The 68,453-nt window shown below is 56.4% G+C and overlaps 3 protein-coding genes across 7 annotated transcripts; all 3 read left to right on the top strand.

Moving 5' to 3' along the window:
• Positions 1-30,027: 30,027 nt before the first annotated feature.
• C1QA (complement C1q A chain) lies at positions 30,028-33,035 on the top strand. 2 transcript variants are annotated; one of them, XM_046662196.1, is made up of 3 exons: positions 30,028-30,148; positions 31,057-31,226; positions 32,285-33,035. In XM_046662196.1, the coding sequence occupies exons 2-3, from the start codon at positions 31,064-31,066 to the stop codon at positions 32,851-32,853; spliced, it is 732 nt and encodes a 243-aa protein (XP_046518152.1). In that variant the 5' UTR covers positions 30,028-30,148; positions 31,057-31,063; the 3' UTR covers positions 32,854-33,035. The 2 variants fall into 2 exon arrangements, with proteins under 2 accessions (XP_046518152.1, XP_046518153.1); XM_046662197.1 differs by lacking the exon at positions 30,028-30,148 and adding an exon at positions 30,217-30,313.
• A 3,406-nt stretch (positions 33,036-36,441) lies between these two features.
• On the top strand, positions 36,442-40,934 carry C1QC (complement C1q C chain). Of its 2 annotated transcripts, none has more exons than XM_046662182.1 (3): positions 36,442-36,571; positions 36,881-37,062; positions 40,068-40,934. In XM_046662182.1, exons 2-3 carry the CDS (start codon positions 36,882-36,884, stop codon positions 40,622-40,624), a joined length of 738 nt encoding a protein of 245 aa, XP_046518138.1. In that variant the 5' UTR covers positions 36,442-36,571; position 36,881; the 3' UTR covers positions 40,625-40,934. The 2 variants fall into 2 exon arrangements, with proteins under 2 accessions (XP_046518138.1, XP_046518137.1); XM_046662181.1 differs by having other exon boundaries at positions 36,456-36,593.
• Positions 40,935-44,734: 3,800 nt separating this feature from the next.
• Positions 44,735-51,211, top strand: C1QB (complement C1q B chain). Of its 3 annotated transcripts, XM_046662070.1 has the most exons (4): positions 44,837-44,855; positions 45,142-45,295; positions 49,075-49,281; positions 50,469-51,211. In XM_046662070.1, exons 3-4 carry the CDS (start codon positions 49,098-49,100, stop codon positions 51,041-51,043), a joined length of 759 nt encoding a protein of 252 aa, XP_046518026.1. In that variant the 5' UTR covers positions 44,837-44,855; positions 45,142-45,295; positions 49,075-49,097; the 3' UTR covers positions 51,044-51,211. The 3 variants fall into 3 exon arrangements, with proteins under 3 accessions (XP_046518025.1, XP_046518023.1, XP_046518026.1); XM_046662069.1 differs by lacking the exon at positions 45,142-45,295 and having other exon boundaries at positions 44,735-44,861; XM_046662067.1 differs by lacking the exon at positions 45,142-45,295 and having other exon boundaries at positions 44,740-44,855.
• The last annotated feature ends 17,242 nt before the right edge of the window (positions 51,212-68,453 follow it).

Here is a 68,453-nt window from a genome sequence, read left to right as displayed (position 1 = left end):
ACCTCTATATATTATATTACTATATAGCCAAGCTGCTCTTCCTTCCTATGGAAGTTGGAAACATGGTCAGGACACGATCCGGGGAGGACCCTGTTTTCCTCCCACCCCCACCCCACTCTCACCCAGTTCCTGGGCTCTGGATCCTCACGGTCGGGGGGACACAGTGGGCCTGGCACTTGCCAAAGTGTGACCCCTGCCCCTGGCATGAGTTGCCCCTCAGGATCCCAGAGATCTGTCTCTCTGTGATCTCCATCCTGAGTCTTGAACTTGCCCACAATGAGAATAAATTCTGCCTCATCTTTGCCTTTGTCTCTTGTTTTTTCCATCCCTACAACCTTGACATCTCCTGGTGAGGAAGGAGCAGCCTTATGCTGTGTGCCTCCTGTATGCATCCCATACATCTCTTCCTCTCTGGTCTTCTCACCTGTCCCAGGAGGTGGGTTCAAGCCCTCATTTTATACAGGGGGAGGCTGAGTCTTAGAGAGCTCAACTTGCCCATAGTCAACTTTGTGGGCAGCTGAATCAGAACCCAGGCTTGCCAAACTCCTGCGCCCATGCTCTGCTAGGAAGCACCCCCATAAGCCCCAAATTTTCTGTTCCAGATGTCCCGATTGCCCTTGCCTCATGTTCTCTTGTGGAAGAAAGTCACCTCCTGGAGGAGGAAAATATGAGGAAGGAGCATTTCATGGGAACAACTTCCTTGGGACCCAGGGCTCCATTGAGAGACCTGGATGCTGTGGGCTGGGGAAGGGAAGATGGTGCGAGCATCTTCCATAGTTACATTAGGGTGCTGAGGACCCACCTCTGCTCCAGGAGGAAGGGGACAGCAGCGGGAGCTGGGGTGATGGCATCAGAGGCAGAGCAGAGCCCAACTGTGTCCACTGGCATCAATAACTCAGACATTTGGGGAAGGCGCCCGTGCGGTCTTATCGATGAGCAGGAAGTGATCTCCAGCAGCCTCTGTAGCTGAGGGTCTTCATTCCTGCACCTCCCTCAAATTGGAAAAGTGGGACCAGGGAGAAAACACCTTTAGTGTGCCTCCTACAATCTCCCTCATAGGCACAGCAGCCCTGTGAGATTGGTACTACTGTCTCCATCTTACAGATGGGCACACGCGTGCTCAGAGAGGCCAGTGTCCCATGTGGCAGGACCAACTGTAGAGATAGATCTGATTTCAAGCCAGGTGTGTTTCCTCCTGAAATACCAAACTCCACCCCAGGATCTGTCCTCACAAGACCAGCTGTTTCCTGTGAGGAAGAACCTCTTCCTACACACTTCTCTTCCCTAAGGACAGTCATCAGAGCTTACTGAGCACCTGCTGTATGCTGGGTGCTGCTGGGGACGCAAAGATGAAGGGGATGCAGCGCCTCCTCTTCAGAAGCCGAGACTAGGTGAAGGTACAGAGTGCACACAAGTGGCTCCCCAGTCGGATCCGGCGTGTGAAGTGCCCAGGGAATGGGGCATACGGGAATGCTAGAGGAGGTCAGAGGAGGGGGAGCCTGGGGGGCCAGGGCTGTCATCAAGGCCTTCCTGAAGGAGGAGGCTAGGCATTGAAGGATGGGAAGCGTGTGGAGTTTCATTTCCTAGGCAGCCCCCTGTTCGAGGATGGAACGCAGAGGACGGGGAGAATAACGGCCAGAGAAGAACCAGATCGTGTGACAACGAGGGAAGCCGTGTTGTCGTGAAGTCGGCTAGTCCCCTCCAGTTGAATCTATACTCTTTATTTCTGATAAAATTTGCAACAGTTTTCTCTGCAAATTGACAAGCTCATCTGAAAACAGATATGGAATAATAAAGAACTCAGAATAGCCAAGACAACTGTGAAGAAGAAAGAGAAAGGGAAGCTTTACCCTGCCAGATATTAATAATTACTATAAAGCTCTAATAATTAAAATAGTTTTATTTGGCCCCAGGAATAGAGAAACAGATAAAAAGAACAGAGAATAATGCCTAGGAACAGATCCAAATATATATATATGAGAGTTTGAAACATGACAAGGAGTAAAGAATGGTCTAGTTAATGGGTGATATTAGGACAATTAAGTACCTTCACAGAAAAAGGTACAATCAGATCTCTGCTCACACTGCTCCAAAATGAGCGCCAGCCTGATCAAAGTCCCAAATGTAAAAAACAGACTATAAACAATAAAGTAACTTTACAACACTAGAGTAGAAAATAAACAAGAGCAAGAAGTACAAATGATAAAGGAAAACGATGATAAATCCTATTTCATTAAAATCAAAAACTTGCACATGACAAAAAATAAATTTGTTCAATCCACAGCTGGGAGAAGATATTTGCAACCTGTACAACCAACCAGTAGAGTTAGTTTCTGAAATAAAATTTCTTTAAAACTTTAAAAGAATCAATTTCTCAAAACATTCCAAAACAATAGGAAAATGAGCAAAAGCTATGAACAAATAACAGAGGAAGAAATTTGAATGGCCAATAAAGATTTTAAAAAGATTCTCAACATCACTAGTAAACATGGAAATGCAAATTAAAACAATAATGCGATAGCACATTACACCAGTCTGTTCGGCAAAATGAGCCTGTAACACCAGTATTGATGAAAGTGGGGGTGGAGGGGAATAGCAGTGTTTAGAAACTTCTGGTGGGAATGTAAATTGGTTCAACTGCTTTGGAGAGCAATTTGGAAACACTTAGTAAATTTTAAGATGAGAAGATCTAAGCCCCAGCAGCCCCACCTTAGTGTATGGGTGTCTTAGGTTCGTGCCTGAGACTCTTGTGCAGGTGACACACTGACGGGCGGCTCTCAGGTGAAAGAGCGGGGGGATGGCAGAGAGGGTTGGAGGAAATGCTGACCAACGATGAGCTCTCTGTTGGAGGTGAGCTTCCACCTGATCCCATGGGGACCTCGTCAGCATTAATGACATCACCGGTTTGATCTGCCTTGAGGCAAGAGGGGCACTCTTTTGTAACCCCACGTCCATCAGTCGTTGGCTGTGGGCTGCTGCATGGGTGGGGAGGTCATATAACTTCCCGGGCGAGGAAGTTCCTAAGAGGGGAGAAGCTATGAGTCCTTAGCAGCCAACGCTCACAGCAGCTGGGGGGTGAGTGCACCTGCAGGACAGAGGAATCTGGGTGGGGCCCCCACAGTGTTTTCTGTGCATCCTAGAGAAACTCAGGCAAAAGGATACATGTGCAAGGATATTTACTGCACCTTAGTATGTAATAGAAAATGAGGAGCAGCCTAACCGTGTCTCAGCAGGGGAACAGGAAAATAAGCTGCTTTATGAGTACAATGAAATAATCTATCACAGTTAAAACGAACAAACTAGATCAACACGTCCCAATATGGGTAAATCTCCAGGACAGACTATGGAGTGAAAAAATAAATGACACAGGAATATGTACAGTATTATACCATTTATATAAACTTTTAAAATACACGTAACAATAGAATTACAGGTTCAGAATGCATAACTAGATGATGACAGTACATGCCCGGGCCAGATAAACACCAGCTTCAGCTCAGTTATCTCTGGGGAAGAAAGGCAAGGAGGGAAGCGGTATGAGGCTATACCGACAGTGTTTCGTTTATTTTCTTTTGAAAAGGGGGCTCCGAAACAAGCATGGCAAACTGTTAACACCCATTTAATCTTGGTGGACACGTGTCTGTTACGTTACTTTCTGATTTTTCTGTCTGTGAAAATGTTGTATGATTAAAAGTAAAAATGTTCAAAAGCCACAAAGGAGGGGGTTCTGGGGGCTGCCCTCTGGAATCGCGGCGTCTCCTGAGAAACGGAACCAGCCCCTCCGGGAAGGCGCAGGGTGCGCTGTCCAGGGTGCTGGACGTCAATGGCGGGGCTGGTTGCGCTGCGACAGATGAGCAGGTCCTGGCAGCCCTCTCTCCAAAGTGTGCCCTAAATCTAACAATTTCTCTCCATCCGCCCCCAGTGCGAGCCGCCGCCACCACCCCTCCCCTGCACGTCTGCAGGAGCCTCTCCATGGGTCGCCCTGCTTCCTCTGTCGCTCCGGTAATCCATTCTCCACAAGCAGCCGGAGAGACCTTCTGAAAACATAAACCAGACCACGCCATTTCCCTAGTTACAACCCTCCAAAAGCCTCCTATGAAGCTGGTAATGACATCTAAGTCTTCACCTGGCCTACAGCACCCTACGTGATCTGCTCCTGGCAGCCTCTTCGACCTCCCTCCAACCGTCCTCCCCTCACTCACGCCCTTCATTTTATTTCTTGAACGTGCCAGACCTCGGCATCAAGCTCTTCCCTCTGCCAGGGATGTTCTTCCATGGCTGCGGAAGGTTCCAGCCGAGTGTGACCGCCCCAGAGAGGCCTCCCGCCTGAGCCACTTTGTACCATGGTACCCAATGTTGTATTTATAGCACTTACAACGAGTTGAAGTTCTCCCTTTCATTGTTTATTTACTTGTTTTTGTTCTGCCCCCATCATTCGTTATGCTCTAAAAAAGCAGGTACTGCATTGAATTTCCTCAGTGCTTCATCCCCAGCATGCAGCACACTGATGGCCCTCATTTGTACCTAAAAGATATTTGTTGAATGAATGGATGTATATTTACTGAGCACCTCTTCTGTGACAGGCCCTGTGCTTGGCTCCATGAGCTCTGGATTAAATAAGATAAACTTTGCCCTCAAGATGCTCACAGGCTGGAGAAAACAGAGAAGCCAAATGACAGGATCATAGAATGTTAGAACAAGTCCCTTTGCTCTTATTACGGAATTAGAGTACTTGAACAGAATCAGACTGTTTGTTCTCTACACCCTCCTTGTTTCTTAAATAAAGAAATCCAGCCTTACTCAGAGAGGGAAAAGGACTTGCCCGAGTTCACACAGCATCAGAGGCATAGTCTGGGTCTGAACCCAGGTCACCTAACTTCTCACAGTTTGTCTTTAAAGGAAGGCTCCCCAAAGCAGCTTTGGACCCTGTTCCACCTCCTGGCTCATGGGTGCCCTTTCAGGCACCGCCTGCAGAAGAGAAATGAACTCCCCAGAGGAGTGATTTGGGAAGCAAAAGGAAATCCTCAGGGGGCCAGCCCGGTGGCATAGTGGTTAAGTTCATGTGCTCCACTTTGGCAGCCTGGGGTTCACGGGTTCAGATCCCGGGCATGAACTGACACACTGCTCATCAAGCCATGCTGTGGAGGCACCCACTTGCGAAATAGAGGAAGATTGGCACAGATGTTAGCTCAGGGTCAATCCTCCTCACCAAAAAAAAAAAAAAAAAAGAACAGAAAAGAAAAGAAAAAGGAAATGCTCAGGCAGAGGAGCACCTTACCCTTTAATCAGAACCAATACCTGAGTTTTTGCCACCAGGATCTCACCTCTTTGGAGCAAGCCTTGCTTTCTTGGGACTCCCCTGGGCAAATAAGAAGCCTGTTGGAAGAAGAGCTCTCTGTGCCCACATGTGGGTAAAACCGGCTCCCCTGTGAGAGGCTCTCTGGGAAGGAGAACAGACAGTATGACTCGGGGGTGGAGGAAGTGTCGGAAGAAGCGGTCCAAGGCACCAAGCAAACCTTTCTAATCCGGCCCCACCCACACCTCTCACCTCACCCCCTGTCCTTACACCCCAGCAAACTCACAGAGGACCTTCTAGTCACAAAAAATGCCTGCAGGCCATGAGAAAACACTCCTGACTCTCTCCATGGCGGTGCCATGTGTGTTTTCCACTAGAGGGACTTTCTTCCTCCTCCTCCCCCTCGCTAACTGCTGCTCCTACTGTGGCTCTCAGCCTCTGGCACCTCCCCTAATTGAGGACTGGACGCCTCCTTCTCTGAGAGCCCGCAGACCCCCAGGCTCCCCCGTTACAGCACTAATATTGCACTGTGATAGATCCCCCACCTTCACCATGGACTGATTAAGGCCACAACTGTCCTTATTTAGCCAGAGAACCCCAGTGCCCAGCCAGGGCTGGCTCGTGGTAAGAACTCAGTGAGTGATAAAGGCACAAATAGCCCTTCGTGGGGCCCTGGTATCAGCCCTGTCTCGGGGTCAGTTCTTCATCCTTCCCTTCTGTGTGACCTTGAACACATCACTTTACCTCTTTGAGCCTCATTTCATCACCTGTAACATGGGGTCAATACTTATACACAAGGCACAGGCTTGTCATGAGGATTAGAGGATGATATGAGGATAGGACACAGGGACAGTGTCTGGTGTTGGTCACCATAATTGGAGGAGGGTGGCTGAGTGTCTCTGGGATGGTGTCAGGGTGAGGCTGTCGGTGAATATGAATGAGGCTTTGGAAGTAGGAAGAGATGGGAAGCCCCAGTAGTCTAGGATCCTGGCCCCCAGGGGAGCCCCCTCACTCTTGTTCCTCTATCTCCCACTCCACCCAGGGTGAGATGCCCAAGGCCTGTGGGCCACCACCTCTCACATTCCATCCCCGATGACTAGCCACCTCATTAGGACACCTCCATCTCCCCCACCGTAGGTGGCTGGGGAACGGTCAGCTGCTGGCGTGAAATTCACAGTCCTTGGAGGGTTTGCATTTCCATGTCTCCTGTGTTGGGGCTGGTGGAAGGTGATGAATAAAAGATGGGAAAGGGGGGAGCTCCTGTGGCTTTAAGAGAAATGTGATGAGCATTTAGAGTGGGGAGATTAGTGAAGAGTTTCTCGCTGAATACCAAAAACGAGGGGTCCAACATCAAAGGTAAAATAAACCAAAATAATCTAGAAAGCCACTTTCTGGTTCGAGGTGGCAGGAGCCCAAGGGAAGAAGAAGGGAGCCGGGGGGCCGTGGCTGGGCAGGGGGCGGGGGCAGGGGCAGAGGTGATGCAGATTCAGGTGAAGGAAGCCAAGAAGTTCAAGTGGAGGCATGGCCAAGGTGACCCAAGGGCTGGGGCCAGGTGGTGAGGGAGCCCAGGTGCTCCCCCTCCCTCCCAATGCTGACATCCTCTTTGGATGCTAAAGGCAATTATTCTCCCCTACGCGCTCGAGTGAAAAGAGCTGTGAAGAGAAGGCTGTCTGTATGGCATCTGATGAGAGCCTATGTGGGTGGCTTATTGTTATTAATAATAATGAGTCACTATTTACCACACTTTTATCATGTGCCAGACACAGTGACAAGTGCTTTCCATGCATTACGCCTTCCTCTCCCCACAGCAGCCTAGAGAGAACAGTACTATTACCATCCCCTTTTCATCAGTAAGGAAACCAAGGCACCGCGGGGTTATGTTACACAACTGGTGAGTGGGGAACAGGGTTCAAATCCGGGTCAGCCTGACTCCTTGGGGAGGGCAGTGGTGGGGTGTGCTGGAGGGGTATGTAAGGATGTGGGCCCTCTCCTAAGCTCAGGAATCACCCGGCCAGCCAGCAGATCACACCCGATTCTGTCCTTTGCACTTTCTCCTTGGGGAAAGCATCTGGGGCCCAACGGTCAAAGAGGGCGAGTGGTGGGGCAGAGGGGCCCGTGACACGGACTTGTGCTTCCGTGTAAGTGGATGACTGTGAGGACTTGTGTGGACATTTTTGTGCATGTGGTAGCATGTGACTATGCAAAAGGGTATGTGTGGCATTATCTCCAAGTGTGTGTGTGACTGCTGCTGCCTGATTGTACATGTGTGTCTCTGTGAGCATGACTGAGGTGGGTGAGTATATGCCCTGGAGGTGGGGGCAGCTGAGGTTGGTGGACGTACCTTTGTGTGTAGAACCCAGTGACTAAAATATGTAAAACACGCGCATGTCTGTGATTGGTGTAGGTATGTGATTGCATGTGTGTGTGTGGTGTATATGCATTTCCTCGACTGTGCCACGGGCCAATGTGTCCCAGTGTATCAGTGGTGTGCCTGTGTGGAGAGGGAGGTAGGAACGTGTGTGCATGTGTGTGTGCACGCATGCCAAACCCAGATGGTCACCTCTGATCCCCTCCCTCCCCCAGTCTCTTCTCTTCTCACAGAATTGCATGTCTGTCGAGATGCTCAGAATAGGAATCCTTCTGCCTCAGTGTAAGGATCCTCACAGGGACATCCTGGACATGGAATGTCCAGTTGCACATGCACAGAGAGTCCCAGAATCCTGCTTAACACATGTGTTTGGCTCCTCCCCTGAGATTCTCCCAGCATCCCTCCCTCCCAGTCCAGGTAGACACTCCTGGCTGTACCCTCAAGAAAGGCCAAGTGTCCAAAGGATTATGCACAAAGCCCTCTCTATTTCCGTCCTTCTTCCCACCCTTTCACAGTTGGGAAAAGTGAGGCTCAGACAAGATGCTTGCCTTCAACTTCAGGTCCAAATTCCTTTCCCCGAGGTCTCCTAATTTTCTGAACTTTTTGCTCCATGCTTTCCCCTAACTCTTGCCCTGGCTGAAACCAAGACATTCAATCAATCATTCGTCCAGCAGCTATCCATCACTTCCACTCTGTGACCAGACGGCCTGGTCTGACAGCCTGTAACCAACTGTCTGAGGACCATTACCTTCTCAGGTCTCCCCTGAGCCTCAAACCCAGTGGGACACGCGCACAGCCCAGCGGCGCTGCGGAGCTGTCCGTGGTGCTGACGCCGCGCCTGCAGGCCCCTGCCTCCAGGACCTGGGCTGGGGCCACCTCTGGACTTTGAGAGGACCTGAGGCTGGATTATTAGAAGCACAGGGTGATGGTCAGGGTGGGTGATTTTCCCGCCATGCTCCATGCTGGACTGTCATGTCTACAGCCCTTGCCTCTCTTCTTGCCTGAACACTCCTTTATGGAGCTTCTCAGGGGCTGGGTGAGGCTGATGCAGCCCCGGTTCTGGTTCCGTAACATTTGCTGGACCGAGAGGAAGGAGAAAAACAGGGCCTTGAGTATTTCCAGGGGAGGATGCCAGCGCGGAGGGGGTCTTGAAGCCATGGCAAGGGGAGACGGTGCAAAGACCCTGGTGAGGATGGAGGAGCATCACCCACCATTGTCTTCAGGTCCTGGAAGGGATGTCCCAGGAAACGGACTTGGGATTTTCTTCTCAGAGTCAGACAGTGGAGGCTTCAGAAAGACAGACATCAACTCTACCCTAGAAACCCTTCTTACAGTCAGAGTTCCGCCAGTGAGGGATCATTTTGCCGCAGGAAGAGATGAGCTTCCAGGCAGGGAGAAAGGCAAAACATTCCATGGTTCTAGGGTCCTCATGAGGGCAGCCCAGCCCTTAGGACAGCGGCTGCCACTTGTCGGACTCCTATTGGGGTTATGTTACTACAACCCATGAACATAGATATCATTAGCCACATGTTGCAGAAGAGGAAACTGAGGCTCAGAGAGGGGCAGTGACTTGTTCAAGGTCACGTGGCCAGTAAGTAATTGAGCTGAAATCACGCCCAGGTATGTGATTCCCAACCTGAGCTGTTAACTTCTGTGCTACCACGGCCCCTCGAGCCAACGCAGAAGGTGTAGCATGCCCACCCTCTCCCCCGTGTCCTCCCACAGCCTTCTCTCAGCTCCCTCCCCCATGGGTTGAGTGTCAAGGAAGAAATAAATTAAAAATGGATGAAGTGCCCAGCCCAGGGTGTGGGCCCTGATCCGATTAACACTGATGTTTCTTTCATGAGCGATGGGACAGTGTTTCTCACCTGCAGCAGCCCAGGGCGGTGGAGGAAGCTGCCTGGAAGTCACCAGGGCCACCTGCCTCACAGCTCTGCGGGTTCTCTGACCCGCCCAGCCCCACCATCTGCCACCACCTTCCCCTCCTCCCGTGCTCGCCATGGTCCAGCCACGGCTCTCAGAAGCCCCACCAAGCTCCAGCTGCATCTCCAAGACAGCCTGGGGCAGCAGGAAAAGCCCGGGCTCTGCCTCAGACCGGAGTCTAGGTCCTGGTCCTGCCTCTTACTACGGGACTTTAGAGAAACCACGTGCACTTTGATGTCCCTCCAGCAACATGGGGAAGACGCTGTCCTCACAGAGTGACCCCGAGGTGTGAGTTAACACATCCAGGGCTTGGAACACAGTTTGTCTTCTCTTGGTTAACACTCCGTGAGTGGCCATTACTGCTACATCTACTACTATCATTATATTGATAAATGGAAGCATTTCTTGTCCTGAGTGCTTGATGACCCAAAAGAGAAATGGATGAAAACTGAGGTGGTGGGAGTTGAGGCCCATTCATGGAGGAGCAGGGCACTCCTTAGGAAAGCCCCGAGTTTCTCCCCACCAGCCACATTCTCGGGGGTTGGGGGGAAGCCACAGGGACTCAGTCTGACCAGGGCCCCAGTTATTGGGGGCTCACCCCACCTAACATTGCAACTAACGGAGACAGATGGGAGTCCCTCAGATGGAGCATCCTGATCTCCGGAAGAGCTGATGCTGGACGAGGTGGTCTCCATCTGAGGGCTAGTAGGATTCCTATGGCAAACCCCAGGGTCCGGCAGACTCACTGCCCACAAGCGCATTGGGCCTGGCAGCCCAGCAACTGCAGAGCAGCAGAGCACACATGGGCTTCCTGTAGGGTGCCTGGCTCCCAGAATAAGGTAGCTCCAGCCACCCTCATGCTGAGAGTCCTTGACCTGAGCACTTACCCTCTCTGAGCCCCAGTTTGCCACTCCGTTAAATGGAGGTAATAACAGAACCTATCACACAGAGTTGTGGCCAGAGTCAGAGGGGGCCAACGTGGCAGAGGGGCAGCAGACCAGAAGGCTGCCTCCACGGCTTCCCAACCCCTCATGTCCCCAGGGCGAGGACCCTTCGCTCGGTCCCATGCAGGGTCCAGGTGCTGCCCCTACTCCCCGACCGCGGAGCAGACGTCAGCAGTGGCTCGGAGCCTCCTTGCCTTGCGTGCCAGATGAGGCACGTGTCTGTGAGGAGGAGAAGGAGGGGAAGAGGCCGGGAAGCCTGGGCCCAGGGGAGCACCCCGCACGCCAGACTCCCTCACGCAAGGGGCTTGACACTCGATGCGAAGGCGTCCACGGGCCTCCTCCTCCCCCTGCCCCACCCCCACACCCATCTAGGGAGGGTCAGCAACCCCATCCGCTGCCCCTCTGCAGCCTCCACTCCCTGCTGCCCGTCAGTCCATCCGTCCATCTGTCCTCTCAATGGGCAGACTGGCTGCCTGCCTCTCTGTCGATCTGCTTCCTGGACTGTCACTGTGCCCGTCTGTCTGCCTGTGATTCTGTCAGTCTGCCTGTTGGTTGTCAGGCGTCTTGTGGGTCAGAGTGGCTGTCCATCTGTCTGTCAGTCTGTCTATCTGTTGGTCTTCCTCTCTGTTTTCCCATTAAGTCTGTCTGTCCTCCCAGTGGTCAGACTGGCCTCCCATCTCTCAGTCCACCTGTAGTCCGTCATCACAACTGTCTGTCAGTCTGTCTGTCTGGTAACTATTCTCTTATTGGTCAGCTGGCTGCCCACCTGTCTTTCAGTTTGTCTGTGTGTTTCCCTCTATCTACCTGGCAGTCGGTCAGTCCTGCCTTCCCATCTGTCTGTCTAGCTTGTTACTCCCCACCCCCATTTCTCCCTGCATGTCGAGCTACGTTCACTCATCTCAAAAGCACCTCTCTGTGCCGTGGACCAGGGCTGGCTGCCCCCAGCGAAGCCCAGCAGGCAGCCCTTCCAGCCCAGTGTGACCCCCAGCCTCCAGGGCAGAGCCTCTCCCCGCCTTCAGCCCCTCCTCCTCTCTCCAGCCCCGGCGTGGTGTAGAAAGATTTAGTGAAAGACATTTGGGGGAGACTAGGCTCAAATTAATGATGAAAATAAGGTTTTATGATTCCATTTCAGTTTCATTCCTCGACCGATTTTCTCCATTACCACGGAGCATCAGCTGAGAACGGCTGTTCCCTCCGTATTTATGGTAATGCAGGTTAATGTCTGAGTTCGAGGAGCTCAATTAGCAAATTCATGGACATGGGGGCCTGTTCGTGCTTCTCTTGTGAAGCCGGGTGACTCATTAGCCACAGGGAGAAGCTGGTTTCACATCTGCATACAAAACACCGGCCGCTGCTCTCCTGGGCCCACGCGGTGCCCGGCTCGGAGGTGGTGCTCAGGGATCCTGGGGGTCTTTGTTCCCTGGACCCAGCAGAGCGCTTGGCACAGAGTAGGGCCTCAATATTTGTTTGGCACTCAGCACAGGGCCCGCGGCAGGTGATGCTAAACATTGAATAAATCAATTATCACTTTGTCCCCAGTGCCAGGCACAGAGCCCGGAACCTCAGAAGTGCTTAATTGCTAAAGAAATTGACACATCCCTGATCTCTTGTGCTTAACATGGGGTTGCCACATGGTAAATGCTGGATGAGTGTTTGTTGACTGACAAACAGATTGGTGATGAATGAATGAATGTCAGTGGCCTTCTCTAGCAGCAAGGTTGCCTAGATCCCCAGAATCCTACCCTGGGGGCACTAGAAGAAACAGGATTTCAAGGAGGGGGTCCTAGTCTGGAAGGTCGAGGGCTGGGGGAGACGTGCAGAACTCCTGCCCCCACTGAGGGCCAGACTTCAAAAGGTGGAGCAGCCATCTGCAGGCTTGTGCTTCGGGGCGCTCCAGGCTGGGGTGTCCAGGCTGAGAGAATTGCCACAGGTGGTGCCACCTCTTCTCTGCCAGCTGCTCAGCCCCGAGTCTCGGGGGAGGGACGCTGTGCGGGCAGAGGAACCCTATCCTCCGAGTGACTTCTCAAGTCTGCTCTTGTTGGAGACTCATCTCTTGGTAACGCAAGGCTGGGTAATTAGTCCCATTTTGAAAATGTAGAAACTAAAGCCCAGAGAGGGAAGTGCTCTGTGCAAGATCACACAGCAAGTTAGTGGCTGACCAGGATTTGCACACAGGTCTTCTGTGTTCTTTCCTCCACTTCCTGCTGCTGCCCAGCCTGGTCCTTTGTCCTTTCTGGGCCTCTAGTTTCCCATTCCCGCTCCCACTAGAATATCAACTCCACAAGGGCAGAGGTCTTTTCTGTGTTCACCGATGTCTCCCCAGCGCCTGGAACTGGGCTGGCAGATTGTAGCAAGCATGCGATAAAGCCTTATTGAACAGTGAATGAGTGAATGAATGAATGAATCCCATGCCCCACCGTGAGGGCAAGAGCGTGACAAGATTCACAGCATCTCCCACTTGCTGTGTTCCCACTGTGTGTGTCAGGCACTGGCATTGTCCCAGTGTCCCCAGCAGCCCTGAGGGGAGAGTACTCACCCCGGCCCCGTTTTCAATTGAAGAACCTGAGCAGAGAGGCCACTTGACTTGCCCCAGGTAGCCCAGCGGGTGAGCTGTGGCGTCCGGGTCAGGATTCCAACCTGGTTCATCCAGTATCTGAGCCCTGAGACCACATCCGCCGGGCACCTGCCCTCTGTACCCGTTGCCTGGAGCTGAGCCCCCCCAGCTGCCCACCCACCAGCTCCATTTAAGGTTGGCGCCCAGATTGACAGCTCCCCAGCCCCAGGCCACCTTCAGGGTCACCTCCCGGGGCTGCAGCCAGAGCTGTGACAGGGAGGCCAAGGGAGGCCGGGCCCAGGGGGAGCGAGGCGGGGCCCTGGGTGGCTCCTGGCCTGCCCCACCCGCTGGGGTCTCATCAGTGTCAGCAGAGGCCCCGCAGCGAGATGCAGTTGACGGTTCCTGCACGGCCTGCGGGGCTGCCTGTCTCTCTCAGGAACGGGCTCTGGGGGAGGGGGCGTGGCGCGAGAAGCAGACGTGACAGCCAGGCCCCGGAGACTGGCCCCGTGTGCTCTCCTTCTGCAAGTGCTGGACGAGGAGAACAGACGCGGCCCCAACCCCAGGCTAAAGGCTCGCAGGGGTGGCTGCCAGCCTTCAGGGAGAGCTCATGCTTGCCATGCACCATGCTGGTCACCTCCTGTGCATCCTGTCCCTTGTCCTCACAGCTACACATAAAGAGGGCATGAGGAATAGCCCCATTTTGCAGTTAGAGCAACTGAGGCTCAGAGATGGGAAATCAGTTGACTAAGGTCACATGAACAGCTTGGCAGATCCAGGCCCAAGTTCTGCCTGACCCGAGAGCCTCAGCCTTAAACTGCACTCTCAAGAGCCTCCGTTGAAAAGTGTAAGTCACACTAGTGTGGCCCCTGCTCTCTGGGAACTTCCTCAGGCAGCTTAATGAGGCAGGAGAAAAAGCCCCTGGCTGGGGAGCTATTAAGACACATTCAGTCCTGCTTCTCCCATGGACTCCCTCGCTGTGTGACATTGGACAAGTCACTTAACCCCTCTGATCTCCAGCTGTAACATCCTCAAAATGGAGCTTTGATGCACTCACGTCTGAGGGATCATCCTGCTCGGCTGGTCCCCAGAGGCCCCTCCACCCCTCTCTCTCTGACTTCCCGGGCTGAGGAAGACTTTGACACAGAGAAGGGGGAGGTGGCCAAGGGCAGTGAGTCTCAGGGAAACAAACAGTCTGTGAGAAGGTCCCCGAATGTGGAATGGGGCAGACCTGGTCAAACCCTCAGCGGAGAGCTGACGGCAGAGAGAAGTGACTTGCCCAAGGTCACACGGAACATTGGCATCCGTGAGAGGATGCCGGCCCTGCGCCTTCCCCCACGCAGCTGCCGCAGCAGGAAAAACGTTCAAAGAAATTGAAAAGCTTTACCTTTGGCCCCTGTTTTTTTTTTTTCTCCCAAATCTTTATTCCTTTTTCTTTGAAGAGAATTGCACATTGGGGTTCTTGGAAACTCTTTTTTTTTTTATTGTCCTTTTAAACAAAAAATAAGCAAACTAGGTTTAGCAGACCCTGAGGACTGAAGTGGCATCTCGGCTGCCTCTCGCTACCCCCCCGGAGACCCAGCGGCTGCCTCCCCGAGTCCCTGGCGGCTGGCACCGTCACGGAAAGCCCCGGCGGGTGGACTTGCTGGACCAGCTGCTGCATAAACAGCGAGCGACTTCAGACAGACTGTAAAATCAGGCGTCACTTCAAAGGCTCCATGACAGGCGGCAACGGCAATGGGATCACAGAGGTGGCCTCCCCTGACGACCAGCGCGAGTGGGAGGCTGGACTGGCTGCTGTGTTCTCCCCGAGAAACAGCCGACAGAAGGACAGGCGCCCCTGTCCCCGCCAGCGAGGACGCTCTTACAATATTTGTCAGCCCCTGAGCTCTGGGGCGGCAATGAGTCCGCTGGGGGGTGGGAGAGAAAGGACTCTGGCCCAGGGTCCCCGGAGTCCGGGCCAGCGGAGCCTGGGGCCCCCCAAAGCCACCTTCACCTGCAGAGCTGCGGGTCTCGGACAGGGGGCTGGGCGGCTGGGAGCCCCATGTCCCCTGCCCGGCTGAGGTGGAGGAGGAAGGCCAAGCCCTCTGTGTGCTGGGCAGTGTGCGGCCACAGTAGCCTTGGGGCCACCTGTCCTCCGCCTCTTTAGAGATGAGAGAAAGCTGGGCTCACTGGCCCCAGAGAGGCAGCAGGAAGCCCCGCTAGAAAGGGCGGAGCAGAGCCAAAGCATTGGTGTGTGTGCATATGCGTGCGTGATTATGCGTGTGTGCAGGTGCGGGTGTGCCTGTGTGTGCATCTGTGTGTGCTTCTGTGTGTGCTTCTGTGTGTGCAGGTGCATGTGTGCCTGTCTGCACGCATCCGTGTGCATACGTCTGTGTGTGCTTGTATATGTGTGCAGGTGTGTGTGTGCCTGCATGCCTGCTTGCATGCATATGTGTGCATTCACCCATGTGGGCATCTTTACACCACCTCTTTCATACTCACCCCTTGCTGGTATTCCCGGATTGGCTCACCCACCTCAGGGCCCCTCACTCTCCCTTCTCTCTATCCTGCCCCCCCTCCTCCGTGTGTCACCCTCAGAGAGACATTGGAACGAGACAGCCCAGTTTCCCGACCCGGGTTATCATTCCCAGGCCCTGTGACCTCAGGCAGGGGACCCACCTCTCGAGCCTCAGCGTCCCCATCTGTAAACGGACGTGTGGCTCTGCCTCCGTGTATCGGTGGACGGACGGGAGGCCCTGGCTGTGCCTGGCACACACAAGCCCCGGATGCACGCAGTCCTTCCCTCTCCTGCCCTCCTTTCCCTCCATCCTGCTCTCCCCCGGCTCGCCTCAGTTCCCTCCCAACCCCTCTCTGTGGCTCCGTTTCCCCATCTGTAAAACAGGGATGTTTTTGCCTATCTCTGAGGCTGGTGGTGAAGGTTAGGAAAGAGAAGTTAAGCAGGGCGTGTGGTTTCAAGGCTCACCAGCTGTGCTCCCTGTCACTCGGATGTCTCAATGCCTGGCACATAAGCGTGAGTTGTTATTCTGGATGGGGAGGGGCATCAGTCTGTGTGTGTCTCCTGTTTGCACTAGTCTTAAGTGTACAGCAAAGTGGCTTGTTCCGTAGGTGTTCACCGGTGAAACCACCACCCAGGTAAGAATGCAGCACCCTCCCAGCATCCCAGCTCGGTCCCTCTCCCAGTCAATACCCGCCCCCGCCACCAGAGGACACCACTACTCCAGATAAGGCCAAACTTCCAGCCTGGAAAGCTCTGGGCTTAGACGGCAGGCAGGAGAAGTGATGGGACAGGCAAGGGCGGAGCAGGGGGACCAGGACACGAGCACAGGGGCAGAGACGCAGCAGAGACTGCGCTGGGGTGGGGTGGCAGGAAAATGTTGTCAAAGAAGGCTCCTGAGCCTGGGGTCTCAGGGGACCCCTTCTCCAGGAGCTTCCCATTACCCGAGGGAGAGGCAGGGAGGCTGGTGGTCACGTGCACCTGGGGGCTTGGGGCTGGGCTGGCCCAGCAGAGCCAGGATTGTGGGCAGCTGCCGCCCAGGGCCCTTTGATGTGACAGAGATGGAGACACACACACGCCCGACAATTAATTAATTGTGACTTTCACCGTGCAGCAGCCGCTTCCTATTGATCTCCGCCCGTCTGGAGTGAGGGAGACAATTAGGAGGGAGCGCAGCGGGGGCAGCTAATTACCCGCAGAATGAAAACCGTGCCTTTCAATTTATTAAACTTTTATCACAAAAATAACCTGGCCACCCCATCCTGCCAAGAAGCAACGAGGGTGCTCGGGAACGGCGCCCCCAGTCAGCCCTTCGAGGTGCTGACAGCCGTAGGAGGGCACGGCCACCTCGCTTCACGGGAGACCCCCACGCCCCGGGGCTCTGGGAATGGAGCTGCCAGCGAGGCCAGCGCGTCCTCGAAACCAGCCCCGGGCGGAGGCCTGGGCTGCGTAAAACCAGGCAGCAGGCCAACGAACTCAGGCGGAGGCCTTCAAGGAATCCGGAGGCTCAGATGAAGGCCTGGGAAGGTCCCAGCCAGGCGGCCAGTGCTCTGGGCGATCCCCGGGTCCCACTTCTCGGGGATGGAGGCAGCCTGGAGCGCAGGCAGGGCCAAGGGGTCTTGCAGCCCCTGGTTCACACCTCAGTCGGGCCTCCGAGTTTTGCTGCCTGCCATTGGTTAGCACCTGCACAGGAGAGGCTGCACTGTGCTTTACAGAGGGGGAAATTAAAGCTCAGAGAGGCCCTGGTGCTCCCTCAAGGCTGCACAGCTTTATAGGCGGAAGCTCAGTTTGAAGCTCCGCTCTCTCAGTGTGTGGCCTGGGGCAAGTGACATCACCTCTTGGAGCTCCCAGTTTTCTTATCTGCAAACTGGGAATGACAAATCCACCAGGCAGAGAAGTTGTGCACATTTACATATAATTAAAGAATAAAGACCTGCCTGCCTGCAGTTTAGCTAACTGCCATTGCCAGTCTCGTCGGGAAACTGAGGCTCCGAGGAGGCATCACTCACACAAGGCCTCACGCGGCTGCAGAGGGAACAGAGGACGCCCAGCCAGCCTTCTCTCGGCTCATAAACGTCCATAAGTTCAGACCCTGTTCTGCCTCCTGCTGCACGTCTGCGGGGACCCGAGCATGTCACCCACTGGTGGGACTCTGATGCCCTGAGACCTGCCTGGCTCTGGGGCCGCTCCTTCATGAGCATCATCCCGTGGCGTCTGCCCCCAGCCCCACGAGGTAGGTGGGATGGCTCATGTTAGAGACGAGGACACTGACACGCTGAGATGGAAGGTTGAGGGCTGGGGCAACACAGACAGAGCTGGGCCGAGCACCGGGCTCCAGGCTCCCAAGCCGGGGCCCTCACGGGGCGTCTGGGCAGAGCTGGTGCCCCAGCCTGGCTCTAACAGCAGCTTGGATGCCACACCCCAGGCTGTCCCCAGAGGCCAACCTAGGAGCTTGGCTCCCTCTCCTGCCCACCAGGGTGAGGCAGCCTCCAGAAGCCCCCTGCAGCCTCGGCTCCTGCCAGTGATGGTGGGAACGAAGGGAGAAGGCTCGTGCACCAGCCCCTACCCCTGTTTGTGCCACCTCCCACCAGGTCCCCCAGCAACTGCCCATCTGCCTGGAGCCAGGAGGTGGGAGAAATCAAGTGGGGGTCCCAGAGAAGGCTGCTCGGATCCCTCTCCCGGGGGAGGAGGTTGCTGAGCCGAGGCCGTGTGCCCTGTTGCCCCAGGCCTTTGTCCCCATCCCCCCAAAAGGCCCATGGCAGCCTCAAAGTGTAGGCAGTGGGCATCACACTACTTATGTTGTGGGGGCAACAAGGAGACTCCCAGAGGCCCAGCGGCTCTCTGCAGGTGGCCCTGGATGCCTGCAGGCTCGGAACCCAAGCTGCCTCCTCAGGCTCATCCTTCTCGTTAATTTGGCCAAGGCTCCCGGAGCAAGCACTAAGTATTTCTTGAATAAATGATATCTGGTGTTGTGGAAGCACCTGCTGTGTGCTCAGCGCTGTTCTACAGCATTGCTGTGTTGACTCCGTCCATCTCACGGAAGGCGTGTGCAGCGGCTCACATTACTCTCCCCACGTTACAGAGCGACGCACTGAGGTACAGAGGAGCGAAAGTAAGGGAACCTGCCTCGTGTCACCCAGCCTGGAGGGGCAGGGTTGTCTAGGAGGTTCTCCAGCAAGTGAGGAATTCAGTGTCCATCATGACCCTTCTCGACCCACCTTGGGAGCAGTCCCAAGGACCGTCCACTCCAGGCATCACGGAAGGGCAAGCGGCCTCTTACCTGGGGATTGGGGCCCACAGGGGGAGGGGGAGCCCACGGTCCCTGCCCCTCATCCCCGCCCTACCCCGTTTGTCCTCTTGGGGAGGACAAGATAACAGGCGGGAGGGAGGGAGCTGGCTGGGCCTGCACGCCCATTTTCAACTGCATGTTCTCCCAGAGAAGCTCCTGGGGTCCGGCCGGGCCTCGAACCCCACCCAACGCAGCGAGCTGACCTCAATCCAACGAAGTGAACTGAACCCCACCCAACGACACGAACTGAACCCCACCCAACGCAGCGAGCTGAACTCAATCCAACGAAGTGAACTGAACCCCACCCAACAACGTAAGCGGCGGCCACAGGCACTCAGCCCTCCTCCTCTCTCGCCCACCCTTTCCTCCCCCCCCCTCCCTGCTCCCCGGGGCCTCCCCCTCCTCCTCCCAGGGCTTGTTCGGCTCTGAGTGCCGCTCAGACAAGGGCCACTTACCTGTTGGTTCCACTGCCTTTTCTAGCTCAAACAGTCCCAAGTGTGGCGAGACTCGGGAAGCCATGTGACCCCTCATTTGTCACACCAGCGCCTTAAACCAGAGTCTTTGGTCACCTGAGCTGGAGAGTTCTGGGGGAGGACTCTTGTGTTTTATTCTCTTCAGGGGGCGATCATCTCAACAATATTCTGAAGGAAATTCCCTTTTCTGGAGGGCACGGGGAGGTGAGACCAGGTAAGGGTAACAGTACGCTGAGGTTTAAGGTCATTGGAGACCTAAGCGAGGGATGGACGAGGGTCAGGACCGGAGGGCAGGAGAGGGTGTCAGAGGGCAGAGAAGGCTTCCCAGAGGGGGGTGCTTTTAAGACGAGCCTCGGAGAACGGGGGAATTTGGACTCTGGAGATGGTGCGGAAGGACACGCCAGGCGGGGCAACTGTGACAGCAAAGGCAGGGAGCTGACGGGGCAGCAAGACAGCCAGTGGTCTGTGGGCTGGCTGGGGGTCCAGTTCCTGGATCACTGGGAACTGTGGATCCTGGCAAAGCCCCTGGAGTGACCCCTGGGGTGGAGGCAGTAGTGGGGTGTCATGAAGGCAGGGACACTATCAGAAAATTGTACACCATTTTAATGGCAGCATTATCCACAATAGCCACAACATGGAAGTAACCCAAGCGTCCACAGATGGGTGACCGGATACACGAAATGTGGACCATACATACAATGGAATATTATTCACCTTTAACAAGGAAGGAAATCCTGACACACACTAGAAATGGAGGAAGCTGGAGGACATTGGGCCAAGCGAAACATGCCAGTGACGAAAGAACAAATACTGCATGATTCCACGCGTATGAGGTACCTAGAGTGGCTAGATTCACAGAGACGGAACAGAAAATAGCAATTGCCAAGGATGGGAAGAGGGGAACGCAGAGTTACGGTCTAATGGGAACGGAGCTTCAGTTTGGGAAGATGGAAAGAGTTCTGGAGGCGGATGGTGGAGACGGCTGCACAACCATGTAAATGTACTTGACGCCGTGAACTGTACACTTAAAAATGGTTAAAATGGTAAAATCTTTGTTATTATATTTTACCAAAATAAAAAAGATAGTGGGATCTCAAAGGCCAGGCATCGAAAGGGCAGGAGGTGTGGTCAGGCCAGAGGAAGCAGGCAGGCCCAAGAGCTGAGGACACAAATCCTAACCCCAGACAGGCTCTTGCGAAAGTCAGGCCCTGCGTCCAGTCCAAGCTCAGCCAGTTCTTAGCTGTGTGTGTTTAGGCAAGTCACTTGCCCTTTCTGAGCCTCCATTTTTCTCCTCTGTAAGTGGAGTTAACACTAATTATTTCTATTCTCTTGCAGGGTTGTTCCAAGGCCAAATGAGGTCACAGCAACAGCTGTTTATTGAGTGATTACTACATGCCAGGGACTGAGAGAAGCACTTTACAGGGGCTAACTTGTTCAATTCTCACAACAACACTACGAAGATGTTCTTTTATTGCCCCCATTTTACAGACGAGAAAACCAGGGCTTTAGAAGAGAAGCCGCCTGCTCTGCGTTACACAGAGGGAAGTAGAGAGGCTGGGACTCAGACCTGAGTCCTGGTGACAGCCTGTGAGCACTGAGGTGGGGAGTCACCGCTGCCACCTTCCCTTCCTCCTCCAAGAAGTCTCCCAAGATTCCTGCACGGGGGTGGCGCTCCTCTGAGCCCCTGGGAGCTCCCTCCTCTGGTTTCTATGTGTCTCTGGCTCCCCTTGACCTGCTCACTTTGGACGTTATTTCTGTCTCTGCCCCCAGCAGAATGCAGGCTCTCCGAAGGTGGGTCTGGGTGGCTTTCATTTTGGAATCCGGGGTGCCCAGCCCAGATGGCACAGAGCTGACAGAAGCCTGGGCAGCGGTGGAGAGCTCGGCCCGAGGGCAGGACCCTGGACAGCTCAGCTGGGATCCGCTGGGCGCGGTGCCGCCTGCAGGGTTTTGTGACGGTGTTAGTGACCACGACAGCCCTGAAAAGGAAGAGGAGGAGGAGGGTGAATAAGACTACGACGACGTCGGCACCATGTCCACATCTCACCATCCTGTGTGGGGCCCATGCTGTGCTGTATCGGTCACAAAAGTCAGTCATGCTGTAGGAACAACACACATCTCAGTGGCTGACACCACCCAGGTTTACCCATCACTCCTGCAAAGCCTGGCGGTCCAGATGACGCTCCGGGACAGGGGTCCTCCGCACACACACTCAGCGAGCCAGGCCCGCGTCTGGATCCTGTGGCTTCCCCACCGCAGGAGGACGTCACAGCAGCAGCGGCAGGACAAGGGCGTGCTCAAGGGTTTGCAGCAGCAATGTCACTTCTGTGCACAGAACTGGTCGCCCCCCCCCCACCCCGCAAATGCTGGGATGGGGGAGTGCAAGTCTCCTGTGTTTCCAGATGCACAGGAGCTCTTAATATTTCTACCACATGGGACAAACATTTTACATAATCACACCTCACTTAACGCTTGTGACAATTCCTGAGCACACACAATCCTGGGAGAGTCAGTAGAGTAGAGGCCAAGGCCTTGGACTCTGGAGTCAGATCCGGGTTCAAACTACAGTTCCACTGTCCAATGAGTGATGGCCTGGCTCCACAGGTAGTGAGCTCCCCATCACAGGAAGTATACAAGCAGAAATTGGATGACCACTTTGATCATCATCATCATTGTACATTAGTGGCTGATCTCTCCCAGAAGATGCCTACCTTTTATTTTATTTTTAAATTATGTTTTATAGAGGTAAAATGTATCTACCGCAAAATGCATATAACTTAAGTATACCACTGGCTGCGCTTTGACAAATGTCTACACCTGTGTAACTAACACTCCAGCCAAGATATAAAATATTTCCATCACTCAGAAAAGTGCCTCACGCCCCTCTCCGGGCCCCACATCCCTGCACTTCTGAGGACAGAGCTTAACCTGAGAGGTGACTCGACCATAGTCGAGTTTCAGCAGGGCCTAGACAAGGGCGAGGTGAGTGGGGTGCCCAGGGCGTGCAAAATTTGAGGGAGCTGCTCCCTCTCGGGGTCGAGTCTGCACTTGCACGCTCCCAGAGGGAGTGCCTCTCTCAACTTTGCTCCCTGGGAGCCCCGCTCTCCTTACCCTGGTCTGGGCCAGATTTCAGCCAAGGCAGCGGGAGAGAGAACGTGCCTGGGAACGGGAGGCCGCTCCCGGAACCCTTCTAGTCAGGAGGTCAACTGCACCCCGAAAGGCAGACCGGGTGAGGACGGGCCCCAGGGGCTGGCTTGACTAGGCAGCACGTGGCCCCCGTGGGAAGTTCCAGCACGTCCTGAGGCTTCCTGTCCAGCGTCCCTTCATGCAACACCTAGTGCCGGACCAGGCTGGGCACTTGCTGTTCCGTCCAGCTCTCTTTGCACAGTCCAGGACAGACCTGAAAAGTAGGTGCTATTATCCCTATCTTCCAAGAAGAAAACTGAGGCTCAGGAAGGTGGAAGTGACTTGTCCAGGGTCACATAGCTAAGGGCCGGTGGTGTTCAGATTTGAAGCCAGTCCCCTCGCAGCCCTGAGCCTGTTTCTCCCTCTGCCTCCCCCCAGCGCTCCAGACACAAGGACCACAGGTGCACTGGGGAGCCCCGAAGGTGAGCCCCCCACATCTACTCTGACCCCTCCAGCACCCCCCGAACCTGAGGCACCAGGCCCCCTGCAGCAGGGCCACCGTCCCAGGGCCTGTCCCTCCTCACAGCCAGCCTAGCGGCTCTGACAGCCCTTCCCAGGAGCCCAGAGGGGCTGGTTTGCATACCACGGGGGTTATTTGCATGTTACTTAGGCAAAGCCTTTGCTTTTCCCACCTGCAGCCAACTCCAGGCTGATTAGTTCTCCCCACATTGGAGAGTTAATTACTCTCCCGCGTAGCCCGAGTGTTTATTTGTAATCAGCAGAGGGCTGTGGAGGGGGGAGGAAAGATGGCAGGAGCAGCTGTCGGAGCGGCTCCTTGGGCGGAAAATGAGAGCAAGCTGGAGGGCTGCGGACCCGCGCCCACGTCCCGGCTCTGCCCCCTCCGCTGGCTGTGTGCCCCTGGGCATTGCCCCAGCTCAGGGGAAAGAGAAGGGGCGATGGGACCCATGGTCAGGGGGTGTGGGACCCGTGAGCTGCTGGCGGGACACAGAGAGAGCTCAGAACATCACAGTGCAAAGAGCAGCGCAGGGAACCCAGGAGCCTGTGAAGGGAAGGGGCTGGGACAGGACACTGCAATCCCGGACACCTTCCAGGACCACCCCAGGGCCGGGGTGGTGGGCGGAGTCCCCACCACAGAGAAGGGAGACTGGACCAGGTCTGCTGTGTGATGCCAGGAACTGGCTGCCCTCTCTGAGCCTCAGTCGTCCCATCCGTTCATTGGGGATGACAGCAGTTGTCTCACCAGTCCCCTGGCCGGGAACCAGGTGAAAAACCTAAATCTCTACTCAGATGTAAGAACTAGTTCTGAATTCCTGGGTTGGAAATGGTCTCAGCCCCAGGGGAGATTTACTGACCTCCCCCTGACGCCCACCCCACAAACCTGGACTTGCCCCTTCTCCTCCATCCAGGCATTTCTAGACCCTCAGCACCTGCTCCCCACTTGTCAGATGCAAAAAGCTCACATCCAAATGTCCGGGGCGGGCCCAGCCAACGTGTCAAGGTTGGAAGGACCCTCGGTTTGTCTCAGAGCCCCAGAACGGTGCCGGGCTGCCTCCTCGCACTACCCCGGGCCCCCAGCGACCCCACCACAGGAGGGGGCGCAGCTCGAGCGAAGTATCCTCGCCTGCTCCCCCAGCAGACTCTGACCCACGGCAACTGCCGCTTCCGCTCAACTCCCCCCTCTTCACAGATGGGGAAACTGAGGCCCGGAGGGGTGGTTCATCCGAGGACACCCGGCAGAGCTGGGAAGGGAACCCAAGTCGCTGTCCTCCAGCCCACAGTGGCCTTTCCTGATGAGAGTCCAGGGCAGGAAGAGGTCCCCCAGGGGCAGCCTGCCATGGCGGTGACGTGGGGGCCACGGTGGGGGAACTCGGCTGGGGTGGTCGCCTGGCCCACAGGAGCGGTGATCACGGCCCGGGGGGCACTGAGGCTCAGCTTCCCCAGGGAGGCAGGGGGGAGTGTCCCCTTCAGCCCACCCTCTCTATCAGGACAGGCTTTCCAGTGAGCCAGGGACGTGGGTAACCACCACTCACCGGCTGCGTGACCTCGGTAGGTTGCCAGATAAAATATAGGATGAATAATTTCTTTAGTATAATTCTATCCCGTGTGTCCTGCAGTTTATCTGAAATTCAAATTGAACTGGGCATCCTGTATTTTTATTTGTTAAATCTGGCAACCCTGGACCCGTGAGCATGTCACTGCACCTCTCTGAGGCTCAGTTTCTTCATCTTTGAAAATGAACCAAAATATAGCCCTGTGAGGACACTGTGTCAATGGCGTGAGATGAGGTATGTAACAAGCTTGGCACAGGGGAGACCATTTGTGAGCTGGCCAATGCTGCCTTCACAGTCCCCATAACCGATCCTTTCATCTCCTCCATTCTCCTCTCCCTTTCAGAGTTCCTGTTTCAGACCCCCGATCTGTAGGATGCCAATGAAACATCTTCAGAAAGCCACCTGATGGGGTGGAAATAACTCTACCACTTACTGGCTATGTGACCTTGTACGAGTCACTTACCCTCTCTGAGCCTCCGTTGACTCATCTGTGAAAGGGGCTCATCACAGTGCTGCCTCCTTGGGGTTGTGATGACGAAATGAGATGGTGTGTTAAGCCCTACTACGAAGCCTAGCGGTAGGGCTCACCAGGGAGCGCCCACCCCCATCTGGCAAACGCACCAAGATACATCTTCAGTTTTAAGACATCCCAGGGAGGGCAATGCTCACCCACGGAACGACTGGGTAAAGGTGGCCTTTCAGGCCCACCATGGGCAGGTGAGGGAAATCATTTCTGCTCGGGGGCTTTGCCCTGGCCATGCTCCTGCGACCCTTGCATCTATGCGAGCTCTTTGGGAGCTGGCATTATCCCAGCCTTCCGGGTGCCACATTCCCTGGCTTCGGGGGCCTGACAGCCCTCGGCACCCAAGGCCCAGCCCCCACAAGGCAGAGGCGCTGCCGCCCTGCCGGCTCCCCAGCCGTCTCTGTTTGTTTGCCAGACTCTCTCCTAATCCTCTTAATCTTTTTACATCTCATCTGCCGGCGTGCCTGGTGGCTTCCATTAGCGCCTTTCCGGCTAGACCTGGGTGCTGGGAGCTTCTCCCAGAGTCGTCCACTGGCCCTCGCAGGCTTGGCTGCTAACCTCTGGGCCCCCGGGAGGCTGGTGGTCTCCAGCTGGGGCCGGCAGCTAGTGGGGGCTCGTTTTCTTCTTATTTTTCTTCACTCTCCCCCAAAGAAATCACTTTTGCATCTTCCTTTTCCATTTTCTTTCCCAAATTTCTCAAGTGGTCACTTGCGCTGGTCCCTGAAGTGACAGGCGGGGGAAGACGGAGGAGATGGGCCTTTTGCTCTGTGCCCACCAGGTGCCAGGGACAAGCCACAGTCCTGTGGAAGCCTCGCCAGTCCCGGGGGTCGATGGTCCTCCCCAGACACAGGAGTTCGCTGGTGCAGGAGCACAAAGCAAAAGGGAGGCAGACGCTGAATTTGAACCCACGCCGCTCCATCTGCATGCCAAATTATTTGCTGTTTACCATCCCCTCCGTTTTTCATAAAAAAATCCCCAGAAGCGCTTTTATCTGCAGAGAGAGGCAAAGAATAAAGAATGTGCACTGAAGACGTGTGACAGGCTTCGACAGCTCCCTCCCCAATTCCCAACCGCCCCCAGCAGTACCCTGATCTGATTGGGGGGGTGGGATGGGGAACAAGAGAAGAGACCCAAAGGCCCAGGAGGAGGGGAAGGATTTAGCCAGAAAGACGTGATGAAGACAATCTCCATAATAAAGAGCCGGGAGAGGCAGAAAACGTGGTTGGGCAGGGGCCCGGAGGTTTGCTGTTTGATGGAGAGAGGCGTGTGGCAGCGGGTGGGAGAGGAACGGCTATGGGCGCAAATGCTGCCCCCTTCATGGCGTCCAGACGGCACAGCAGAGGAGGAGCGTGTCCGTCACAGGGCGGCGCAGGGCGCAGGACGTGAATGAGAACTTTCGTAGCAGCTTTATTCATCGTGACCAAAAATGCCCACCACTCAGAGAAAGGCCAGACACAGTGTGGTAGACGACACAGTGGGACACACTCAGCGACAGAAATGGAACAGACACCGCAACAACCCGGATGAACCTCACGAGCGTGTGAAACGAAAGAGCACAGAGTGCACGATTCTGTGCCCGTGAAGTTCAGGAACAGGTGGAAGGAACCTACGCTGACGGAAGCCAGGACGCTGTTCCCCTGGGGGTATTGGGGATTCTGCAGGGAAGGAGGCAGCTCGCTGGGTGATGAGAACGCTCTGCATGCGTTCTGCTCTCTCTGGGTGGTGGTAAAGGGTGTATTGGTGCACGTGGAAAGCCATTAACAGCGCGCTTAAGATCTGCTCATTTTACTGTATGTAAATTATACCTCAATTGTTTTAAATGAAAAAATATATACAAGAACTCCAGAGTCACATTATACAACGTCTGACTATCTGCGTTTTGCCTTATAAGATTCAGAGAAAGAAAGAGACAAAAATACCAGCTTAAAGAAGGTGGCGGTGCCGCCATCACTGTAGACCCTCAGGGAGCCCCTCTCTGGATGGAGTGCGGATGAGGCGGCCTGAGTGGACCTGCTGTCCCCAAGCCGGCCTCAGATCCCGTGAGCCTCTGCTGCTCTAACCACCACCCCACTGTGACTCCAGTCTTCAAAGACTCAATTCCTTTGGGAGAGGGGGCTATACATTAGCCAACAGGTGCTCAGCTAAAGGCAGAGAAATCTGCTCTAAAGTCAAACCCAAACTGACCGCACAGGACTGTTGTGAAATGTTATCTGGTCCCCGATACGCTGCTCTCCGAAGACTTCTCCAATGGTAATATTGACCACTTACGATTTTTGCCTAATATGCTGATTTTGGAACCCAACTCTTGGGTGAGATGTGGCTCCACCACAAAGAATTTGCGTCATTTAAAGATTATTTTCGGGGCTGGCCCAGTGGTGCAGCGGTTAAGTTCACACACTTCGGTGGCCCAGGGTTCGCCAGTTCGGATCCCGGGTGCGGACATGGCACCACTTGTCAAGCCATGCTGTGGTAGGTGTCCCACATATAAAGTAGAGGAAGATGGGCATAGATGTTAGCTCAGGGCCAGTCTTCCTCAGCAGAAAGAGGAGGATTGGCAGCAGTTAGCTCAGGGCTAATCTTCCTCAAAAAAAAACAAAAACAAAAAGAGAGAGATTATTTTCTTGTTATTCGTTAGACGCCTGACTACGCTCTGGGGCTGGGCCTGGTGGACCACGACGTTATGAGCATGCCAGTGGGTCTCCTCTCACCCCGGCCTCTGTGGCCTCCCCTCCAGGATCTGAGCTTGGCGGAAAAGGAAGACCACCGTCACCCACGCCCTCAGGTTGAAGGTGTCCGTGGTGTGTGCCATTCACAGGCCACCCTGACCCCTGACTTTTCACACTCATGATCTGTTCGTTACTATTGATGGCTTTATTCCTCGCAAAGTGTCTGTGGTCTTGCCACAGTCTGATAAGTGAAATCATCCAACTCGTGGAAATAAGGCAGACAGATAACCGTGTCCTTTCAAAGTCAAATTAGAACAGTGTCTAACAAGCCCTCGGAAGGGTCACCTGACACTCCAAGGCAATGTCACTTTGCTTGACTTATTGTTGACTATTGATCAGGGCCCGGGCTCTGTAAAGACAGCTGGTAGCTGGTAGAAAACTGATAAGTTGCAAATTATTTTTGTCTGGTAGAGATGCAAATGATTTCTTCCAATAGAGAAGATAACCCCAACGTTATGACTTTATTGCCCTATAGCACATTGAACAGTTTTGTAGCTAACTTAGCATTCTTATGAATATTCCAGAATTCTTTTTTTTGTTATTGTTTTTGTTTTTATCCAATCTCTCTCTTCTCTCTCCATATATAGGAATACATAAATATTTTTTTCTCATATCCTTCCTTGAACTAGCTTTGTCATCCCGTTGGGTCCTTCATGAATAAGCTACAAAAATATATTGATGTCTGCTCACTATATATTTCTATAAAAATTGTGCTTCTAATATTTCAAAAACTATACTTTGAGAAGCCGTTCACAGTATTTGGATTTCCTCTGCAGTTTTCTGCGTGACCTTGGGCAAGTCTTTCTGTCTGTCGTCTTTAGTTTCTTCATCTGTAAAATGGGAGCAACCAGGCTGACTGTTCTGGCTCCTCTTACAGGGCAGCGAGGCGGACACAATGCAAAGAAGATGGACGCTGGAAGGGACGTTACAGACCGTTTGGGGCAAGCTTCCTGCCTCCCACCACCCCCTCATCTTGATAGCTGGAGAAAATGAGGCTCAGAGAGGTTAGGTAACTTGCCCAAGTTTACACAGATATTATTCATAATGGTGAATTATTTTAATGTGGTGTTTGACAGTATAAACTTCCTCAGAAATGCGTACCCTCAGCAGCCCACTGAGGAGGCCATATCATCCTTAACTTACAGATAAAGAAACTGAGGTCCAGAGACATGATTGGCTTGCCCAAGGTCACGTAGAGATTCCAGCTCTCCCAACGTCCTGAATCCTGGGGACTGCGAGGGGCTGGGAGGAGGAGCTCTGGGCCCGGCTCTTGCACTGGAGCATCCTCATTTGTGTCTGGTGTATATATCGGATGCCACACAAGATGCAACTGCAAAAGGAGTCCCGAAGGCCTGCAGAGCCAGGCCCCAGACCGTCTTCATCCACCCATGTACAACCACCCTCCTTTTTCCTCCTCCTCTTCCTCTCCTCCTCTCTCTGGCAAAATTCTCAGGAAAAAAACATGGTCATGAGAAGCAGCGGAAAGACGTGGTCAGCCCAGGCTTGAACATATTGGTTTCCAGCCTGGGAGAGAGAGAGTCACTCAATCTAAAGAAAAGCTGTCTCGGGATCCAAGCTGGCAATGATGACGGGAGCAGTGCTGACAGGTAGCGAGCACCCCGTCAGTGAGAGTGAGCAAGGCCACATGATCCGTGCAAACGCTAACAGCAATTCTCTGGATGGTAGAATTCACGGGCTATTGTTACTTTTTAAACAAATGTTGACAAAAGCTAATTTTTAAGCATTCATCGTGTGCCAAGGGTTTCATACGTATATTATCTCATTAAAACTTGATAATAATCGAATGAGGTAGAAGCTATTGTTCCCAATTTATGAATAGGGAAACTGAGGCCCCAGCAGGTCCAGAATCTTCCCAAGGACACGCAACTAGGAAGTGGCCATTCTGGGAAGCTGATTACCAAGCTCCTCGTTACCACCGCACTGTCCTTCTCTGTGCTTCCCAAGGTTTTGACCGTGAGTACGTGTTGCTTTCACAATCAGAACAAAGTCTTACAAGTTACCCGTTTTGAGAAAGATCTGCCCCCACCATGCTCCGTGCGCCTCTGGTTCTCACCACCCCCTGCCTCGCTGACGCCCACCGTGCCGTCCCCGCCCCCCACAGCTGTAGCTGGGGCAGGATGTCTGATGTCCCAGTCTTGCTGAGGTTTGCTCAAAATGTCCCTGGCGGGCCTCTGGCCCCTGGGGCAATGCCGGGGGCGGGGGGTGGGGGGGCCCAGAGAAGGAGAAGAGGAAGTGGGAAGGGATGTGAAAGTTGGCGACAGTTCAGCACCGCCCCTGCTGGGTGTCCCACAGGGGTCCCCGGGCGGAGGGCAGGACACCCAGTCGAGTTGACAACCCGGCAGGTGAGTCCAGGGCCTGAGAGGGAGGGGGCTGTGAAGTTAGGAACCTGAACTGGCCTCGGAGGCTGGACAAGAGGCAGGGGGAGGAAGAGTACAGCTGGCTAGTTCTGGGCCGGGAAAGGATTGCCGGGTGGCGGGTGGGGGACACCGATCCAGGACCCAGAATGAGTGAGTGGAGGCCCTGGACGCCTTGGGCCTGGGGGAGGGTAGGAGGTGTTTCCATGGACCCATCGGCTCTAACCAGAGTTCCTGGGTCCTGGTCCCCAAAACACAAGAAGCTGAAAACAGGCTGGGAGTGTTGGAGCCCAGTCAAGCAGCTCCTCAGAGGGCACAGTGGGTGACAGTCAGCCGTCTGTCCTCCAGCGGGTGCTGAAACGGGCCGAGTGTGCAGAGGAGCGAGCAGATGTGTTGTGTCAGGTGTTTGTGAATTGCTGCGTGCACGCACAGCTCTGCCATCTGGGTTAATTAAATAAGGAGCAGGCGCTCAATAAATATTTGCTCAATGGAATTGATCCTCTGTAGGAGGATCTGAACGTGCGCATCCAGGCGAGTGAGCGATGGCGTCTGTTTGGGTGGCCGTTTGTGTGTCCAGGAGTGCGCAGTGGACTTCCGAGTTCTCTTACCGTGTTGCGTGGGTGTGGGGTGAGAGGTTGTGCTTGTGCGTCTCTGAGTGTGTAACTCTCTGCGCGTGCTCAGTGGCGCGTGTGCCTCTGTGTGAGCTTGTGGTTCTGTGTGTGTGGGGCCCCTGGAGCTGGATGGAGGGTGGACGTCGAAGGTCCTCGAGGGGCGGTGTGTGCATTGGAGGTGGGGGGTGTGTTTATGTCATCGTCGGGGGGGATTCAAGTGTGTAAGTTGGGTGTGCACGAGCGCGTGACGTCAGCCTGCCCAGGCCCTGCCCCGTGTCTCCACAGTGGCATCATGGAAGCCCCCTGGGGTTGGCTGATGGTCGGCGTGCTGGCCGTATCCCTGGCCTCCACGGGGACCCAGGACGTGTGCCGAGCTCTGAACGGGAAGGATGGGGCCCCCGGAATACCGGGCCGACCCGGGCGGCCAGGCCCCAAGGGGGAGCGAGGAGAGCCAGGTAGTCACCTCCCCCTGGACCCCAGCCCCTCATCCCTTGGCCTGTCCTGGCCTCCAAGGTGGAGACCTGGGGGTGGCACCAAGAAGCAGGAGTCCACCTGGTCCCCCTCGTGAAGCCCCTCCAATCTGCACTTGGTCCCAGGAGCTGAGGGGCACCAGCATTCTCCCTGGGCCGCGTCCCCAGGCGCCTTCTCCATACCCTCCTCATGCCTGGGTCCTCCTCTTCCTTTGGCCACATCTTCCTCCTCTGGAGAATGGATCTGTGCAGCAAAGAATATGAAAGGTCCCAAAGCAGTGCCTAGTCTTTGGTCATTGTTCAGTTACCAGAAAGATCAATGCCCTAGGCGTTAGACTCAGGAGCCCTTGAATTGCTGTGTGACCTCGAGCAAGTTACTGACCCTCTCTGAGACTGTTTCCTCATCTGTAAAATGAAGAAATAACCCTCTTGGCACATAGAGAGGGGTCGATTAATGGCAACTAGCCTTTTTGCTTCCTTCCAGCCCCCGGCCCCCAACTGTGTCCCTGATCCCCTTTCCACCTTGAGGTTTCAGAAACTCTCATATTCTAGAAAAAAGGCTGAGGATGAAGGAAAAGGGAGGAGGACAGGGCCAGTGTGAGAAGGGAAGCACTCACTTAATGCCCCCGAGTCTCCTAGTCCATGGCAGGCCGGGAAGATCTGCAGAGACGCTCCCAACAGTTTGCATCTGGGTGTCCTACGAGGAGTCCTGGCACCTGAAGAAGTCAGGATCAGTGGGCTGGCAGGGTGAGGAGGGCACGGCCATGGGCAGGAGCACAGCAGAGGAGCCAGTGTCCTGTTTTTCCCAGAACCTGACACCTTCCCAAGTGCCCATTCACACTTCTCTCCATTTTATAGATAAAGCAGCTGAGGCTCAGAGAGGTTGGGACACTTGCCCAAGGTCACACAGCCGGTCAGAATCAATGTCTTGAAAGCTCAGGCACTCCCCCATCCTCTATCCCACCGCAGTCTGGGGTCCCGGCTGTCTCTGAGGACTGGCGGACACCAGACTGTTACTCTCCATCTGGCCTTTCTCCCCACAGGGGCCCCCGGCATCCAGACAGGCATCCGAGGCCTTAAAGGAGACCAGGGGGAGCCTGGGGTCCCTGGAAGTCCTGGCAACATGGGCTACCCAGGGCCCAGCGGTCCCCCGGGGGTCCCTGGTGCCCCAGGATTGAAGGGCATCAAGGGAAACCCAGGAAACTTGAAGGACCAGCCACGGCCAGCCTTCTCGGCCGTGAGGCGGAACGCGCCGTTGGACAGCAACATGGTCATCTTCGACGAGGTCATCACCAACCAGGAGGGCTCGTACGACAGCAGAACGAGCCACTTCGTCTGCTCCGTCCCGGGTTACTACTACTTCACCTTCCAGGTGGTGTCCAAGTGGGACGTCTGCCTGTCCATCGTGTCCTTGAGGAGGGACCAGGTCCGGCACTCCTTGGGCTTCTGCGACACCAACAGCAGGGGCATCTTCCAGGTGGTGTCTGGGGGCACCGTGCTCCAGCTAGACCGAGGGGACAAGGTCCGGATTGAAAAAGAACGTGGCCGGATTTACCAGGGCTCCGAGGCGGACAGCGTCTTCAGCGGCTTCCTCATCTTCCCGTCCACCTGAGCCCGGGAAGGACCCCTCCCCGCCCTGGCCTCACCCGCTTCCTGCTGTGTGACCCTGGCCCACTCACGCCACCTCTCTGGTGTCTATGCTGTGCTCTGTAAGGTGTGGGTGCTGCTGCTTTAGATGCCTGAAGGGAGATCCGTGTCTTAGAACTCTTCCCAGAATAAAGTCCTGCGTCCGTGTCTGCTGGTCTTGAGGTTCCGTTACTGCCCTGGGCGTTCGGAGGCGACAACAAGTCCTGAGCGCTGACAAGGCCGGCCCAGCTGTAGTACTTTACAGTAGGAATTTAGCAGCTCCCCGGAGCCTTGTTGGCCTGGGTTCAAATCCCGGGCCACCGTTTACCAGCTGTCCCGTCACACACATGTCACGTGACTACGGTGCCTCAGTTTCCCCACCTGTAGAGTGGGACCAATGATGGCACCTGCCTCGAAGGGCTGTTAGGAGGATTAAACAGCTTAATGTACGAAGACCGCAGAGCAGCACCTGGTTCACAGTCGGGGCTGTGTAAATTTTAGCTTTTATTCCATTTTGCTTAATCTGTACCGTCGAGCTTTGAGGCGGGTACCTTGACCCCATTTTACAGATGATGACACTGAGGCTGAGGGTTTGGGGCGGACCCAAAGCCCAAGGTCAGTGTTTAAGGGGCGGAGCTGGGATCTGACTCCAAGTCTTGTGGATGCCCAAGCCTGTGCGTTTACCTGCTGCCCTCGCCAGCCTCCACAGCCACACGCCTGATCGATGACACCCGGGCTTTCCAGCCCTGAACCAGAAAGGCAGGGGCAGGGCTCAGAGAGGGGCAGCAATCGGCCCAAGGGCATCCAGCTGTCCTCCCCAAAGCCAGGTCTCCTGATTCCAGCCCTGGGCTTCCACCCAAGCAGGCAGAGGGGCTGCTGCCTGCTGGGCCTCTCGCCTGGGCTGGGGGCTGGGAGGGTCTAGAATGTTCCCGGTGAGTTCCCAGGGTCCCATTTAGCCCGTCCAGGAGCCGCTAGGAAGTGAGAAGCCTGCTACGTCATTTGTAGGTGAGGAAAACAAGGAGGCCGGGTGTTCAGTCCTGAAAGTGTCCAGCGGCCTGCACGTGTCCCCAGAGGAAGCCGGCTTTATCTTTGTGCTGCACACACGCACGCACGAACACACACAGAGTTGTGCACCTGTACACCACACACACACTCACACCTCCCTCGAGATGCACGTGGACCCACATTCCTTGACCAACACTCGTCCACCCCCCACCGAAACAGGGGCACAGTGACCCCCTCCATCAGCACACGCCCACTCCCTTAGACACGTCTGTACACACCCCTGCTCACACACACCAGGCACACCTTCAAACCCACAGGCACACTCGCGGACACTTCAGCTGCCCAAATGCCCCCTGGCAACCATCAGAGGTACTCTCTCACACACGCACCTTGAGACGCCCGTCCCAGCCACATGTCCTGCAGGCAGGTGTGCGCCACCTGCTCTCCGTCCAACACGCACCTGCCTTGGAAATTCGCCCTTGCACACTGACCGTGCACGCTCACACTCCCTCAGGGCCGTCCTCGGGACACAGGGACCATGTCTCCCATCGCGAACAGACACACACACAGCCTCGGAGCCCACGTGCACACCCCCGCCTTCAACACACCCTCAGGACCCTCTCCTGGGGCCGCCCTGCCCGGCCCGTCAGCAGCCTTTGGGGGTCGGGGAGAAGAGCGTGACCCCACTGCGCCCCTGGGCAGGGCTGGCCTCCTCCTGGCCCTCGGCCCTCTTGGGGTCTCCACCTGCCCAGCTCTCCCCCGCCCGCCCAGCATGCACCCCACAGACGGGGAAGGAACCAGGGCTCCGAGCACCCGCTCAGAGCTGGACGCTGGCGGCCGGGGATGCGTTTACCCCGGGAAAACGGAGGAAGACACTGAGGCTCCAGGAGGAGACAGCTACCCAAGGTCGCGATGCCGGAACGTGGCGGGACCTGGATTCAAACCGCGTCTGCCTGACCCCAAAGCGGGGGGCTCCTTTCATTGCAATGGGACTCAAAGAGAACGTCAGGGGGAGAGCCTGGCAGGAGAGGCCAGGCTGTAGAAACGGGGGGAGAGTGTCTGGCTGCCCCTTCCCCTCAGTTCCACTCATACCCACCCCTGTGCCGGCAAATCCCTGGTCCCTTTGGGAGGATGGAAGGAGCTGGGTGGGCGGGCGGGGCAGGGGAGGGCTGAGCGCGGGCCGAGGCTGCCACCTGCTGGACAAGCCGGCCCGGGCGCAAACGCCTCTAGAACAGAAGATGGGAGCCCCGGGTGCCCTGTGGCTGGGTGCCCCCTCAAAAAAATTCTGTGCCCGTCACTCTCCTCTTCCCAGCCCTCCACCTACCGGGGACTCCCAGGGCCACGTGCGTTCACGTCCTCGCTCTGGTCCCACATTCTGCAGCCTGTGCCAAGGGTGGAGGTGCAGACAGGGAGACCAAGGCCCCAAGGGTCCCACGCGAGGCAGAGACTGAGCTCTGAACTCCTCCCCATGCCTAGCACAGGCCCAGCATCGTGTGTGCTGAGTCTTTTCCCCCATCACACATGGGAGCTGCTGGAACCCCTGTTTACAGAGGAGGTCAAGCCGCTCGCCCCGAGGGACATAGGTGGCAGGAGTGGGGTTGGGATGGGAACCGTCTCCTGCTTGACACCCCCTTTCTCCCTGGAATCCCATAGGAGGAGAAGAGGAAGAGAAGAGGGGCCTCTTTCAGCTCTGCCAGCCTGGCCCCAGTTGGCCACCGCTCACCAGCCATAATAGGCTCCAAGACCAGAGGCAGGAGCACTGGGGATGGAGGGGAGGGAGGGGGTGCCTGCAGGGAAGGGGGGATCAACAAGGGAAACCAGGGGCCCCAGCAGAGGAAGAGGCGCCAACATGCAAAGCTTGCCCCCCACTCCCCGAGTATACAGATGGGAAGTCTGAGGCCTAGGGCGGCCAGTGGTTTGCTGAAGGCCTCAGGGCAAGGGAGTGGAGGGCTGGAAGGAGAGCCCAAGGCCCCTGACTCTGTAGCCAGAGCAGCCTGTCCACACAGCAGGCTGCCTGCTATCAAAGCTTGCCCATCCTGGGTATCCACCCCCAAGTGCAACAAATGGGATGGGGCCTACGGAAGTTTCTAGAATAAAGCCTGCCACTTGACAAGTGCATCTGAGGCTTGTTTCTGGGGGCAGCTAAGCAGAGGGGTCAGAATAAGGCTTTGGATCCCAAGAACCACTCACTGTGTGACCTGGGGCAGGGCCTTTCCCCCCGCCTGAGCCTCAGTTTCCTCATCTAGAAACAGAGGATTTTAACTTCCTTCTGGGGAATGTTGTGAAACGATTGAGCTCAGGGTCAGCGGGTGCCCACAAACGCAGATGGACAGTAGACGGGCTGAACCCGACCCCAGGGGAAGTAGCCAGGGGGCTGGTGAACATACGCCCTCCCCAGATCCGGGGCAGCGGACATTTCCCTATTTCACACACTCATGACCCGGGGGTGGGGGCGCAGGTCACACAGGGGCGTCACTGTGGTCAGCCTGGCTCTTCACCCAAAGAAAGTGTCAAGTCAGAAAAAATTACGGGAAAGGGGATGTGGGACTGGGGGGAGGGCGCAGGAGGGGAGGGGGCCGCCCAGCCAGCTCTGGGCCCTCCGTGCAGCCTCCGCTCTGGCTCGGTGTCCTCCTGCCTGGGAGACGGGAAGCAGACCTGAGGACATCTCTAGGACCGGACCAGGAACCTCCCACCCCCAGGTGAGGCCAGGACCCTACCCAGGTGAGGACAAATGGCAGTTTTCCCCCTGCTGCCTTCCTGAGACAGGGCCCCAGGACAGCTGGATGTGTGGGGGAAAGGAGGGTCCCTCTCCCTGCTGAGCGGGGGGCCTGGGCTTGAAGGAGAGGCCCATTCTCCATCCATCGTGTGGTCCCGAGGGGTGTGGGGCCTGGGGAAGGAGGAAGGCTCCTGCTGGCTGAAGACCGGCCCTGGGGAGTGAGGGGGCCAGAAGGGCAGATGAGGGGCTGGGTAGTCAGCCCAGCTCTCTCCTCATCCACCTCCTTCCCCAGGATGGACGTGGGGTCCAGCTCCCGGCTCCCCCTGGGCCTACATCTGCTGCTGCTCCTGCTGGCACTGCCACTTGGGGGCCAGGCCAGCACAGACTGCTACGGGATCCCCGGGATGCCAGGCATGCCTGGGACCCCAGGGAAGGATGGTCACGACGGGCTGCCGGGGCCCAAGGGTGAGCCAGGTGAGTCTGCTGGCCTGGCAGGGAGGGGGCCCCGAGGGCTTGAGGGGGCAGGGGTCGGAGTGTCCATCTGGGGCTGACCTGGGGGACCAAGGGCAGCAATTTGATGGCAAGAAGTGCGGTCCCTCCTGCCACACCCTCCCTCAGGGCAGAGTCCAACTCTCGCCACAAGTGCAGTCCCTCCCTCCCCAGGGCCCAGGCCTCCCCAGGTCACCTCCTGGCTCCTCAGTTTCCTCATCTGATAATAGGGAGAGAATAAGGTGGCAGGGAGCGTCCCGGGAGATGACCCACGTGAGGACCCGGCAAACTCTGCCATGCTCGGCTTCTGTCTCCTCATAGCCCTCCACTGCTCGCCCTGCAGCCTGGACCCCTGGGGGAGGTGGGCCCCCACCGTGAACACACAGTGCCCAGATGCCCAGGGTCCAAATCTCAGCCCCACCACTTCCCACTTCCCAACTCACAAGGCCTCAGTTTCCTCATCTGTAAAATGGGGAGATGGCATCCCTACTGCACAGCGGTGCTGGGATGACGAAACACCTTTAAACACAGAGTAGTTCTGAGCACATGGTAGGTCCCGGGTGCGTGCAGGCTGCGGTGGTTATTATCAGAGATCGTGCTCACCTGCCTGCCTAGGACTCTGGTGGTTGGCGGGGTGGCAGTGAGAAGTCAGGATCGAAGGCAGAGACCCTGGAGCTGCAGAGCCCCGGGCAAGCCCCAGCGTGAGCAGAGGGGGCCGAGGACATGAATGGGTGGCTGTGTTGGGCGAGAGCGCAAGTCTGGGGGGTCCATTGACTGTGAGCAGGTGCGTCTTCGGGAGGCAGACTGTGTCTGGAGTGGGCGTGGGTGAGGCTGGGTGGGGTGGGCAGAGGTGACGGGGGTGGTAGAGGCAGCGGGCTGAGGATGCCAGGCGAGGGGAGTGTCCTTAGGAATTTCCCCACTGTCGCCTTCCCTCCCAGCAATGGAGTGGAATTTTACCAACATTCCAGAAGTCTTCAATTTGGGGTGAGCCGAATGAGGCCCCCAGGTCTGCCATTTTTTGGGACTCTGTACTTCCAGCTGCCTCTGGCCGTCTCGCTGGCCCAGGTGGCTGATGGCCACTGATTTTTGAGCTCCCACTGTGTGCCAGGCACAGTTCCAAACACTCTGCATATATTTATCTCATGGGGCAGATTAGATTGTGAACTCTATTTTATAAATGAGAAAACTGAGGCCAAAATCCTTTTTAAGAAGTCACTTACTCCCATTTTACAGATGTCAAAGCTGAGGTTCAGAGAGATTGAGCAACTTGTCCCAAGTCACACAGTGGGATCCTGTCCAACTCCAAAGGCCGCGCCCTTAACCACTACCCTACACTGCCTCTCAAGCCCCCTCCCAACACCGGGTCCTGCTGCGCCCAGTTGGCTGCAGAAAGACATCCCAAAGGATGAGACACAGCCCCGCCTAGCATCTGACAGGCATCAGAGGGACCCGACATTCTGAGCACTTCCTATGAGGTGCCTGGCACATGCATTCTCCCACCCCACTCTTTCAGTGGCTCTGTGGGACCCCTTATCTCAGCTACACAAACAGAGGCTCAGGGAGGGGAGGTCACCTGCCCAGAGTCACACAGCTGAAGCCTAGATCTTCTGGGTCCTGATGCCCGACTCCTAACTCTGGAAGCTAAAAGGCTCACAAGCCACAGAGGATCTGTCACAAACAGGTCTGCACAGACACCCACCCCTAAGGAATTCAGAGGAGGAAGTGGCCATGACGGTCCCGGGGTGGTCAGAGAGGGCTTCCTGGAAGAGGAGACTAGAGCCAGACCCTAAAAGATGAGCATGGTTTGGACGGGGGGAGAAAAAGAATCTCACAGAGGCTCAGATAATCAGGGCCTTGGGCAAGTCTGGCCTCAGTTTCCATATCTGTAACATGAGGAAGTGGAACGAGGCCAGCTCTCATGAGGGGCTGAAGTGGGCTGAGTGGGGCCAGGGCAGCTGGCGGGAGCAGCCCCCTGAAGCGGTGGCTTCTCTCTGGCTCCATCCGGTGCTTCCCATGTGCTGAGCTGGCCCGGGATGCTTCCATCTCAGGCATGGATACAGGTTTCATGGGGCTCTGAACTTAGCAAACGTTGAGAGCCCGCTTTAAGAAAAATCACACAAAATTATGGATACATGGATTGCAGGGGAGTAATTATACAAGTCTGCACAAGCGACACAATCGTATTAGAACTGTGTACACACACCACCAGCGCGTGTCAAGCTGGAGCTCCATGTGTTACCCGCAGGTCTGTTTCCTGGGTCTGACACTGCGCTTCAATTAGGCAACACGTACCATTGGGAAAACTAGGTGGAAGGTACATGGGACCTTCTTGTCCTTTTTTTTTTTTTTTTTTTGCAACTTCCCATTAATCTAGAACTATTTCAACATAAAATGTTGAAAAAAAATTAGAAATATACAATTAGGCAAAGAGCCTTGAAGGGGTCAAAGCAAGTTAATAGGGCCCAAAGCTTAAGGTTCCTGAGCTTCCCAGGAAATCTGCCTTTGACCCGTCTCCTGAATTCTGTCCAGAGAAACTAAGACCGTAGACTTTCAGGTGAGGTCTGAATCTGTTAATGTTGGGCCATAAAGAAAAACTAAAAAAACATCGTGCAGGCCAAGTGGAAGGAATCTGAGGCCACGTGCTGTCTGTGGGCTGACAGTCATGGTCTCTGACACGCTGTCTGAGATCCCGCCCAGGTCTGACACCTCCTGAGCCGGCTGGTCCTACCCTCTCCATCACGAATGTGGAAACTGAGGCCGAGAGACAGAGAGGTGCCTTGGCCAAGGTCAGAGGGCAAGTGCATGGGGAGGCGGGACCTGAGCCAGGGTCTCCGTCCCCTCTTCCCTGCGCACTGCTCCAGGTGGACAGGCCACGTGGGGAAGGATGTTCCAGAGACCAGACCCCCATGGTGTGTCCCCACGAGGACAGCCTCAGGCCCCCTCTCCCCTGGGCCTGCCCATCACTTCCCTCTTACCTGCTCTCTCCCCAGGGATCCCAGCTGTCCCTGGGACTCAAGGACCCAAGGGTCAGAAGGGAGAACCCGGCACACCTGGCCACCCTGGGAAAAACGGCCCCATGGGAACCTCTGGGACGGCGGGCCTTCCTGGCCCCGTGGGCCCCCGTGGGGAGCCGGGCGAGGACGGCAGATACAAGCAGAAGCACCAGTCGGTGTTCACGGTCACACGGCAGACAGACCAGTACCCGGCCGCCAACAGCCTGGTGAAGTTCAACACGGTCGTCACCAACCCGCAGGGTCATTATGACACGAGCACGGGCAAGTTCACCTGCAGGGTCCCTGGCATCTACTACTTTGCCTACCACACGTCGCAGACGGCCAACCTGTGCGTGCAGCTGTACCACAACGGCGCCAAGGTGACCGCCTTCTGCGACCACATGTCCAACAGCAAGCAGGTCAGCTCAGGCGGCGTGCTGCTGCAGCTGCAGGTGGGCGAGGAGGTGTGGCTGGCGGTCAACGACTACAACGGCATGGTGGGCACCAGGGGCTCCGACAGCGTCTTCTCCGGCTTCCTGCTCTTCCCCAACTAGGGCCTACGCCGGCCCCCGGGCTGCCCCAGCTCCCTCATTTTCCCTGCATGAACCCACCCTGCCGGCCACACCAGCCAGCCTCTGCGTCCTTGCTCAGGCCATTCTCCCCACCTGATGGACTCCTCCTCCGGGAAGCCCGCCTTGACTCCACTGCCCCACGAATTCTCTCCCTCCTCTGAGCTCCTTCAGGAGGCACTGCTTTGACACTTAACCAATACCTTCTGGTACTGTCATTAGTCTTTTCCGAGTCTTGGAAGAGGCGGGGAGATATAGAAATAAATAATTAAATCAATAAATCCACATGCTCAGATTCCTCGCTGCCAGCTCCTTGAAGAAGCAGGTGTCTTCATCGGCTTCGCACCTGCCGCAGGTGTCGGTGGGCTCCAAACCCAGACGGGGCACCTACCTGGGGCTTAGTCAGGGTGGGTGCAACGTGGAGACACCCAGCACCACTCGGCTGTTTGGGAGAGAGATGCTCAAGTGTGGCTGAAGGCCGCGAGAGGGTGCCGAGGGGTCATCTGCCGTCATTGGTCTGCATGAGGGGCACTGCCACCAGTACAGGGACCCATGCCCACAGGTAGACGGGAGTGCGTTTGAATTCCCAGACCCGTGTTGAGCTATGTTGAATTTCAGGAGCGCCTGTCACGGGAGAGGTTTGGGCTCAGGTGAGCCCAGGGTAGATACAGACCAGATGCGCCAAGGATTTGTGTCAAATTAATGAGCGAACTAGGGTGAATGCATGAAAGAATCAGGGAGTAAATGAATGACTAAAAGCAGAATAAAGGAATGAGTGAATAAAGAAAATCATAATAGCTACCACTCATTGAGCACTTACTATGCACCAGGCATTGTGCCGGCCCGTCTCTCAAGTCCTTTAATACTTACAGCCACGCTCGGGGATGGGCAGGACTGGACGAGAGAGTCTGTCTCCTGGATGCCTGATTCACCATCTGACACCCGCCACCTCCCTGCTGTCAGGGTTTCACTGTGAGGGGCCTGACAGTTTGGCCTGGCTGCCCCGATCCTTGCTGGGGGACCAGGAGGCTCGCTAGGAGCTGCAGCACTTTTGCTGTGACAGCCACGAGAAGCGATTGACGGTTCAGGTTCAAAAAGATAAAAAGTGTAACTTTCCTGTGCAGACGGCAGGTCCCACCACGGGGCCCAGTGAGACCCCAGGCTCCCTCAGGCCTGGGAGAAGCTGCCCTGGCCTGGCTGGGGTCTCAGTTTGGTTCCACAAGGCCCCACGGAGCTCACAGAGGCACCAGCCAACCAAGGTGGGCGGGCTGTCAGAGCAGCTCTGCCCGTGAGGTTCCTTCATCCTGTGGACCCCCCTTTCCCACTCCCACAAATCCTCCATCCACCCAGATACACACTCAACTGTCAGGATTCAACACAAAGATCGCCTCCTCCATGAAGCCTTCCCTGGTTCTCCCCTTTGTGTCCCCACAGAGCCCTCCACAGACTTGGACCATAAACTCGTGACCCTTTAGAGCCCAGGTTCCCAAATCTGGTGGTACAACAAAGTTCTCTGCACATCTATTTACAAAACAAAAGACAGAGTTCTGGACCCAAGGCTGTCTCATGAAGGTTTGGGGAGGACGGCACAGGAGGTGAGTGGGCGGTTGGCCTGGTAAATCCAATGTACGTAGTCCACCAACCGCCTTTGGAGCACTTATTTCCTTATAGGTCTGCCTCCCCCACAGGCCTCTGAGCATCCTTGAGGGTGGGTCCGCTTTGATGCTTGTCTCATAGCAAGGGCATGTGTCAGAGGGGAGGGGCGGAGAGAGAAAGACACTCATACTCACGCACACTCAGCAAGGGAGAGAACAGAGCAAGGGCATGGCTCTCGGGCCCCTGGCAGGGCCGGGGCCAGGGTCACGGGGCCAGTCCGCTCACAGCTCTCCCTCCATCGACACTCTGCCGTGTGCCGGGCGATGCCCCAAGTGCTACACGCTTCTTCCCATTTCTCTGTTGTTTAAAAATCAATAGCCCACTTATGTCGGCCGCAGGGTCAGCTCAGAAACCTGTGCTTCGGAAACGACAATTTTTATGCCATGTTTATTTTCCATAATTGTTTCCTTGTTGTTCTCTCTTCGTCAGGAGAGACGGGCCTTTGAAAATGCCAGCTTGTCTCTGGGCTGAGGGGAGCCGGGCAAGGGTTTTTAAGGGGGGCAGGCAAGAAGGGGAGGGGTGTGGAACGGGAACCAGAATGGGACCCCGCAAGCTGCAAGGACTCTCTCAGACCGCGGGCTGTGGAGGGTTCTGTGTCTCTTTTCTACTGTTTGTAGTGTCGTCCCCTCTCTGTCAGGGATGCAAGTCAGCAATCTCATGGTGCAGAGACCAGCTGGCTCCCATTCATGGACCAAGACCCAGAGACCCCCCCGCTCCTGATCCTAATCCAGGCTAAGGATCCTGTCCCCTCTTCTTAGAAATAATACTGTTCCCAGGTTTGTGTTGGGCGCCCACCGAGAGCCGGCACTTAGCCAGGCCCTCCCTGGACGTGCAGGGCTCCCTCACCGGCCCCACGACAACCCCAGGAGGGGGGTGCCCAAGCCCCCAATTCATGTACGAGGACACTGAGGTCAGTACACATGCCTGAGGCCACATAGCTCGAGAGAGGCAGAGCTGGGCTTCAAACTCGGGATGGGGCTGATTCCTAAGCCAGTGGCCTCACCCCCTCCCCGTGCTTCCTGTTCTCAGCCTCGCACTGCTCCCACCCTGAGGTCAAGCCCATCTGTCCCATTGCCATGGCCACCGAGGAATGAGAGGCCCGGGTCCACACGGCCTCAGGGACCCTCAGACGGACCCTGGACCTGCTCAGAGCCTTGCCTTCTCCTCCCCCGGCCTGGGTCCCTTGGGTCTACAGTCGGCTGAGCCCAGAGACCCTTTGGTTTTGTCAAGCTCGCCCCTTCCTCCCCTTCCCCGCTGCAGGCAACACCTCATTCCCATCAGGCAGCATCCGCACGCCCAACGCTTTTCCATCTCCAAGCACAGAGGTCAGAGGGTTTTCCTGACCCACGGCTGCTCCCCGCGCCTGCCCATGACTCCTGAGAGGGGGTCCCGGGGTCTCGGCCACAGCCTCTACCAGGGGGCCGGGGCCTGGTCCGAATCCTGCATCGGCCTCTTGCGGGAGCTGTGGGCTCCAGCAGCCACTCCATTGTGCCGTTTATCACAGAAGCCGCGAAACCGCGTGTCATTAACGCCAGCCTCCCCAGTGGAAGGGCCGCTCCCTGCGCCGAAGCACGGCTGACTCGCTGCGGCTCTCTCCAGGCCCCAGCGCACAGAGACTTGACTCGCTCCCCTCTTGGCCTCAGTTTCCCCATATGTAAAGTGAGCGGAGTGGGGCCGTAGACCTCTAAGCCCTGACTTGGTGCGACTCCAGGATCAACGAGCAACGGGTCCTGCCGGTGCCTATTATCGCCATCAGCTTCAGGCCCTGCTGGGAGCAGAGGAAGGGGCATAAATAAATAATGACCACATTTAAACGCATTTTTCATGATTAGATTATTTTCCGAGAGCAGGCAAAGAGCAGGGGTGCCAAAATGAGAAGAAAGCAGAAGAGACGAGCCCAGAAAGGGGAAGCCTGGGATGTGGCAGGATGTGAACAATTGACGTGTGCACCGCACTTCACAGGTTTCCCTCCTCCTTCTGCTCCGCTGTCCCAGCCGAGCCCCAGGTGCCCTGTACCACCTGCAGAGCAGGTGCAGTGAGCGTCCCGTCATAAAGCAGGGGCCACTGGGGCTTCCTCAGCTGCCTTGGCTGAAAAGTGGCAGAGCCCGAATACAGATCCAACCCCAAGTCCAGCCCTGAGGCACCAGGCAGGCCACGTTCTCATTTCGTTGAGGGACACCCCTGCCCTCTGTGGAAAATCACGAGGGCGGGCCCTTGGCAGTTTGCCCCCGGCTGTGGACACCTCCCAGGACAGCCTGTTCTCCCCACAGCTGCTGAGCCAGCGAAACCCAACTCATGCCCACCCACCCTCTTTACAGTAAACCCCTCCAGATTGCAGAAACGGGACCTGAAACTGTCTGAGGGCAGCAGGGGGGGGGGGGGGGGGGGAGTGGGGTGACAGGGAGGGGGGCCAGCCAGCTGGGCCTGGAAGGGGGCCGCCAGGGGAAGGCCCCTCCTGCCTCTGGGGAATGGGACTTCCGCTTTGGACGGAGAGCAGCAGGCTCTGGCTCCAGGTCGCACTGCTGCCCGGCCCGCGGCATCCCAGGACGCCGGCTCCCAGGTGAAGGTGGGCTCGGTGCGGGGGGGCTGGCTGCAGGACCAACAAGGTGGAGGGCGGTGCTTCCCAAAGTGCAGGCTTTGCAGCCGCTGCCTCAGAGCCCCCTGGGGCTTTAACAGCGAGGGTTCCTGGGCCCAGACCCTGGGAGTCAGACTCCCTCTGGGGGAGCTTGTGGGTCTGCTGTCACCCGGGGCCCCAGGGGATGGGGAGGCGGCCTAAAATGTGAGCCACCAACGTAAGGGCTTTGGGGTCATCGAGACTGAAGCTGAGTCCTGCTTTTGTCTCTTAGGTGCTGGTGATCTGGGACAAGTCACGTAACCTCTCTGAGCCTAGACTTTCTTTGGGGATAACGGAACCTTTCAGGGCTGCCGCGAGCCCTCAAGGACATCGGGCTCAGCCAGGGCTCAGCACACTGCCTGATGCAAGAAATGCCAGAGGCAGAGGTGAAGTTAGAACCCAGGCCCCGCCACCTGGCACTTCTCTGACACCTGCCTTCTCTTATTTCCTCGCAGTCTGCTGAGAAAGCGCAGCTTGACTCTTTCAAGAAAATAATTTGACTTGCGGGTGGAGTTGTAACTAGTTATTGGTCCTGAGGGAACTCGATAATGTTTGCAAAGGAGAGGTGGGATCAGGCATGCACTAGGGACCTCATTCCTTTTAGGCTCTATCTCATTTACTCTTCTGGCAGCCCTGACAGGTAGAAATCAACTTGCCAAAGAGGCTCAGAGAGGTTAAGACACTTACCTGAGGTCACGCAGCAAGGTGGCAGCAGAGGGGGAGTTCAAGGTCAAGTTGGCCTGAATCTAAGTCAGGGGAAAAGGCACTGCTGGGGCTGGAAGGGGATGGATGGGTCAGTAATGTGGAGAAAAACGTGAGGAGCAAGGCGGACAGGGTGATGGAGGGTGAAGGCATAGGGCTGTCAGACCTGATGAGGTTGAGTCCTCGCCCAAGTCTCAGACTTGGTGGCCCCTGAAATGGGCCAGAATCCAGACCTTCCCGCTCCCCCTATCTCCCCCCATCTCCCCCCGCTCCCCCCACCTCCCGCTTCCCCAAGAAGGCCCTGCAGCTGGTTAGAGCGCACCACCCCTGGGCTGCCCTGCCTCAGACTCCGTCTCCCTGAGCCCAATCTCGCAAAGGACCGGATCCTTTCCACTTTTCCAACCATCTCCCGTCAGGTCCCGAAACTTGGAGATTCTTGGATGATGGTGATAATAAAAAAACAGCTCACACCCATCAAACACTTCCGACGTGCCAGGCTCTGTCGTAAGCCCTAACTCATCCATCCTCCTGGAACTGTGTGAGCTAGAGATTCGCCTTATCCCCATTTTATAGAGGGGGACACTGGCCAAGAGAGGAGAAGTGACTTGCCCAAGGCCTTAGCTAAGAAGTGGCAGAGGCCTGATCGGGACCCTGGCAGCGTTGTTTCCTCATGACCCTCCGGGCCGCTCAGCACCGGGGGCTGCTGCCTAAAACAGGAGCCAGAACAGGAAGGAAACAGGCTCAGGGAGCGCCGGCCCTGCTCTACGCGCAGCCTGTGCGGGAGCTCCTCGCAGGCTGTCTGGCTCCAAAGCCCCTGTTTTAACCACCAGGTGGAGGGGCCTCCATGCAACACCCCGTGAATTTCCAGATCCAGTGGGACGGGGTTTGAATCCAAGCCGCATGGGGGCTGTGTGACCGTGATCGAGGCCCTCGCCCTCTCTCATGCCCAGTTTCCTTCCTATAAAATGACAAAGCGGGGTGCTCTCTCAGGGAGCTGTTGTAAGCACCTAAGCAAATAAGATAACGGCATGAAAGCATTTGGCACAGAGCCTGGCACCTGCAAAGTGCCCAATGCACGGATTATGAAAGTTGTCAAATTGTCATTTCGTAAAACCTCCAGCAAGAGTGGGAACTGGTGCTTCCTCAACGGGAAGCAGGATCATCTCCCTGAGCCGCCCTCTCTGCGGAGCACGACAGAGCCTGAGCCGGTCACTCGAAGCCCTGGCCTCACCCGCTTTTGCAGCCTGCCTTCCTTGGCTCCCAGCACGGGCTCTGGCGTAACTCAGGGGTCTGGGCAATGAATGGTCAGGACTAGACTGAGGGGCTGAGGCCGACTTCCTGAGCTCACGAGCCCATAATCAGCAGGTTCTCTGGGCGCAGGAAGGCGTCCACTGCCACATTCCAGGTCGGCTCAGCCGGCACGAGGCAGAGAGAGGGGTTTGGCCATGGTTGTGCCGTTAACCAACTTGCTGGGGGACTTTGGGCAGGTTGCTTTCTAATGCTTGAGCCTCAGTTTCCCCATCATCAAGAGTGCTGTGAGGATCAGACAGCAGCAGCGAGGCTGAACAAGAGCTCGGAACTGCACAATTCTTTCCTAGCCGTGGCCTCCCCTGGATCCTCAGCTCCCCTGGGAGACGGGCAGGGACCACTCTGCTCTCCCATTTTAAAAGCAGGAAACAGCTCAGCCTCTGTGGGCTGAGGGGCTATGGGGGAAGGCTTTCTGGAGGAGAAAGCCTTTGACCTGAGCCTTGAAGGATGGGGAGAATTTGGATCTGGGCAAAGGTGGAGGGGGCTGCCTCGGTAGGTAATGAGCTGCCCATCACCGAGATGGTGCAAGCCACGGATGGAAGAACCCTCGGCAGAGATATTATTGAGGAGGCTTAACAGTAGACTGAGGGTTCCTCAAAAAGTTCAACACAGAATGACCATAAGACCCAGCAATTCCATCCCGAGGTACATAGCCAAAAGAATCCAACACAGGGATTCAGATGAATCCTTGGACAGGAATGCTCACAGCAGCGCTACTCACAAGAGCCAAAAACGGAGACTTCCAAAAGCCCATCCACAATGAATGGAGACACAGACCAGAATGTGTCCCTACGGTGGAATATTACTCAGCCGTAAAAAGGGATGAAGTGCTGACACGTGCTACAACGTAGACGGACCTCAGAAGCACGATGCTAGATGAAGGAAGCCAGACACAAAAGGCCACGTATTGTGACTCCATTTACACGAAATGTCCAGAACAGGAAAATCCGTAGAGTCAGAAGGCAGGTTAGCGGTTGCCGCGGGCCGAGGAGGGAAGTGGGACTGAGGTGTAACTGCTTAGTGAGCACAGAGCTTTAGTTTGGGATGACGAAAATGTTTTGGAACCAGACAGAAGTGGTGGTTGCACAGCATTATGAACGTGCTAAATGCCACGAGATGTTGCTTTAAAATGGTTAAATTTATGTTACGTGAATGTCACCTTGATTAAAGAAAAAAATAGGCTAAGTTTGGACTAAATGAATTTTAAGGTCCCTCTGTCCTGAGAATTAGTGCCATGGGGCACTGACCCTGCTGACCAGGTCAAGACAGCCCAGGGCTTCTTCCTGGTCCTCTGGGATTAAGAAGGGGCCAGCACTGCCCTCTCACCAGGCCCACAGCCTTTGGAGGGACCTGAGAATATTCCGCCAGAAGAGATGGCCTGGTGTGCTTGGCAGGGACACTGGCTTCAGTGCCAGACAGGCCTGGGTTCGAGTCCTGGCTGCAGTCCTTCCTGTGTGACCCTGAGAAAGTGGCTGGGCCTCTCTGAGCCTCAGTCTCCTCTTCGGTGTAGAAATAATAGCTTCCTCCACGCAGGGCTGCCCTACGGATGTACAGTGGCCCACTGTGGAGGTAGCCGAGGCACCCTGACTTCTGAAGCCCTAATGAATGAGAACACCTGCAGTAAAACCCAAAACCCGCCACCACGGCCATCAAGGCCCTGACCTCCTGTCTCTTTGCCCCCTCTGGCCACACTGGCCTCGCTGCTGGTCCTCCACACTCCAGGCCCTGTTCTACCACTGGGCCTTTGCCCCTGCTGTCCATTTCTCCCGGAACATTCTTGCCCCAGCCCTTTCTGAACCTTCAGTTCTCAGCCTAACCCTCACATCTCAGAGACACCGTCCCCAGCCAGCAAACTTTCCTGGTGGGAGGACTTCCCTCACAAAACCAGCCCCCTCCCGCCCCAGCCCACGACTCTCCCCCCAGGCCCCCTTGTATCCTGTCGGAGCACCCGTCACGGTCTCTAACGCTTCCTATTTACTTGTGGGTTGGCCTGTTCATCGTCTGTCTCCCCCTGAACTGCCAGCCTCAGAAGGCAGGGGCCATGCAGGCTCTGTGGCTGGGACACACTCAGCCGCCACATGAACTGAGGAAGGAATGAACAAGCGTGAGGAGTCCCCATAGGAGTAACCCAGCCCACCTGCTTGTCCCCCCACAGGAAGCAGCTGAGACGGTGCGGCGATGAAGACCCTGACCATGGGCGGCATCCTGGCGCTGCTGCCACTGCTGCTCCTGGGTCCACTCGACGTCTCCCGGGCCCAGAGCAGCTGCCCCGCGTCCCAGGGAATTCCTGGAATTCCCGGCATCCCTGGGTCACCAGGCACTGACGGCAAACCCGGGACCCCGGGGACTAAGGGAGAGAAAGGTACTGCGGGCTTTGGGGACACAAGCCTGTCACTCAACAAGGCCCCTTTCTTGCCTCCCAGGTCACAGCTGCCTGCCTTTGAGGTCAAAAAAGCACCTGCCAATCCACCAGCTTGCTGAGCCCTCGCCATAAATTTGCAATAAGTTTGCAAGGAGGGAACTCTAATCCCCATTTTACAGATGGGAAAACTGATGGCCAGAAAGGTTACTGACTTGCCCAAGGGAGCCCAGTAGATGTTGAGGCTAAGACCAGACCATGGCTCTCTTACAACTAAACCCAGATAGAGACAGAGCTCCCCTGCGGCCAGGCGGTCCTGGGTCAGCTCCAGGCAAGCGGCTTCCCCTCTCCGAACTGCTGCTTGCTCACAGAGGCGATGGTGCCTTTGCGGGACTGTCACAGGGTTCAAATGGGACTTCCCACCTCGAAAGCGCTTGGGCAGAACGCAGGTCACTCATTCATTTCACTGCAGCCAGCCACTCTCCTCGCATCATCTCGTTTAATCCTCACGGTCCCACAAAATAGCATCACCCTCATTTCACAGATGAGGAAGCTGAGCCTCGAGAGTGTGACTCCATCAAGGTGACACAACTAATAGTGGCAGACGTGACCTGAGAAGCACACTTGTCTGTCCGCAGGGCCTGCACTCTCACCACTATACTCTGCCACTCTGCTGGGAAAGAGGGTTTCTCTCATGTTGTGACAGACCAAGGGGAGGTGGCCGCTTGGAGCAGTGGAGTGAGAAGGCGCCTGAGGCCCACTTCCAGGGCCAGCAAGAAAGGCCCTGATAGATTAAGGATGTCTGCCATGGGAGAGGGAGCAGAGAGAGAGACAAGCATGCCAAGCATTCGTAATCAGCTCCAGGCTTAGACCCAGACAAGGGCGCCTGTACGAGCTTGTGAGGAGGGCAAGCCCAGCACCCTCCTTAGGAAGACACTGCTCCCCACCCCACGGGTCGGTCCCCTCTGCTGTCAAGCACATCGCAGACTCAGAAAGCTGGGCTGGAAGGAGACTCAGAGGCCCTCTCTGACCCCCTGCTCTTTTTCACAGATGGGAAGCTGAGGCCCATAGAGGAACAGGGACCTGCCCAAGGTCACACAGCCAGGCCCCCCGTCCCCCAGCCTGGGGCTTCTTCCTTGGGCTGTCAGTGACCTCCGACCTCCTCCTTTCTCTTGTCTCTGCTTTTCCAGGGCTGCCGGGGCTAGCTGCACACCGCGGCAACTTCGGAGAGAAGGGGGAGCCAGGGATTCCTGGGAACCCAGGAAAAGTGGGCCCCAAGGGCCCCGCTGGCCCCAAAGGTGCCCCAGGGCCCCCAGGAGCCCGTGGCCCCAAGGGAGAATCAGGAGACTACAAGACCACACAAAAGATTGGCTTCTCAGCCACGCGGACCATCAACATCCCCCTGCGGAAGGACCAGGTCATCCGCTTCGACCACCTGATCACCAACGTGAATGACAACTACCAGCCTCGCAGCGGCAAGTTCACCTGCAAGGTGCCCGGCCTCTACTACTTTGCCTACCACGCCAGCTCGCGGGGGAACCTGTGCGTGAACCTCATGCGCGGCCGGGAGCGCATCCAGAAGGTGGTCACCTTCTGCGACTTCGTCCACAACACCTTCCAGGTCACCACGGGTGGCATAGTCCTCAAGCTGGAGCTGGAGGAGACCGTCTTCCTGCAGGCCACCGACCGGAACTCCCTGCTGGGCATGGAAGGGGCCAACAGCATCTTCTCTGGGTTCCTGCTCTTCCCGGACAGAGAGGCGTGACCCATGGGGCTGACTGGTCCCCTCCCCACTCCCTCTGCCGCCAGCAATGCTCACTTTATCCCCAACACCACCCCCCACCCAGCAAAGCGTCCAGTAGGGCGCCACAGATGTTGCCGAATGAATGAGCAAATAAACTCCTTAAGGCCAAGGGACAGTGGTCTAATTCAACCGTGTCCCAGCTTCTGTGTCAACACAGTAGGTGCTCAGAAATGCTGTTTGAATGCTGGTTGAATGACTAAACAATGAATGAATGAATGAATGAATGAATGAATGACTTCTGAAAACAGAAACTCTCTCTAATTGGAGGTGCCTGGAAGATCAGACCCTGCGTCCAGCTCTGTGACAGCCACACAGTGGGAGACGGGGAGGGAACACCATCTATCAAGCACCCACTACACTCCCAGCACGGGGCCAGCCCCTTTCCTCATTCTCTCACTAGTCCCCACACTCATCCTTGGCGATGGGTGGCATCCTACCCACTTAAAGGGGAGAAAACTGACGATCAAGGGACAAGGGGGTTGTCCTTGATCCCACAGCAGAGCTGGGATTCAAGGGCAGGTCTGCCCACTGATGACCTGAGACCTCTTTCAAGACAACATGTCTACACCAGCCCCTAACGGGGTTTTCTGCTTGTAACATCACATACCCCAACCCCAGAGACCCAGGGGTCCGCCTTGGTTGACCTTGGAAACCAAGACCCTTCCCCTTTTCATTCTCCCCACATGCTCCCCTTCCAATGTCTTCCCAGCCTGGCACAAGCTCAGCCATCCAGTTAGAATAAATGTCACTCCTCTGCTCAATAACCTTCTGTGGCTCCCCACTGCCCAGGGGATATAGTCCCAGCCCGTAAGCCTGGCCATCAAGGTTCTCTACGGATCGGCCTCCCAGTGTCACTCCCTCCTCTCCTGGATGAAGAACATCTCCGCCCAGACCAACCGGGCCCTTTCTGTCTTCTAGGCAAGCCCGTGCTTTCTTGCCTCTCGCTGTTCTTTCTCCCCGCTCGCTATGCCTATCTAACCGCCCTTTCAAACCTCCTTCAAGCCAGCCCTCCGGCTGAAGCCGCACCACTCCAGCCCTCCCAGCCCTCGCTCCTCTGACCTCACAGCTGGGCTGTGCACGCCTCACCCTGCCCGTCCCTGAACCCCGCAGAGCCCCAGATGCACAGCAGCCGCTCAATAAAGACTCGTTGCCTGATTGGCCAAGACCACACGCTCAGGACCCGCCCGCAGTCCCCGCGCCGCACCTGCTCTCTGCAGCCCCTCCTACCAGCCCTTCTCCACCGAGGCCGTCGACCAATCCTGGCCCGAGGTGGGCGGGGTTTGCGGTGCGCTAGCCGGTCACACAGGGTCAAGGCACCAGTCGGGACTCCTGTTTGGCTGCCGTGTTTCTCAGGACCCCATTCACTGGGCGAGCTTCTGACTCATCTTCTGGGTCTCAGGCCTGGCCTTTGACCTGCCCCACCTTCAGACTTTCCGACAGAGCGTCGAGCATTTTCTCCAAGGACTCAGCCTTCTTTTTGCTGCTTGACTCCTTTAGTATAAACTGCCTGCCTGCCCTGTGAGTGTAGTAATAGCAGTTAGAATCATAACAACAACACCGCAGTGATTTACTGTGCACCCAGTGCTTTAGGAACGTCAGCTCACTCAATCCCCACGGCAAACCCTAGGAGGTACATAGTATTATCCCCATTTTACAAGTAAGAATCTGAGGCTCAGAGAAGGCAAGTGATTTGCCCAGGGCCACACAGGTGACAGGTGCACAGCCCAGACTGGAGCCTGCTTCTGTTTGTCTCAAAGCTCTTGCTAAACGTGTAGACATACCACCTCCTTGCAGCCCCCCTCACCTGCTGGAATTCTCTTCTGCAGCCCCCCTCCACGGTCCACCAGCCTCTTACCTGAACCCATGGGACCTCAGGAGTCCACGTTCTCGAGCTTCTGCAGGTGGGTCTGTCCAAACAGAGCTACACTGCACACCAGAGCAGATCTGGCTGCTCGTGTCGAGCACATGCAGAACACCCTGCCTCGCTGCAAGGCCCCCCCACCCCGACTCGCTGAGCCTGCCGCCTTTGCCCCACCAGACGCCTGGCAGGACACTGAGCAGTGCCCCTCTCGTGCCCTCCCCACCCAGCTTCCGGGGTTTCTCTGCACATTCAGCCCGTTACACTCAAGCACCCCTTGCTTGGCACAAACACGGGTGTATCTAAACCCTTCACCTTTATTGCTCTTTTCCACCCGGTGGGGAGGGGTCACCTCCACAGCTCTCTGGGGACACGGCCGAGGTGTCATCACAGGAACCAGGACCAAGAACAACGGAGAGCCCAGAAGTGACCTCAGATGGGTCTCCAGACCTCGCCTACCCATCACTGCCCAGACGTCTCCTTTTCCCCTTCGCCCTTCCTTGTGTGGATGGGGACGGGGTTGAAATCCAGATCTCCTGGCTGGGCTAGCGGCTGGACAGGGGGAGGAAGGGAAGTGCTTCCCCTCAGGGCCGTGACCCTTGACCTTCGTACACCCACCTTGACCCTGACTCAGAGCCCTTTTAGTTGCAAGTGACAGAAACCTCCTCAAACCAACTTAGGAGAAAAGGAAGGACTCATCAGGCGAGCCCAGAGGTGTCCTTCAGGACCCAGGAGCAGGTGGGACAGCCCAGTTCAGTGGACAGGGACGCCCCCAGGTCAGGGGCGTGTCCCTCTGACACCTCCCACTCTGAGCTTCTCTCTGCAGATTGGCCTCAACGGTTAAGGCAGGTGGAGGAGGACGGATGCCAGCAGCACCAGCCTTGGCCACCAAGTTAGCCCCTCCCCTCGTGAAAGGGACATGAGACCAATATCTCCAATTCCAGTTCCCAGGAGAGGGGACCTGGAGCGAGGATCCTCCCGGCCTGGTCAGCCGAGGTCAAGAAGGAGCGGGCTATAACAATAACCCTAGCTCGCGATCGTGGATCTAAACGCCCGGCGTGTGCTCTCTCCTTTACTAGTCACGACAAGCCTGTGGGGGGAGATGTCCAAGTCACGTGGTTCTCAGCCTTCATGAGCATCACCAGGAGGGCTCGCCAGGATTTGAGTTTCCCAAGGGCTCCCGCGTGATGCCGCCTGGAGGACCACACTCCAAGAACGGCTGCTCTAATCCTCTTGCTCCCATTCCACAGATGAGAATACTGAGGCTTGGGGAGGGGGTGTTCCTTGCCCCCGTCACACGGGAGATCTAGGGTTGAGACCCAGGCCTGCTTCGCCCAGGGATCCTGCGTTAAGCTCTGCGCCCTATTACCCAGACTGCAGGGCCCAGCCTGTGGGCAGGGGCAGTGGTGGGAGCAGTGTGGGCGGCCCCACTGAATGTCTGCTGCCTCCTGGCCACAGTGCCCCGCCCGGGCTTCTCTGCCTCCACCCCGGGGGATCCTGACCCGCCTGCCCCTCCCGGTGACCCGCAGTGCTCTGAGCCAGTTAAGAAGAGGAAAGGAGGGGAAAGGGCAAAGAAGAAGGAAGGTGAGGGCTTCCTGGGTGATAATGATAACGGCTCGCACAGTGCACGGTGCTGAGCCCTCAGTGAACTCACGTTCCATTTTCCAGAAGGGAACAGAGTCCCAGAGCAGTGAGTGACCTGTCCGACATCACACAACTAGTAAGTAATAGAACAGGGATTCAGCGGGAGGCAGCCCAGCTCTGTTGTTGATGCTCTCCTTGCTGCTCCATTATGGAAGGTGGGGGACCCCTGGGGGGCTGTGTGGTGTGGCAGTCGGGGGTACTGGCTCTTGAGTCGGAGAGACCCAACTTCAAATCCTGCCCAGGCTCCTTACCAGCTGTGTCAAATGACCGCCCCGGTCTCCTGTTTTACTCTTACAAATAATGCGTCCTGGTACGCATCCTCGATGCTTTTCTTGGATTAAATTCCTAGAAGTGAATTCTCCAGGGGAAAGGACGTGCAAACTTTGAAATGTGTTTCCAGATGGAGAGATGGGCTATTAAGGTTGAACATGCCAGGCCAGCTCCAGGCTTGCTGCCACCAGGGGGGAGCAGACACCAGGAGAAGAACGGCCTGGAAGAGGGGCTGGTGGGCGGGCGGATGAGATGGGACCCAACCATGGGAGCCCCTCCCTCTCCTCTCTCTTCTCCTCGAGCCCGTCCCACCTCCTGGGTGGGCTATGGGCTTCCAGGTGGGGCTGCGGGCCGGCTCTGAAGACCCAAGTCCCTCCAAACCAGGGTCCTCAGGGTGTGGCTCCAGCATCGGCACCACCTGGGAGCTTGTCAGAAACGCAGGTTCTCAGGCCCCGCCCCAGACTGGCTGAAGCAGAAACTCTGGGGTGGGGCCCAGCAATCACAGGCCCTCCAGGTGGTTCTGATGCGGCCACCATTTGAGAATGGCTGCTCTAGGCCCGGGGGTGGCCGAGTGGTTAAGTTCACGTGCTCTGCTTCAGTGGCCCAGGGTTTCGCCGGTTCGAATCCTGGGCGCGGACATGGCACTGCTCATCAGGCCGCGATGAGGCAGCGTCCCACACAGCACAACCAGAGGCACTCACAACTAGAATCTACAACTATGTACTGGGGGGCTTTGGGGAGAAGAATGAAAAAAAAAAAAAGCCACTCGGCCACGGGGCCGGCCCCGTAAAAAGCAATCTTAGCTAGCAAGCTGCACAAAGTCTGTGGGCTGGACCTGCTGCCCTGCTCTAAACCCAGGTCTGGCTCCAGCCTTGGAAGGAGAGGAGCAGGAATTTGAACCCAGAGCTGCCTGATCCCCAAGCCAGATGCACCGTCCGTTAAGCGAGGCTGCCAGCTTCCAGTCTCAGGACAGCGACTGAAAAACTCTCTGGGCCTCATTGCCCTTGACTGTAAAATGGGCCTTGCAGTCCCTGCCCTGAGTGATCTCAGGTGCTGGGTCCCCAATTTTAGTGGGCAAAGAAGTCGCCTGAAAACTTGCGGTGCCTGGGCCCCATCCCAGAGGTTCTGACCTGTAGGATCGGCGGGGGGACCCAAGAATCTGCACTTTCCTCAAACGCCCCAGGGGGTTCCACCGCAGGTGGCCCCCTGTCCCCCGTGAAAGGGCTGAGTGATGGCATGGACGCTGTGACTAGAAGTTGCCCAGCCTCCACCCTCAGGCGTCCAGTGGCTTTATGGGGTCAAGGGAAAAATGGGAAACAGACCTCTTGTCTGTTGAAACCCACAGGAGACGAGAAATGCAGCGAGGGAAGAAAGCCTGGGGGCTCAGGAATGAGAGGGACAGTGGTCCCAGAGAGGCGGTATCCAAATCCCACCTCTGCCACTTACAGGCTGTGTGTTCTTGGGCTAATCACTTAACCTCTCTGAGTTACCATTTCCTCATCTGTAACATGGGAGTGATAATCGTACCCACCCCAGCAAGCTGATGAGGGTTAAATGCGATTCAACGTGGGAAGCCCCCCAGCACACAGAATGTTCTCCACAAACGCAAGCTACAGTTATCGATGGTGGGCTGTTATCGGAATTGGGGTGCTGTGATGGAGCAGGGCTCCTCAAATTTAATGTGCACAACACCCACCTGGGGTCTTGCTGGGGGGCAGTCGGTGCTGCTGAGCCCAGGACCCTTCAAGCGGTGAGGGTCAGGAGCGCTGGCTCAGCATGTGGACGTGCCGTGAGCTGGAATTCTCTCGTCCGCGGGCAGCACAGGGGCCCGCACTCAGTGACGAGTCTCTTACTGTTATTGCTGCCGTGGTGGTTGTTGTGACTGTGTTCTGACGGCCATGGTGAGGGAGTTGATGGGCAGATGGAGGAAGGACGAAGTGGGGACAGTCCGTTTCCCCGACGCTGAGCACCCCTTGCTCTGAGCACTGTGGGTCTCACTCCCATTTCTCCTCTAAGTCCTCATCTTTCTGGTCTCCTGCTGACAGCGGGGTACCAGGTGCCCTGCCTTAACCCCGTACCTAACACACGCGCAGACACACGCCCTCCTCTCAGAGCAAGCGGCGAGCTGCGTTTATTTTTGCACGTAGCCAGGAGGCACGCTGTTGACCAGATCCTGGAGAAAAGGGAATGTTTGTTCAAGAAATCCAGCAGGGCCCACCCAGGGAGGGACACCCACAGGGAGGGGACCTGGCAGAGAGCAGGAAGCACCCTGGACGGCAAGTCAAAAGCTCCCAGTTCTAGGCTGGCCTTGGAACCTACTTACTGTGTGACCTCAGACAATTTGCTGCCCCTCTCTGAGCCTCAAATTTCCCCACAGAAGGAGGGGGTTGAACTAGATCAACTGCATTAGACTCACTTGTGACCGAAACAGATTCTCAGGCCCACCCCAAGCCTACTGATCAGGAATCGCGGGGAGCTTGTGACACGGACAGCCAAGGAGGACATGGTGGGCAAGTCCCCCGTCATCCTCACTCACCCAGCATCCTCACTTATACAGAACACACCCGGGACCCAGCAGGGAACGAAGGAGGCCAGAAACTGACACTTCACAGCCCAGAGAGCCCAGAAGACTCATGTTTATCAAATGAATGAATGAACTCATGGGTGTGTTAGTCAATCAACTGATAGATGAGTCTTTCTTACTCCAGAGAGTCCAGGGCCTAGAGACAGATATAGTGATATATGCTCAGAAAATAGTTCCTGAGTGGAAGGAACAAAGGCGAGCCAGAAGGAATGTCAAATTACGTCCTGCGTAGAGAGGGAATGTAACCATGTCTCGTAGGCCCTCGGGACAATTCCCACCAGAAGGCTCGGCACTTCCAGGGGAGACAGAGGCAGGCTGGCAGGGAGAATCTTGACCGAGATCGTGACTGTGCGGGTGGTACAGACAGTAACCATTTAATCCTCACGGAACCCCCCGACGCGGGCACGGTCCCCATTCAGACACAAGGAGACAGGCTCTTCCCCAGGGTCGCAGTAGAGGACGGAGGCCCCGGATCTCCAGAAAGAGGTGCCAGCAGCCAGTCTGCTGGGGGCGTATTTCCTCCTTCCTCACGTCAGTTCTAGATCTTTCTGCCTCCCCCTCCTCTTTTTCCTTGTGTCTTTCTCAGATTCTTCTCATCCACGCCATCACATCACGTATTTGTCCCTATAAGCAATTACGGCTTCTGGGGCGCAGGGAGAATGTAAACAAGCCGACGGCAGAAAGAGGACAAAAGAAGGAAATACGCCGTTCGGAGAACCTACTGGCGCCAGGCACGGGCCCCATGCTTTGTGCGCGTTCTCACTGGCTTCTCACAAGAGCCCCGCCAGGTTCATTGTGGCTTTGCCACATTCTAGCTGGGTGACCCGGGGCAAGGACGTCACCTCAACCCTGAGCGTCTGTTCCATTGGCTGTAAGATGGAGCCAACGTTGGTTTGAGCCGTAAATGAGCCGGTGTATGTAAAGCGCCTGCCTGGCGCCTAGTAGGCACACAATCAAGAGTGGTTATTGTAAAGAACCGCACGCCACACCTGACACGTGGTAGGTCCTCAACAGATGGTGAGCATCCTCATCTGCATAACGAGACTCGTGGTTGTGGTGAGGTTCGGATGATGTACAAGAGGCGAAAAAGCTTTGCAAACTGAAAAGCCCTGTGCTCACCTTGGAAGAAACTTCGCTTTCGCCTTCCAGGCTGGGTCCGGCTGGGGTGCATGGCTGCGCTGCGGTGCGGGCTCTCGTTCCCGGGCTGGCACCTCGCGGACGGCCCTCCCTGTGGGCAACGGAGTCCATAAGACAGGCAGTCGGGCCCTCGTTGGAGAGCTGTCTGCAGACCTTGTTTGGACCACGTCAGCGAATGTGATTCAAGACAGTACATAGAAGCCAGCCTCGCCGGGCCCCGCCCCAGCAGGGACGTCTGCCCTCCGTCGGGTGGGGGGCTGTGTGACCTGGAGTCACCACTCCCCTTTGAGCTGTTTCCTCATCTATACAATAGGGACAATGGTCCATGGGCTGTGGGCTATGAAGAAGATAAAGGTAACGTTTGTAAGGTACCCAGGGTGGTGCCACACAGGTAGGTGCTCAACGCAGCCAGGAAAGAGAAACGCAGACACCGTGGGGAATCGAGTTGCCCAATTTGTATACCCAGGTGCTCAATGCATGTCCTTTTAATTGGACCCAAGCCAGTCGGGCCTTGGAGACCCAGCGCAATGACGTTAAAATAGCTAATGGGGCAGAGTAAGTCCAGGAGCAGTGGTCCCAGAGTCATCGCCTCACTCGGGTAAGTGACTCTACTCTCTGGGACTCGGTTTCCTCATCTGTAAGATGGGGGGCTTACCCCTGGCCTGTCGGGCTCTTCCTTCTGGGGCACTGAGATGAGGCCAAGGACCGGCCTGCCCAGGTCCTGCTCCCCCGATGGACGAGGCACAGAGCTTGCTCAGGTTCTGGTGCTCCCCAGGCCTGGCTTTGAATCGGGCCCCTCTCGTGGGCTGTGGGGCTGTGGGCCAGTCCCCTCACATCTCTGGGCCTCCACTGCTCATCAGTGGGAGGGGCCATGAGTTATGGCCAGGCCCCCGGGGCAGCCTGCTCTGGAGGGGGAGCACTGGACTGGGAGCCAGGAGACCCGGGTTCGAGTTCTGCCTGAGCATCCACTTGCTGTATGACTTTGGGAACCACCCTTCCCCTCTTGAGCCTCAGTTTCCCTTTCTGTAAAACGAGGAGGCTAAACCAGATGACCTCTGGGTCACCTCAGCTCAGGCACATTAAATTTCTTCCAGGAAGTGATCGATGGTTGGAACCAGGCTGTCCAAAAAGGGTGGTTTAATGATTAACAAATGAGTTCACCAACGAGTTGGAGTCCCCCAGCCGGGTTGAAAGATAAACCCAGAGTGGGGAGTGAGCTCACCGTGCTACAACCCCAGGCCCCAGCCAAAGGTGGCCTGGTGACCTGCCTCCCAGAGCCAGGAATGGCGGGATGAGGGCAGGGGAGGGGAGTTAAGACACCTTTTCACAAAACGCCTCTTAACCTCAGAAGAAGAGAATTGGAGCAGCTACCGTTGACTGAGCTCCTCCTCTGTTCCAGGTGCTGTTCCATCACTTTCTGCGTCTTAACTCGTCTGATTCCCATGAGGCAGCTACCATTATTATGCCCATTTCCCGGATGTGGAAACTGAGGTACAGGGAGGTAAAGTAACTGGGCCAAGCCCTCACAGCTGGTACGTGGCAGAGCTGGGACACGGACTAAGACAGGGTGGCACCTAAGCCACTCTCTTGAAGCATCAATGGTAAAGAATCATTTAATGAGCACCTACTGAGTACCAGGCTCTGTATTAGCTCCTTTGCAGCATGATCCTCATTCACTGTAACAGCGTCCTTGTGAGGAAGGTATCTCATTAATCATATTTTGCAGATGAGGAAATGAAGGCCCAGAGAGGGAAAATGCTTGCCTCCGTCACACAGCTAGAATGTGGCTGAGTTGGGATTCTGACCCAGGTCTGTCTGAGTCCAGGGCCCATGCCCCTTGCATGCCACCAGGCTGGACAGGAACCCTTCCCAGAAACCTCGAGGGGGTGCTCAAGCAGGTGGCAGGAGGAGACACACTGTGGCTTACACAGAATGTGACAAAAGCCCACCAGGCGCCCTCCAGGGCTGGAGGGGAGGGTCCAGGACATCAGCTAGGCAGCGGGGAGACCCCTACGAAGGATGCTGGGAGCTTTGAAGGGCTGTTACTGGGTTCACACCGTATCAGGGCCAGAGGGCAGGTCCCTTTATTGAGCACCTGCTGTGTCCCGGGCGCCACACTAAATTCTTTGTGTTGACTGTCACCAGATTCTTATTGGTGACGTAGGTGCCCTTATTATCATCCCCATTGTACAGATAAGAACACTGAGCCTCAGACAGGTGGAGTCACTAGCCCGGGGTCACACACTTAGCAGGAGCCAAACTCACGTCGGGGTGCCTCAAAGCCTTTCCCTCCCAAGTTCAAGTGCTCACGCCACCTAACGTGCACAGCACAGCATCCGCTGCGTGGCAGGTACACCTGCGCGGCCCCCTCCCGGCTCCCTCTCAGGGCCCTTAAAGGGTTAACTTCCCTGCAGCCCCTGGTTGTCCCTGTTGGTGCCCCATCCTCTCCCCTGCATCGTGAGGACCAGACCAGATCCTTGCTCCGGGCAGCTGACGGGTTCTCTGCTCAGTGGTTCGCGCTCCAGATATTAAATTACTCATAAAATATTTGGCTTATCCCCAAAGCGGCCGCACCTCCTCCCTGCGCCGGCATTCACCTCCCACCACAAGGTCAAGTTCTGCAGCGGAGGGGGCGCTCAGAATGGGAACCGGACTTCATCTGGAATTAGCCTACATTGGGAGATGGAGGAGCCCAGGAAGGAGGAGGCTCTGGTAGGGTGGAGATTTTCCGGGGGAGGGGGATCCTGTCTGTGACCCCCCACTCTTGGTTCCCCAGGCCTGGCCTGAGCTGAAGACTGCTCCCCCAAATCCTGATACTGCAGGGTGCGAAGAGCCCAGAACTCCTGGGGGCCCCCAGCCCCTCAGGACAAGGGCAAGGGTGACCTGGAATAGTTTCCCATTGTCTGAGGGGCAAGTGGTCTCTCCTCTCCTCCTGCCTCCCCCACTCGGTTGTCATGGCAACCACGGGGGTGGGGGAGGCTGGACCACTCAGCTCTGGGCCGGGCTACCCAGCATGCTCTGCTTTCACCCAGTTTCTCCCTCGCTGCCCTTGGGGCAGGCGAGGGGGTGGGGCCCATCCCGCCCTGTCACCAGCGTGCCGAGGGTTCACATCCAGGGGTCACCACCTCCAGTCCGCTGGCTCCAGGAAGGAGGTTTTCCTGCACAGCCCTCAGGAATGGGACTTCTATGAATGTGGGTTGACAGAGAATGATTTGGGGGGTCTCCGTCAAGCCCCCTGCAGTTAATGAAGTCAGTTAAGCCCTGGGATTAGAAGGTCGGGGTCATGGGTACAGACCCATGTTTGCAGAGCAATACCCACCCCACCCCTAGCTCCCACCAGCTGTTTCAGAAATGCCTAATGCCGGTCGTCTAGGGAACTGGTGCGGGAGTGTGCACGGGGCCTGGCAACCCCATCCTGAGCCCCCACAGTCACAGCCCCTCAGAACACTCAGCATGCAGCCTGGGCACTGGGAGCCTCGACTCCTTTTCCTGCCCCACAGAGGACTTACTTTCACAATAGTCGTTTCTACCTTAGCAAGCCCTCATCACTCTGGCCCGGGGTTTCATAGATTCGACGCCCAAAGACACTGGGCTCGGCCTTTGCTGTGGGTACGCTGCCACCAGGTGGCGGTAGTCACTGCCAAGATGCAGGGTTTCCCTGAGACTCCAGAAGGCGGTTTTCCAGTTTACATCGCTCCGCAACAACCAGAAGACGGAATTCCATTGCTTTTCCACTTTTATATTAAGGTTCTAGAACTGTACCAATAGCAGGCTTAAACAAACTCTACATTTTGGCAGTCTAACAGCAGACAGCACAGCCTCTGGAACCAGACTGCCCGAGTTCAAATCCTGGCTCAGCCGCTTGCTGGCTGGGTAACCTTGGACAAGTTACTTACTCTCTCTGTGCCTCAGTGTTTTTCTCTGCAAAATGGAGATGATAAAAAGTGCCTCCTTATAAGGTTGTTGTGAGGACTTAGCAAGTTAACGCACAGGAAGTTAATGCACTTAGAACACGGCCTGGCACGGCATTAAGCTCTTAAAAAGTGTCGGTTGTTAATATTTAAAGATGATGCAGGAGAGCGAAGTTTCAAAAATAATTTGTGTTCTGAGATTCACAGGCATATCCTTCTCCACTCGCTCTGTGACCCGCTGTTTCTAATCTGGTGAGTCGTTTCGGGGCTGCACTGCCAGGCACCCGCAATCCACCCAGATGCCGCCCCCAGCTCTCTCAGCCCCACACTCAAGCCCGTATCCTAAGGGTCCGGGATCTGTCACCTCCACTCCAGGCCCACTGCCGGCCTGATCTCACTCCTGAACTTCTGCAGCCGTCCCCTGCCTCTTGTCCCACTCCTCTCAGATCCAGTCTCCTCAATGCAGCCATAGCGAATTTTCTAAAATAAAATACTCCCCTGCTCAAACACCCTCTGTGGCTCCCCAGCGCCTCCAGGATCAAGTCCAGACTTTTTAGCCGAGTCCCTCTCCCCCACCTCCCGCTCCAGCCTCGTCCTCCTCCCTCTGCTGTCAGAATGCTGTGCTCCTGTCCCAAAAACCTCCTTGCAGTTCATCCAAACCCTCGGGCTCTCTCCCGCTCTGCAGCCTGTGCAGGGGCTGCTCCCTCCCTCCCCTGCCTGCCCAGCTCCTGCCTGCTCAGCCTCAAGACTGGGCTCCTGTCTCCCCTTCTCTGGGAAGCTCTTTCTAATCCCTCTGCAACCTCCAGACAGGGCAGAGACCTTTGCGCACCCTGAACCCTCCGCGTGCGGGAAGAGGCCTGTCTTAGTCCGTCTGTATCCCCAGAGATGCCCCTGCACGCCCTCCGTGAACCTCTGGGGACCAAACCCGGAATGGCCATCCCTCCCTGTTCAGCCTGGGAGGTCCTCTTTCCCACTTTGTTCCAGTACCTCCTACTGATCCTTCCAGGCTTGGCTAAATGGTACCTCCTCCAGGAGCCTGTGGGTACCCCTGGCCCCCATTTCAGCCCTGCATAGAATATTTCACTCCGTCCTCCAGGAGGCAGATGCAATAGGTATGAATTTGACACCCGTCACTCCACGGCTGTACCCCCAGGCCCTGGAAGAGCTCCAGCACACACTCGGAGCTCAAGAAACACGTGTTGAATGAGTGCACAGACGCATGGCCAGGGTTACCAACTAGACCAACGGTTCTCAACCGAGGAGATTTTGACCACCCCCCTCCCCACCTCGGGGGACATTTGGCAATGTCTGGAGACATTTTTGTTTGTCATAGCTGGGGGAGTCAGGGGGTGCTACTGAGATCCAGTGGGGAGAGGCCCAGGATGCTGTCAGACATCCTACGGGGCACCGGACAGCCTCCACATGTCAGTAGCACCGAGGCTGAGAACCCCTGGTCCAGGGCTTGCTCCCTACAAATCCACCCCCTGCCCCAGCACACTGAGGACCCCCGAGGGTGGAACCTGATCGCATTTCTCTGTTTCCTCAGCACCCACCGGAGAGCAGGCACTCAGTCAACAATTTTTTAATAAACTCACGGGGTAGGTAATTCCTGTCCCTTCCTCTCCCCAGCTGCCACCTCTCGCTTGGACCTCGGCCCCAGACAGTGTCATCAGATGCCCCTCCTGGGGCTGTTTCTGGGGCTCAAGGCTCCAGCTTGCCAAGTCCCTCCAGTTTCTGCGGCCCAACCTTCCTTGTCTCAGATTCTTCTGAGCCCCACAGACATGAGGAATAAGCCAGCAGGAAAGGGAGACCACATTTTCAAGATGGCAGGGAGCCCGGCTGGGTGCTAGGGGCCCTGGGAGCCAACGCTGATGGGCCACTAACTTGCTGTGTGACTTGGCTGAGTCCTACCGGTCTCTGGGCCTAGGGTTGGGGGGGTGGAAGGGCAGGCCCCCTCCTCCCGCATGGAGCCCCTCCATGCAGACTGCCTCCTGCAACCTGGGGTGGAGCGAGGCCCTCGGGTCCTCCCTGGAGCCGGGTGCTCGGGCGCTCCTGCTCACACAGGGTGCCGCCGTCTCCAAGGGCGCCTCTGTCAGCCGTGACCCCTGCGCCCCCAGAGGCGGCCGAACAAGCGGCCTTTGTGGTCTGGGCGCAGGCGGCCGCGGGGAGCCGCACAAAGGGTGGGAAGAAAGGCGCCGATCCGCTTAGGGCCGCCGGCGCTCCCACTGCGGCCCATCTGCTCCGGGCCGGCGGCGGGGAGCAGGCCGGGCTGCGCGCATGAAAGCCGCCGGCGCGATCCCCTCGGCAAACACAGGCCGCCCGGGGCCTGGAGGGGCAGGGCTGATCCCGGAGGCCGCGGTGAAAAGCGCGCCCCGGGGGGACCCGGGGCTAATCCCCCTGCCCCCGGCTTCCCTTCCCACACCCCTGCGCCGGCGGGCGGGGACAGGAGAGGGGGCTGGGACGCAAGGCCCTCCCTCGGCGGGGCCCTGGGCGCGCACCCCTGTCTTTCTCCAAGCGCCGCAAGGCCAAATCACTTGCCCCAAGTCGCGGGTCGCGGCTGCGACGTGGCAGAGGCGGCATCTTAGCCCGGGGCTGAATCTGACTTCGTTCATTCACGGCACTGAGGTGTGGCTCTACAAACACCTGCTTGGTACTGCAACCCTTGGACATATGGGGAAACTGAGGCCCAGAGGCAGGCGGTGACTTGCCCAAGGTCACAGACCTGATGAGGTCCCGGCTCTAGCCTGCCTCCTGGTCCCCGGCTGTGTGGCCCCGCGTGCAACCTGGGCAAGCTAACAGCTGTGCTTGGGACCCTCGCCTGTAAAATGGGGATGAGATTAATCACCGCCAGGGAGGCGGGGGAGGGGGGTTGTTGCAACCATTAAGTTAACTAAATCGTTATCATACTTGCTTAGAATGGTGCGAGGTCATGTTAAGTGCCCCAAAGGTGAGCTATTATTAGTTATGGAGAGTGGACACGTATTATTTGTCCCATTTTGTTGATGAAGAAACTGAGGCTCAGAGTGGGGAGGTGACTTACGTAAGGGTAGTAGCCAACCAGGACCTCAGCGCCCTGCAGTGCCAGAGTTGGGGTGATGTGGGGAGAGCCCTGGCCTTCGACCCAGCCAGACTCTCGTCCCAGGCTCAGCTCTGCCATCTCTGGCTTCCATCCTCAGGCTGGTCACTTCGCCCCACGGAGCCCCACTTTCCTCGTGTGTAAAGTGGGCATCTGTTACAGAGGGTCATCCTGAGAGTTTGATGACATGATTTATTGAAGACTTTAGCTCCAGGCCAGGCACACAGTAGGCGCCCAATAATGGCAGTCACTGTTGGTATTAAATGGCCCAGAGCAGGATGGATCCCAGAACAGGAAGAGAAGGAAACAGTGAGTTTCCGTCCATTAATGACTGGCCCCAAACACTCATTTTTTCCATGTTGGAGTTTGTCTGGCAGTGAGGAGGGAGCCGGGAGCCAGAGGGAGGGAGGCGCTGGGATGAGCAGTGGGAGGCAGCTGGGGCCCTGGCTGCATCTCTTCCAAGGAGGGGACTGCGGACCAGCTGACCCCCTCCCACGTGAGGCCCAGAGCCCAGGAGTAGTGGAATCCAGAATGTCAGAGCCCAGGTGCTGTCTCTTATTCACGTGCGCACATGCATGCGCGCTCACACACGGGGCCCAACTCTGACCGTGCTACAGATGCCTAAACTGAGGCTCAGGAAAGGGTCTGTGCCTCCTTGAAGATCGCCCAGCTCCTGAGCACAACCCAGACCTCCGGTCCCTTGAGGGGCTCCAGCCCTGAACCCCACCAGCCTCCCTCCACGCCTTGCCCAGCAAGGAGCCCCACGGGGTCAGGTGGCCAGTGCTCTTACACTCCTGTCAACCAGCTGAGGAAGCCGTCCCTCCCCTTCCATTCCGTAGATCTGGAAATGGGCTCAGCTCAGAAAACGGAGATGAGGCCATGTTCCGCCTTGTCTCTCTCCTCCACCTACCCTCCTTCCTTCCTTTCTATCTCTCCCTGCTTGCTCTCTCTGTTTCTCTCTTCATGTCTCTTTTTATCCTCTCACACTCTGCCTCTCCTCTCTCCGTTGCTGTCCCCCCCCGCCCCCGCAGGCGACAAAACACTTTCCCCAGACACCTGGCTGTGTGTCCCTCTGGGTCTGGGCCTCCTGGGAGCTTCCCCACTGATCCTGTCCCCCTCTGGGCCACGGGGGTGAGGTCGGTGCAAGGTCATGGTTTGGGGCCAGTTCCAGCCCTGTCACCAGCCCCAGACTACTCTTGTCTCCTCCCTGAGCCTCTTCCTTTATGCACAAAGCTGGGGCCAACGAAGCACACGGCCCCACAAACGTTCCTGTCCCCAAGAACCAGAGCCGCTGGGTGACTGGAGGAGTTATGTGACAACTGTGTCCACCTTTGAAAGTGGGCCCTTCTCTACATCCTAGTGTCCCTTCCAGACCCCCCTAACAAAACTCCCCAGCCTTATCCCCCAGCGACCCCACTCAATGTCCCAGCCTGACCTCTGCCCGGGCTCTCAGACAGCCCCCTCCCAGTGCAGAGTGGGCCTGCAGGTCCTGACACCCCAAATGTCAGCGGCTGACCACAGCATTCCCAGTTAACTTTGGCCTTAGGGTCATGGGAATAAGCCAGACCAGGAGTCAGGCGACCTGGGATCCAGTCCCGCCTCTGTCCCATACCTTGGACAAGCCGCATTAGCTCTCTGGCCTCACTGTTCCTCATCAGTGAGCTGGGGGGAATAGCTGATTTGTAGCTGAAATTTAAGAAGGGGACATGCCAAAAGAAACTGGGGCTAAGGCGGCATTTTGCTGAATTCATGGATTGGCTAATTTACATACAACAGAATGTCTGCTCTGCATGGGCCCTTTCGAGTTATGGGGAAACTGAGACTGGGAGAAGGAAGGCCACCTGCCAAGGGTCCAACAGCGAGCGGAAGCAGAGGCCAGCCTTGAACCCCCGCCCGGCTCTCAGCAGGTGCTCAGTGCAGGCTATCAGAGACAGCCAGTGCCAGAAGGGAGATCAAAGGCTTGCTTCTTGATTCACAAAGAGGAATCCTCATTAAAACATGGCCAACGGCTGAGGCAGCCAGGGAGACGGCCACATATGCACCGAAAGAGCATTAATGATCCCAGGCAGGCTGTGCCGAGCCACAAGGGAGCCGTTCAGAGGTCTGAGCTGGGAGAGCCGGGGCCGGGGCAGGGGTGGTCTGGGAGGGCTTCCTGCAGGAGGCAGGGACTCAGGCCAGCCTCGTGGGGAAGGTAGGACATCCAAGGAGAGTTGATTACAGCTCCTGTTTCTTGAGCACCTACTGTGTTCCAGGCACTGGAAGGATGGGGCTCCTCTCCCCATTTTCCAAAGGAGAAAACTGAGAGATGAAGGACTTGACCAAGTCCTGTATGCTGTAGGGCAAGCCAGGGACACGATTTAAACCCGGTCTGGGGTCGCCAGGCCTCCAAGCTCATCACCAATGGGCTACACTTCCCCTGTCGCGGTAGCCTGTCTGGGTGCGTATCTCTGGGGACGGGGACGTGGTCTGCACCGGAGCAATTTGTCAGTAACAATCTGTCTAGGCGGTGGGGTGGAAGGGCCTGGGGAGGGCCTGGCTAGAGCAGCAGGCTTGGGCCGGTCTGAGAAAAGGTCCTTCGAGAATATGCATTCGCCCATTCTTTGACTCGACCAAATATGTCGGGAACACCTACTACACAACAGGTACTGTTCCAGACACTCGGAACACAGCAGTGACAAAGACAGATGGTCCCTGGCCTCATGGAGCCGATCCCTTGGGGAGAAGGATGGAGAATAAACACATGAATAAATGAAATCATTTCGGATGATACATTCGTCTCCTAGGGCTGCTGCGACAAAATGCCACAAACTGGGTGACTTCAAACAACAGAAATTTGTCCTCTCACAGCTCTGGAGGCCAGCAGTCTGAGGGGAAAGGGTGGCAGGGCCGTG

This window comes from Equus quagga, chromosome 5 (assembly GCF_021613505.1).
Source record: "Equus quagga isolate Etosha38 chromosome 5, UCLA_HA_Equagga_1.0, whole genome shotgun sequence".
In the NCBI taxonomy this organism is placed as follows: domain Eukaryota; kingdom Metazoa; phylum Chordata; class Mammalia; order Perissodactyla; family Equidae; genus Equus; species Equus quagga.
The sequence above is the reverse complement of the archived record's forward strand: the minus strand, read 5'-3'. Positions and strand labels throughout refer to the sequence as shown.

Excerpts from the sequence above, each read along its gene's own strand:
- C1QA (XM_046662196.1), top strand. The coding sequence starts at position 31,064 with ATGGAAGCCCCCTGGGGTTGGCTGATGGTCGGCGTGCTGGCCGTATCC. Across the intron at positions 31,227-32,284 it reads GGGGGAGCGAGGAGAGCCAG|GGGCCCCCGGCATCCAGACA; the intron begins GTAGTCACCTCC and ends TTCTCCCCACAG.
- C1QC (XM_046662182.1), top strand. The coding sequence starts at position 36,882 with ATGGACGTGGGGTCCAGCTCCCGGCTCCCCCTGGGCCTACATCTGCTG. Across the intron at positions 37,063-40,067 it reads GGGGCCCAAGGGTGAGCCAG|GGATCCCAGCTGTCCCTGGG; the intron begins GTGAGTCTGCTG and ends CTCTCTCCCCAG.
- C1QB (XM_046662069.1), top strand. The coding sequence starts at position 49,098 with ATGAAGACCCTGACCATGGGCGGCATCCTGGCGCTGCTGCCACTGCTG. Across the intron at positions 49,282-50,468 it reads GGGGACTAAGGGAGAGAAAG|GGCTGCCGGGGCTAGCTGCA; the intron begins GTACTGCGGGCT and ends CTGCTTTTCCAG.